Genomic DNA, 70,543 nt, shown 5'->3' with positions numbered 1-70,543 from the left:
GTCTCTCACAGTTGTGATTTGCATTTCCCTGGCAGCTGAGGATGCTGAGGATGCTGCAACTTCTTGGCATTTGCATATCTCCTCTGCAGAAAGGGCTACTCAATGGGGTTGTCTTGCTTTTGTTTTTATTCCCTTTTTTGAGCCTGGCCTCACTTTGTAGCACAGGCTGGCCTTGAACTCATGATCCTTCTGCCTCAGTCCCCCTCTTCCCCACCACCCCGAGTGCTGGGATTACAGGTAAATTGTCTTTTTTATGAGTTGTAAGAGTTCTTCATTTTTTCATGGATGGAGCTACTTGAATTTATTCTTTTTTTTTTTTAAGTGCTTTATGTAGTCTGTATACAGATTTTATATACCCTCCCATTCCACAGCTGTCTTTTTACTTTCTTTTTGCTTTCTTAATGGTGTCTTTTGAAACACAAACATTTTAATTTATTTTTTCTTTTGTTGCCTGTGCTTTTGGTGTTATATCTAATCAGGAACGTTTTTGCTTAACCCGAGGTCACAAAGATTTACACTTCTGCACTTAGGTTTCTTGTAAGAGTTTTGTTTTTTGTTTTTTGTGGCACTGGGGTTTGAACTCAGGGCCTTCACCTTACACCACTCCAACAGCCCTTTTTTGTGATGAGTTGTTTTGAGACAGGGTCTCGAGAACTATTCTCCTGGGCTGGCTTTGAACCTGTGATCCTGACCTCTGCTTTCTGAGTAGGCAGGATTGCAGGCATGAGCCACTGGTGCCTGTAAGAGTTTTTCTAGTTCTTAGTTCTTCTATGGTAAGATCATTTTAGTGTATGGTATGAGGAAAGAATCCAACGCCATTCTCTCACATGTTGGTGTTCAGTTGTTCTAGCACCATTTGTGGAAAAGAATACTCTTCCCATTGAGCGGTCTTGGCTCCCTTTCCCACACATGCCTGGCTTTATTTCTGGGTCCAGTGATCTCCATGTCTGTCTCTTCGCCAGCATCGCCTCGCATCGTCTGTCTAAATGACTTCAGTTTGTAGTAGGTTTACAATCAGGAAGCGTGAGTCCTCCAGCTTTGTTCCTTTTCAAGTTTGCTTCAGCTATTCTTGGTCCCTTAAATTTCCATAAGACTTGTAGGATCAGCTTGTCAGTTTCCGTCAAACAGCCTGCTGGGATTTTGATAGGAGTTGTACTGAATTTGTAAATCAGTTTGGAGTGTGTTGCCATCCTAACAGTGTTAACTTCTCCAATCCATGAACACGAGAGATTTTTCCATTTACTTAGGTCTCTCTTAATTTACTTCAACAGTATGTTATAGTTTTTAGAGTACAAGTTTTGTCCTTTTGTTAAATGTATTCCTAAGTATTTTGATACTATTGCAAATCCAATGGGATTGTTTTCCTTCCTCCCTTCCTTCCTTCCCTCCTTCTTTCCTTCCTTCCTTCCCTCCTTCCTTCTTTCCTTCCCTCCTTCCTTCCTTCCAGATACTGGGGCTTGAACTCAGGGCCTATATCTTGAGCCCTTTTTTATGAATTTTTTTTTTTTTTTTGAGATAGGTTCTTGGGAACGATTTGCCAGGGCTGGCCTTGAACCTCGATCCTCCTAATTTCTGCTTCCTAAGTAGCTAGGATTATAGGTGTGAGCCACTGGCACCTGGCTCGCTTTCTTTCCCTTCCTTCCTTCCTTCCTTCCTTCCTTCCTTCCTTCCTTCCTTCCTTCCTTCCTCCCTCCCTCCCTCCCTCCCTCCCTTCCTTCCTTCCTTCCTTCCTTCCTTCCTTCCTTCCTTCCTTCCTTTCTCTCTCTCTCTTTCTTTCTCTCTCTTTTGCTGCACTAGGTTTGAACTCAAGGCCTGGCTCTTGCTAGGCAGGCACTCTATCACCTGAGCCATACCCCTGTCCTTTTGCTTCAGGTCATTTTGCAATAGGGTCTCACACTTGGTGCCTGGGACTGGCCTCAGACAATGATTGTCTTGCCATGCCTCCCCTGGGAGGTGTTGCCAGGATTACAGACATATACTGCCATGCCTGACTTTGTTGACATAGACTCTTGAGAACTTTTTGCCTGAGCTGGCCTTGAACTGTGATCCTCCTGATCTCTGCTTCCCAAGTAGCTAGGATTCCAGTGTAATTCCCTGCCTGGAATTGCTTTTCTTGAGATTATTCAATGGTACTGTGTAGCAATAGCTTTACATCTGCACATTGGTCTTGAGTCCTGCATCCTTACTGGACCACTGATTAGCTCAAATAGCTTTTCAGTTGGCTCTTTAGGATTTTCGACATATGAGAATCTGTCATCAAGGGATGCTTCTACTGTGCGTGGCACATAGTCACGTTCTGGTTTCCTTCTGGGATGGTGACACAGGCTTTCCCTTCCCAACACCAAGTGAGCAGCTTCCTCATTCTGAGTTCTCAATCCCAGTGTCTGGAGATGGGTGATTAAAAGCCTCATTATAGCTCAAGGCTGATCCTGCATCCAACCTCCATCCAGAAGTGTGCTTGGGAGGCACAAAGCCCTTGACAGGAAGAAGAGCCTATGCTGGGAGTTGGGACCCAGCCTGCTGGCTGCACTGAGGAGGGGGCAGTCCTGCCACCAGGGTGCTGGGAATTTCACATGTGGCAACCTGGGACTCCTCCCATGCTGTGCCCCACATTCGGGGATGGCCCTACCATGAGGGGTGGCTGTAGTGGTCCCCAGCAGCCTGTGTTGAACTTGTACTTCAAAAGCACTAGAGAATAGTCCCCTTCCTCAGCTAAGCATGATGACAGAGGACTAGCCACTTACCTTAGCACGGGCTCTGAGGAATCAGGCAACCGGAAGGATGGAAGGTCCCATGAAATGGGCAGAGGCTGGACATCCATTACCTCACTCCAGTTTTGTACCCAGGCCCTGAGGCAGGTCCTCTTACTACCTTCCTTTTACCAAGGTGCTGAAAGTACCTGCGCAGGACTCCGGGCTGGCGAGTAGAGGACCCCCAGTGTGCATTTGAAACTGACGTCTGGAGCCAGCAGCTCTGGATGGGGAACATCAGACCAGGAGTCAGGCAGTCTATGTGTGCTGGGCTGGGCTAAGAGGACTTGCTGCTGAGTGTCCCAGGGAACAGACACCCCTCCCCCACCAGGGATGTGTCATCTTCACAGGGTCAGCCAAGGGTGAAGGGTAAGCAGGGGGTGGGAGGAGGATGGGACCAGAAAGGGTGACGTCACCATCTCTTAGTAATGCTTTGGCAGAGCCTGGAGCTCCCACCTTGGGGGTGGGGGAGGGGCAGTGCCTGAGCAGCAGCCAGGAGGTAGACAAGTCTGACAGGGCTGGGCTCCCTGCCAGGAGCACCTCAGGCCTCCTGGGCAGGTACCTCAGGAGAGAACCCCCAGGAAATTCTGAGAGGGAACACTGGAAAGGGGTGGTGCCCACATCAGACTGATTGCAGAGTGATCCTCAGACTGTCTGGCTGACTGGCAAGGCTGATGGCCAGCCACCCCCAGATCGATGCCTGACTGACTGTCTGACCATCTGACAGCTTATTCCCTGCACTGGCTCAAGGACTGTCAGACTGACATGTGTGATTGAGGCTGGAGAAGTCAGGAAAGATGGGCCAAATCCCTGTCCACATCTCCGAGATTTGAGCTGCCCTCTCTCCCTCTTCTGAACACCTGGTCAGGTAGAAGGAAAGGAGGAAATGAACACTCAGTGAGGCTTGTCAAACACCTGGCCCTGGACCGGGGGCCAGAGGGGCACAGCCCAACCTGGCCTGCCCTTAAGGAGCCCACCTTCTGGTTGGGGAAATGGACTCACACCTGTCAAGACTGAAACTAGCACTCTGGATGAGCCAGACTCAGGAGACAGTGTGGAAAGCCACTTTATTCTTGTGTTCCAAAGTCACTTTATGAAGGAAAGTGACAAGAGGAAGTTTCTATCACCCCAATAAAAGGTCGGCAGTCCAAAGGGCTTTCTGACCCGTATGAGGTGATAAAAATTCTTGGGTCACTAAGTTGCAAACAGGATAATAAGGGTCTGTCTGGTCCCAGGTAATAGTCTCAGCTTTGAACTTGGTTGAAGCTAGTTCTCCTTTCCGTCCTGTGCGCTCTGTGGGCAGCAAGCTGGAAAAGGGTTTCCACATTTCTTCCCTGCACAAGTCCTGGTGCTTGGCCCCTTTTTCCACAGGTGACTGCAGCTCTGGGAGCTTGGGCACAAGGAGGGAGGGGCAGAGGTCAGGAGAGGAGAGTTCCCCTCACTGGTCCTGCTTTGAGGGCGCAGGAGAGGGAGGGCTAACTCTGGGAGGGTACCTGTGCCCCCCATGGCATGCCTCCCCAGGTGGCTGTTCCTATCCTCTGGCTTTCCATGCCCACCCCATAGGCTCTGTTGTAGTCCCTGAAATGTACTTGACCACATAACCTGGAGGAGAAGGAGAAGGAGGAGCAGGAAGAGGAGGAGGAGCAGGAGGAGGAGGCAGCTAGAGGAGCTGTGTTCCACGGAACACCTTGGCAGACCAGGCTCATGTCTGTACCACAGGAAGCACCCCTGTGTCCTGCACTTTGCCACGCTCTGGAGTCCAGCCAATCACACACACTTCAGACTTGCTCCCTTCCACTCCTCCCTAGCAGGTGGCAGCCCTTTCTGGTCCTTTTAGATTTTCCTGATGGAAGCCAGTTCTGTTTAGGCCCCTACATCCCCGTCCTTCTGGGGATTCATGTTGTCACCTCTTCCAAGAAGACTTGACCAAGCCCAAGGAGGGGCAGGGACCCCATGACTCCCTTCACAGGGACTGGAAATTCAGGAACCCCAGCTCTTCCTTCAACGATACCCTTCTGAAAAAACCCATTTCCTCTTGTCTTGTCGCCTGGCCCTTTTATGCCCAGGCAGGTCCTTAACTTGCTCATGGTGTTGTTGTGGGGAAGATATGACAACATGTGCGAGGTGCTGGGGACTTTCTGGTGTCCGTGTGCCCTGTGGCTCTGAGAATTTTCTGTCCAGATCAAGATGAGATGATGCAGAGTGACTCATCTAAGGGTCAGCCACTTAGCTAAGGGTTCCCAGCCACTGAGGGCTCCCAGTGCAAGGATCCGTTCAGCACCCAAGCTGCCCTAGGGGAAGGTGGCCATGTGTGATGGGAGCTCCTGGGGGTTCCCTTATTGACTAGGAGACCCTTGGGCTCCCACCTCCCCTTCTGTTCTTGCTGCTCTTGCACCTTACCAGGGGTGCAGAGACTCCTTGCAGCTGGGTTATGATTGGCCAGGGACTGGGGAAGGGGCTGCTTCCCGTATGGGGGAGGCCCTCTGGGGAATGGAGCTCTCAGACCTTGAAGGCCTACATGACCTTGGAGGGTGGACGGCATCACCTGGGAGGAGGCAGCAGCTGGGACTCTCCCTCCTTTTCCCATTTGTAAAAGGTTGAGCCAATAGGGAGGGCCAGCCACTAAGCAGAGGAGGGTGGTAGAGCAGGTGGGGATGAAGGGTGGCAGTGACCGTCAGCTATGGACAGGACAAGAGTGGAGTAGGCTGTGGCTAATCTCCACCCTCCAGCGCATCCACCTCCTCCTTGGTGGCTGCTCTCAGAGCATCACCCAAGGTCTGAACAACGTGACAGAGGCCAGCCCCATCTCTCTTTCTCCTCCTTGCCTTCCAGCCCTGACCTGCCATACACAGAGCTTGGGGGACATTTCAAAATGCCTTTATTTAAAAGAAAAAGAAAAAGCCACAGTTCTGACTACAGAGTAAGAAGAGATCCTGCATGAATCCAGCCAAACCTGGATCAGATCCTGTCCTAGCCACTTACGTTAGGTGGCCTCGAATGGCCACTTCACCTCTCCAAGCCTCAGTCTCTTCTCCTGTAAGGCTGGGATGATCCTCACTTCCCCCGACTTCATGCGTGGAGTGAGGGCCTGGCCCACAGTGGAAAATGTGTCATGAAAGAAGAAGAAAAAAACCCGAAACTCTGGAGGTTGGCACATAACAGGCCCTCAGTAAATATTTGCTGATTACACGAATCTCCCCAACATCTGTATCTGCGAGACGGATGCTGTCGGTGCTGTCTCTGTCCAAAAGCACATGGGGATTAGAGGCCCTGGCAAGGGCGACTGGCGAGCAGGGTGAGATGAGGCATGACTCTTGGGGAACAGAAGGCTGAGAACATTCCGAATGATGTCAGCTCTCGTGTGCAGAATATGTTATGCTGTCGAGGTGCTGCTGGCCTCTGACGTTCACGCTTATCTGGATGGAGACTCAGAAAGCAACTCCAAGCAAGGCAGACTTAGGTCCCGTCTTGTCTCTGCCTCTGACTGTCCACTGGCTCACACCTGGCCACTCACTGTCTTCTCGAAGGCTGTTGTCTTGTCTACACACTGAAGATCCAGCACCTGGATCTGATTCTCGACTCCTGGGAAGATAGAATGAGTCACACCCATCAAGGGTCTCAGATAAGGGCCTGGCACACAGCTAGCCCTCAGCTTATGGCCGCTGTCTTTCTCATGACCTGAGGTCAACATGGTGTCTGTTAGCTACTGCTGTGTAACAATTGACCCCATGGTTAGAGCCCAGGAGAACCTCTGTTTATGTAGCTTGTGCCTGGGTACATTGGCATTTAGTTTGGGCTCTGTGGCTGTGACTAGTTGAAGGTGTGCAGGTGGTGCTGCAGCTGGGGTGGGGGCTGTCTGCTGTCCAGAAGGACCAGGTAACTGACCTATTGCCTCTCTTCTTCTATCAGGCCAATCTGGGTGCCTGGGGTGTGTTTGTGTGAGAGGAAGTGTGCAAAACCTCTTGGGACTTATACTGTCCCTCCCTCACACTCTACCAGCCAAAGCAAGTCCTAAGACCAGTCAGGACTCAGAGGGTCAAGCCGAAGAGACATGTGGCAGCAAGTGTCAACTGGGGAATTAATATGGTCATTTTTGCAAACCACTGAGCACAGTACCAGTCCTGAGACAGGAACCAGGCTTCTGCCTCCCAACGCAAAGTTCTACCTCAGCCACCCACCCTGCCCGTGATACCAGCTGGAAGATTGGGGTACTCTCCCAGGTGGCCTCATCACTGTTCCCCAACCCAGCAGAGCTGGGCTGCTCCCTTCAAATCCCTTTCCACACAGGATATAGAAATGAGGATCCACATGGAGCCAGGCGCACACATCCCCCCATGTGCAGTCATGGAGGCCCAGTGACTGCATTCCGGACAGATCCAGCTGGGCGGAGTTCCTGCCCCAGTCCCTAGAGGAAAGATGGCCACACAACACACCTGGATGACCCTCCACCCCAGCAGCCTGCAAAATAAACCCAGTCAACTTTCCCTGATGAGGTGTCTCTGCCCTTCTAAGCTGCAGACAGTTCCCCTGGCCTCCTGCTGACAAAATGTTTTTCCTGCTGGGTCAGAGGTCAGAGGTCAGAGGCCCTGCTCAGGTTCCTGAGAAAGTGTGGAGGGCTGGCTCTTGTTCACAGTCACATTTTGATTGGTTCCTATGCACACCCCTGAACTTTAAGCCACCAGCTTGTAACTAGCTCATTATCCCATGCCCAGTGTCCCAGGCCATGGGGACATCAGATGACATCAGTCAGTCATCATGTACACATACTAGCTGGAAGAGACAAAGCCTTGGTCAGCTCTGCTGCCCTCTCTCCCTAACCTGGTTTATGTTTGTGTGTGTCGCCAGTGTCTCCCCACATCAGGAATCCTGTTCATCAGGGTCCCTTCCATAGAACCTGGCATAGAGTGAGTCCCAATAAATCCTGACTGCACGGATCAATGGATGGAGAATTGGATTTAATTGAGTTGTGCCCCTCAGAAAGGACCCACTCTTTCTCCACTCCTTTCTGAACCAAGGCCTACATTCCTGCTTACCTTGAGGCCTCATAGAAAGGACACTGAGCCTGAGTCAGAGGCTCAGGGGCCTATCCCAGTTTCTCTATTAACTGTGTAGTAGTAGGCATGAAGCTTTTGTGTGCTGTTGTGCAGGTTGCTCACTGCCAACTCCTGGGGGAGTCATTTATTTCAACTACAATGTGAATGACTCCTCCTGAATTTGTGTAGTGAAGTCTTGCAGGAAGCAACTCAGCTGTTCCAAGTCTTGATTTCCACAATCATGAATGTGGGGAGCCTCTGTCCACCTTGCTGGGACATGAGCAAGGTTAACACTAAATGGTGGATGATGATGGCAACAGGAAGACGTACCCCCCAAGCCTGCTGGGGACCAGGGTGCCCTCCACAGGGGCTTCCCATTTTTTTCTCCTAATTTGTTGCCCAGTCAGACCTTGGCCTGCTGAAGGTCACATCCTGTCCTTCCCTGAGAAGCCCAGCTCTTTTTCCCAGTTGTCCCTACTGGGTCCTGGTCATAGACTTGCTCTTTTGGCTTTATGTCTCTGCCCCTCGTCTTTGCCAGTTCTCTGGCTGGGAGCTGGCAAGAGATGGGGAACTGCCTGTCTCCTTCTATCCTGTCACCAGGTAGGCTCCTGACAGCCTCCCCATGAAAGGAATCCAGACACCACTCAGGAGGACTTGAACTAGGGCCCCAAGGATTTGCTGCTGGGATCCCATTGTCCCTGTCCCCTTAACACACTCCACAGTGTATGATGTAGGGGCAGAAGGTCAACCCCTCACTGCTACCAGCTGCCTCCAGCATCCCTCCCTCCCACAGAGCCCCAGAAGGCTGCCTGGGCCTCTCCAGCTCCCACCTTCCAGCCATCACTCCCTGAGTATCCAGTGTCCTACAGGAAGCAACTTCCCGTGCCCGGACCTGCTCCCGAGGCAGCTGAGGTAACACGGACAGGTGCTGGGGAAATGATGTCAGACCCACAGCTGGGGATGGAAGGTCTCTCTGCTCAGATGCTTTGACCCTGGGCGGGGGCCAGAACACTGACTCCTGCCCCAGTCCAGGCCTCTAAGGCCCGGTCCTGATGGTCCGAGAGCCAGCGTTCTCCCACACGTCTCATTCCGATCCAGGGAGGACTGGAAGAAGCCTGCTGGTGCTGAGGCCCCTCCACAGGGAAAAGCTGCACCATCCTGCACCAAACCTCCTTTGGCTCCCACAACCCCAGGGGAGAGGATCAGCACCCCCATTTTCCAGATGGGACCAAAGGGAAATGTCACTCATCCTCCTTACCCTGGTGAGCAGGGGCTGTTTTGATCTGGTCTGGGACTGCGGGGGAATAGCTGGGTCTCCTGAGTGTGGCTGGGGGGAGGGACTGAGTGATGAGTGCTTTCGTCCCTTCCTGTTTGTTCCACTCCAGTCCATTCTTCTACTTCCTTCCCCAGGATGGGCCTGGGCTGGGGCCCCAGGGGTCCCAAAGCAACTCTTGGCTTAGACTGTGCTGTCAGCAATAGGTGGTCAGAGCCCGTGCATACTTGTGAGGGGGGGAGGTGTGCGGTGTCCATGCATGTGCCATGTGTGTATCCAGGTGTGCGTGCAAGAGTTCCTAAAAGCAGCAGAATCCAGGGCTCTGTGGGCGCGGCTGGTGCCCCTCACTACTGTGCTCCTAAGAAACTGGGACTGGTCTGTGTCCCCTCAGCACGCATGGGATGAAAGGTCAAAGGAACGAATGACTGGACCTGAGTCCTCAGATTCCAAAGACCTCGGAAAGCAGAATGTCCTGAGACCGTGTGGCAGCTCAGGTCTCTGGTCCTCTTCAGGGGAAGGAGGTGGTTACAGCCCTGTCAGGGAGATGTCCTAGTGACTGGATGCCCCAGGGCCATTGGTGTCCCCCATATACACTGCTGTCCTTGTCCTGGGGGGTTTCCTGGAAGATCCCAGGAAACCAGCTAGGATTAGACTGGGGTGTTCTTTTAGGGCAGGCCCCAAAAGGCCACGCTGGCAGACACTGGGCCCACCCTGCCTGCCATAGCCACACACAGCTCAATCTGAGGGCAGAAGGGTCTGGGTCCCTCATGGCTGGAAATGGGCTGAGCCCTCGGGGGTTACAGGACCTCTGGCATGTGTGTGAGGGACAAGAGAGCATTGATGCATGCACACTTACTGGGCTGGCGTTCCTCCATACCCCCACGCAGCCATGCCAGCAGGTAAAATTGTGATGTATCTATACTGGCTGATGAAACCCTCCAGGCCCACCCTTCAGAACCCTTGTACCTCCCTCCAATCCACTTACAGGGATCCTGTCCAGGCCAAGCATTCAGCTCCCATTAGTCAGTGTCCATGCCAATCAATCCACCCAATGGCACTGCCATCACCTCCCCAAGAAGCCCCAAGAGCCAGCTCCTGCCTGACCCAGGGAAAAGCATAGGACAGCCAAGGGCCACCCTTTACCCCTCCTGCCCACCACTACCCATGTGTTAGTCCTCTGCCCAGCATGGAGCTTGTTTTGGACTGTGGCAGGAGGGAAGGCAGCCAGAGGGTAGCACCACCCCACACAGAAGTCCTGGCTGTAGCTCAGAGGGTCCAGCCACCTGGGAAGGAGGCTGGAGGGGCTGCAAGCCCCAGGCTTGGGGTGCCACCCACCCTTCAGTGACTGATATATTCTCAAGCACTTTGCAAACAGTTTGGACCCATGCTGGCCCAGGGTCCTACAGGAAGACCCTGTCCCCTAGCTTCTGGTAGGAAACACCGAGGGTGGGGGAAGGCTTCCTGAGCAGCTCCTGGTGCCCTCTCTAGAGGACCAAGTTGGGAGGCCCCACCTGGCATGGCAGGGCCCAGGGCCACTGATACCTCCCCAGTGAAGAGCAAAGCAACTAGAGCCAGGAAAGGCCTGCAGCTAAGCTGGTCGCACCGCTGACACCCCATAGCCAGTTCCATCTGGGGTTGGGGGGGGGGTGTCAGCTTCGCTGCATCAAGTCCCTTTGCCCCTATCCTCTCAGGACTCCCAACCTCAGCTCCAGAGCCAGCCCTGAGCAACCAGCCCAACCTGCTCCCTTCTCTGCAAGCAGATGTCTCCTGCTGTCTTTTGGGGGTTCTCAGCTCCATGCCAGCACTCCTCGCATCCCACTTTTCCTGCAAGGCAAACGAGGAGGGCCTGAGGAGGGAAGATGTGCATGGGGAAGAAAAGAGCCCATCCTGGATGCTGTCCCCAACCCAGGGACTGAGGACACCCTGAGGGATATCCAGGCAGCAATCCCACAGGTGGCTCTGAAGGGCATGAATGCTCTGCCCACTTTCCTGTCACCCCTATAAGGCCCACGCTCCTGGGTCCCTTGTACCAGAGAGCCTCTTCTCTGCATCCTCCACAGCCTTGGGGGCCACAGTCTAGAACAGAGACTGATCAACTGGGAGCACTGTGGGGTGAGAAAAGCCAAAGAAAACACACACGCTCCAGGCACATTCCAGTTGGGGTAGTCAGGTGCCAGGTACCCTGCTAAGGGCTCTGCATAGCCCCAACAGAGCCTCACACAGCCCTGTTAACATCCCCAGGTGTTCAGAGGAGGAAAGGAGGCTCTAAGAAGCCAAGAGTTCTGTCAGGAGTCACGTGTCACACAGCGCTGAGCCATCACTGAACTCATTCATCACCCAAAGCCCTTCCTCAGAGCCAGAATCAGGGATGGCCACCAAGAACCAATCTGAGGCTTAGCACTGTGGAATCTGCCGTGTGGGTGCCAGAGATCTCCAAGCTGGACCAGACCTACTCCCTATCCCACACAACTCGGAGTCCAGCTTAGGCCCTGCTTCTGTGCTTCTGATGCGGGTCCTGGCCTGCAGCCAGGGACCGTGCTTTGTCTCTTGACTTAACTGGAGTGCTCCATCCTACCCACAAGCTCTTTCCCCATCCTCAGGGCAGGGCCAGCACACAGGTCCTTTTGGGTACAGAGTGGACAGTGAGCTCTCCTGTGATCACTGCTTTGTCTGCAGCCGGGAGGTGGTTAGGGGTCAGTGGTCGGCTGGCTTGGGGAGCACCCCCCCAACCTCCCCCTTAGCAAAAGCAGAATGCTGAGAAAATGACTTTGCCAATGTTCCCCGCTGACCTTACCTATAATCAGGGCCCAGTGATGAAGGGGATCCTCACGGCATATAGCGAGGACAGGAGTGAACTTGTCAGCCAGGCTCCTGAAGGGCATGTGCTGTGTAACCATCAACTGTTATGGGAAACTCTGTCTCCACGTGCTGTCACTGCCCTTCCCACGTCCTCCTTGGCAACCAGCACATGGCTGGGCACAGTGGGCATCTTGATGCTTTTAGCCCAATGACTTTTTTGGTTCCCAACATGAAGACTATCAAACTTTGTGTGGGTGTGTGAGTGGGGGAGGGTGTCTTGAATTCTAGAGTCCAGTCAGCTACGTTCCCAGTGCTAAGAATGAATTCACCTTGGGAAAACAGAGCTATGTAACTGACAAAGCTTCCCCTCCAGCCCCGCCCCCCTCCATTTTTATTTTTATTTTTATTTTTTGCTTTGGCCACCAGGAAGCTCAGAGGCACAATTATATATGGTTTCACTTAATGTGGAGAACTGAAGGATGGCATCGCTTTCATTTTGCATTCCAATAGATTGATTGATAGTGCTGAGTTGAGGAGTCTGAAGCCACAATGAGTGATGTTGGCTATTAAGTGTGGCCAGGGTGCATCTGGCCTAAGAAAATGAGAACTGTGATCAATGAGTAATGTCTGCCGGGAGCATGGCTATGGAGAGTGTTCTGTGCGTTTGAACAGCCTTAAGGGTGACTCAGCTGTGTTAATCTCATCAAGCCTACACTTCCTCATAGATCTGTGTTTTCCCTGACATGCTTTATGTTTTAGTATACATACTTCCTTTGTGGAACAAGGCAGGTTATTAAAAAAAAAAAAAGTACACTGGACAGGCTTTACTCAAGAGTCCCCAGCCCTGGAACACGAAGAGCAGCTGAGAATTCTGGAGGTGACAGGGAACTGTCGGCTTGGAGCCTAGGCCTCCTTTGGACCCAGCATAGGCCAGGGCAACTCAGCAGGCCTGAGCGGGTTTGCCAGACTTCAACCACAGAAAGTCTCCTGCAGAGCACCAGGCAGAGTGCCTTCCCCTTGCCCTTGACCAGGCTCTCTGGTCTGACCCCCCCACCCCAACCACCCATTTCTCTTTGGGGCCACAGTCTGTGGCTACGTTTCACCAGAGCCTGAGGACGTAAAATCACTTTAGAGGGCTGCAAAAAATACAAAGTCCTTGTCCCCCTCCTAGTTTTGCTGCACCAGGGTTCTGGAGGTCCAGTGTCTGCACGGTGCAGTAGCACCGGCGGCTGGAGTAACCTGGAACCTTGCTCCTCGGCTGAGGCAGCAGCGCCCCCTGCTGGCTTCAGTGGAAACACCTCCCTCTTCTCTGAGAGCTCCCGCAGTAGGCAAGAGCCCTAGCCCTGGCCCTAAGCACTACCTTGACCTCCTTCTAGGTGAAGAGGTGAGAGAAGTGGGCGAGTGTCCTTCCTTCCTAGCTGCCCTCTCCAGCCTTCTCTCCCTTGCTGCGCTGGGGTGCTTCCCTGTCCCTCCGAATTCCAAATTTCGTGCTGACTTGGGGACTTAGGGTGCTGGGACTCAGTGTAGGGCCCTGCACGGTAAGACCTTTCTTTAAAGTCTCCGAGCCTTAAAAGGCCTGAGCTCTGCACATCTGATCTGCCCTATTTCTTTGGTATGAAAATGTTTCCTTCCACAGAGCTTCATAAAACCCCTGCTCTAGGAGGAGTCCGTTTATCCTGTGACTTCCCGGTTCCCCATCACAGCCCAATTTTGTACACCTTCCAGGCACCTGTACCTTGGTCTCAAAGACAGGACTCATGGGGGACAATTTGTACCTGTCAACATACAACCCCTCTCCAGGCCAGGGCTGACCATTCACGCTTTGTGCATCAGGCTGCCTTGGAGAGCAGGGAAGCAATGCGCCGCCTCCCCCCCACCCCAGCAGATGCTCATCGCCTTCTCATTGGTCCTCCCCATCCCAGAGGCAGCACCCCACCACTACAGGCCCGGTTGTTACAAACCTCTTTAATAGTCAGCCTTCAAGTCTGAATGCGTTTACAGAGCAGAGCACAGATACCCTCCTGCCCCCGAAAGGCACAGCCTTACCCACCTACTGCTCATGGGACAAGGGACAGCTGCTGAGAAAGACCAGTCCAGCTTCTCCTCCTCTGGTCCCCAGACAGCTTAGGATCCTGGAGAATGCAGGGCCAGCTCTGTGCCACACCGAGGGGGACTGTGACTCTCTACCCACATGGAACTCATTAGGTACTGCCCACAGGGTGGTCTGGGCAGAGCTGAGCTGCCTGGAAGGGCTGTGTCAGGCCTGGGAAAGGGACATCACCCACCATCTCATATTACCATCCATAAAAATGTGAAAAACCAAAGCTGTAAGCATCATAGTAGGAAGAATTTGACCCAACCAGGGATCAGTCCCCTGACAGCCTTGGGATATGATCCATGCTTCCCCTGGGGGTTTCATACACCTTTCTCTATAGCATATGCACAACCTCCAGGGTAGGTGGAGATCCAGCCATCCTGCCTGTGAGGGATACCAAGGCAGGGAGCCATACTGAGCTGCCAAGAGACCCCTGGGGGGCAGAGAGGGGCAGGGCCACAGGACCTCCAGGGCTCTAGCCTGGCAGTGGGGAGAGGGGTCCAGCCAGTTCAGGACAGGCAAGGGGCCTGACAGTGAGGTGGGAGGCAGGCCTGGAGGAGGGAGCTAGGGAGCCCCCTGGGAGGTCCAGGTGGGAGATGGCAGGGAGGTGGGGGACAGCAGGAGCCTCAGTACTTGGGGACCTTGCTGTAGTCTTCAGAATGGATGTGCCGGCACAGACAGATGGACAGAAGCATCCCCAGGAGCTGGAGGGAGAGGTGGAGAGTCAGGGGGAGGCTGGCCTACCTGCTCCCAAACCCCTGCCCACCATCCAGGTGAACAGCCAGACTTCCATCTGGATTACTGGATCCTCCACGTGTGCCTCATGACCACCCTGACACAGTCAGCAGAGGGAAGCCCAGAGAGGGTCATGCCCTGTCCAGAGGTCACAGAGCCAGACCAGACTCTGGCCAGAGAGCCTCTAGAAGCTGATGGGCAACTCAGAATGTCAGCAGATGGGAAGAAATCCAGGCAGGCCACACGGGAGGAACGGAAGATGGGGGAATGTACCTCGGTGACAGCGATGCTCACACACACACCAAGGATGGTGCCCAGGTTCTCCTGCAGCCATGCCTGCACCTTCTCCATGCAGCCCTGCAGGGAGCACACAGCCATGTCACCCACATCCATGAGGGGTACCCCAGAGGTCCCTGTGTCCCATGAGGGAGTCAGCAGTGATTGGCACCCAGGACACGAACAAATGAATGGAAGGAGGGACTAACTGAAAGAAAGAGGCCTGAGCAGCTCCACCCGAGGGTCTCTGAGCCCATCATCTCTCCCACAGTCCCGCACACACCTCCCTGTACACAGGCCACTCCTCGGGGTCATTGCTGCCCTGGGTGCTGTTGCCAGGGGCTTGGCAGAAACCCTTCCTCAGAAGGAACGTGGTATCCTCATCCTCCGTGACCTCGCAGGAGCAGGGATAGGTGACATCGGTGTGGTTCATGAGCTCCGCGTTGTCTGTCCAGTTGGAGAAGCTCACCCAGCCACAGCACTTCACCTGGGCAGAGCAGGGACAGGGTGTTAAGCCCACTGCCAACCTGCCTGGCAGACCACCCTCCCCAAGCAAGAGGCTCAGATCTGCTGCTTCCAGGCCCCAAGAAGCAAGCCAAACCACCAGGATTAGAGTTTAGGTTTCATTTTGGCTTCTGTGTGCCAGAGAGATTTAAAGAAGCTTTCGAGAGATGTCATAAATAAACCACAAATATGGTAGAAAGTAAAAGTCAGGGCACACAAAGCAGAGGAAGTTGAAAGACAAGCGTAAGTATGTGGGAGGTGAGAAGGGCAGATGGCAAACTGCTGAGTGTGGGGTTTGTCATAAGGCTGCTGGGTTCAAATCCCAGCTCTGCTATCTCAGCCAAGGTCCTGGCCTCAGTTTCCTTTCCCTATCTGCAAAAACAACAGTGACAACAAAGCTTCCTAGACCACAGGGCTGTTAGGAGGACTAAGTAGGGCAAGGCAGGCAAAGTGCCTGCACAGGTCTGGGGAGCCCAGTAAGAGCTCAGTCAAGGCCAGGTCTACTTGCAGGTGCTGAGCACGTGTAGGAGTTGGGATTTTACTCTGAGCTTCCTGGTCGCCCAAGTGAAAAAGGAGACATGGTCAATCCTGATGTTTTACAGGAGAAAATGCTCTGTTCTGGATGAAAGAAAGTCTTTGTGGACTCTGCACTACCAACTTCTCAGCTAGGGTCCTTGGGACAACCTGGGTGAGCCCCATGCTCAGTAGTGGCCAGTCCCCAGCTGCTTCCTGGCCTTCTCAAGGGTATTGCATCCCAGACTAGCAGCCAGTGGCCAGCAGGGGGCGCGCCAGGCACGTGTAGGAGTGCAGGGCTCCAGGCAGCGTCCACACCAGGTTTTCTTTTTCATCCTCCTAGCTGCTTTCTGTCTGCCAGGGAAGTCTGGCTGGCACTTTGGGGAGGCACAGAGGTCTGCAGGGTTGGGGGCACCGCAGGTTCTGCTGCACCTGAGCCGATAAAGGCTTCCCTCCTTGGCCTTTCTGTAGCCCCAGGCGGGGACCTCCTTTCCCAGGGCCACAAATGGGGCATTTTGATTCCTGGAGCTGCCAATCAAGACTGGATTCCTGGGGAAGGAGGGTGGTGCTGGCTGGGGTGATGGGAGGTAGCTCACAAGAGTCACCCAGCCCCAGGTGGGATACACTTACACGGTTCCTCTCCATCAGGCACACAGACCCATTGTAGAGACGCTTAACCTAGTGCGTGGGTGCCTCCTCACCTGCATCTGCACGTAGTCCCAGGCCTCCTGCAGGCTGTCCTCACCGCTGGCACTGGTGTTGGAGTAGTTCCGGATAAGCTCCACCACCACATTGCCCATCTCCTCCTTCAGCTGCAGAGCAGAGGCCAGGGTCAGGGCCAGACTCCCTGGAAACCAGGCGCCACCTCTGCTCTGCCGCCCGAGCCCCCAACAACCCTGGTCCTCACTGCTCCATGGAGTTCATTGTTCATTCCAGCCTCCTTCCTGGCTTCCCCTGGGCAGCTGTCCATCAGGGCAACCTCTCTAACCCTAGGGTCTGTTCTGTACTCAGCAGGCATCTTTAATCCTTCATCTTTCTGTGTCACAACTGAAGAGCCTCTGGTGGCCTCCCCCCATTCCCAGGAAAAATGCCAATGTCCTCCCTCCATGGCCAACTGGGCCCTCTACCATTTGCCCCTGCTTTTCCCAAACTTCTTTTCCTGTTCTTGCTTCCTCTGCTCCAGTTACACAGGGCTCCTTGCTGTTTTCTTGCTATCTCAGGGCCTTTGCACTTGCTGTTCCCTCTGCCTGGAAGCTCTTCCCCTAGATATTAACATGACTCAGTCCTCCACTACCTTTAGGGCTCAACTAAATGTCACCTCCTCAGAAAGGCCTTCCTGAGCCACCTGACAAAACATTAACCCTCCTCTTCCCTCCCACCACTCCTCAGTTACCCTCCTCAGGCTCTCTTTATTCTGCAAAGGTAGACATGGTGGTTTTCTTCATAACACTAATATTACGTGCTCATTTGCTTTTTGGGCTTGCTGGTTCCTTCCCCTACTAGAACATGAGCTGTGTGGGGGGCACGGCGTGCTCTCTGCAGAGTCCCCGTGGCTACAATGAAGCCGGGTACAGAGTGTGTGTGCAGCATCACATACATGAAAAACGTCCATATACGTAACCACCACAGTTACAACCCCACCCCACAGAGGAGGGACGTGAGATCTTGTCCTAATTTACTTCTTTTGTGGGGAGGGCTACAGCCCAGCTCTCAGAAAAGGGCCCCAGCCAGCAGGCAGGAGCCTTGGCCACTGGATCAAGCAGCTGCTCCCGTCCCATGGACGGCAGCTGGCACAGGTGTGAGGGTGTGAAAGTAATTGTCAGAGGGTGGGGTGTGGACACCTGTCTGATGCACCCCCCCTCGCCCCAGGCTCTATCCAGTCCACCTCCTGTGAAGAGACACACCTGGCTGAAGGACTCCACAGAGAAAGCTTGATTTACAAGGGAGGCAGGGAGCACAGGATTCAGCCCCAAGGCCTTGTCCAGGGCCCCAAACCAAGCTCCTCACTCCAGCAGCTTCTCAGGAGCCTAGCCTCACCCATTGGCCCACTGGAACCAGTGTGGTCAGGCTGTAGCCATCCTCCTCTGTCACCCCGCCTAGAGGTCTTCCTGGACAGGTAGACTATGACCACCTGCTCAGCTGTGGGAACCCCAAGCGAAGGGACCCAGAGAAGCCACATATACCCCAGGGAAGCCCACATGCATGCTTCTCTCTGTTCCCTAGAAAGAGGACTTGGAGGACACAGGACAGGTCTTCCAACAAGGGGTTCTAAGGTCAGTCCTCATGCCCGTGATGCCCACCTCCTCCAGCTAGACCTGGAGCCTGCCTCCTCACCACTCCCCTGGGTCACCAGCCCCAGTCACCTTGGGAAACCAGCTCCAAGGACAGCTCCCAGCACTTCTCTCCCACTCAGAAAAACTTAGCACAATACCTTTCTTCAAACTAAAACTTCACAGAGTTCTGCAATTCACAAAGTTTTACTGCCAGCCATCCCAACAGACAGTGGCTATATCAAATGTGTGTTGTGTACCAGGTGCTGTGGCACACGCTTTTCAGTGTGCTATCACAGCAGAACTATCACCTAAGGTGTTGATCCCTTTCCTCATTATAAGACACAGAAGACAAAGCCAGAGAAGTTAATTGACTTAGCCAAGGTCACACAGCCAGCCAGCAGGTGGAAGAGCTGAGGTTTGGATGTAGGCTTGTCTGATTCCAGAGCCCAAGTTTTCAAGCTCTATCAGCATTTAAACCACATGGCCACACCCTGCAATGGATCGGTTAAAACTAGGGCCCAGAGATGCTAAGTGGTTTATGGGTCACCAACCCAGGCTGTCTGTGTGCAGAATGTAAGTCTGTCTGTCCTGATCATCTTCGCTCCACCTCTAGTCCCCAGTGAGCAGCCAATCCCCATAGCACGGGAAGGAGGGGGTCCTCAGATGCATCTGTGCAGAAAGGCGGCTGTCCACATCCTTCTCCACCCACCGAGCTCGCTCACACAGCCCTAAGGCTCTATTTATACCCCATGTGGTTGCCACGGCAGCCGGACTTCCCTGTCTCCCTCCCAGGGGGCCTCAGACAGGAGAAGGTGAGGAGGCCGGGTGGTTTCCACAGGGGTGGGTGGTTTCCATGGAAACAGCACGGCATTCCACAGTCCAGAGATACAGCTGGGCCACAGGGACCAGGGACCAGGGCCACAGGGCTGGCTCAGCTCTGAGTTGATGCCTGGGGATCCCAACGCCCAGGGCACCTGTGTTGGGAGGACAGACAGGTCACCCTGGCAACCAGGGAGTTTCTTTAAGACTAGAAAGCCTGAGGAGGGAGAGTGAGGGACTTCAGCACATCCTTCCCCTCCGGGGTTGCTATGTTTTTCCCACCGTTCCTTTCCTTGGCTTTCCTTGGGGTGACTGACCCTCAGTCACAGCCCCTGGCAGGGCAGGCACAAGACTTGGGCTGCCACCTATGGCACATACACCCTGGGCACAGCCAGTTGTTCGGGGAGGTCTGTGACCCACAGTCTCTTCCTGCCAAGGTGGTACCTAAGGGCCTCAGCTCACCTGGGACCCCACTGAAGACAGGCTGCCCTAGAAGGGGGCCAACAGAGGAGAGCAAGGCCAAGCAGTGGAGATGGACTGAGTCCTAGTGGCTTCAGGGAGATCCGGATCCAGCGGAGCCTCCAGGTAGCTCGGGACCCTTTCACTGGAGTTGCTGCCCCAAGTTATCAAGGTGGCTGCATAAGGTTCAGCCCAGGCAATGTGAAGATATGGGGTCCTTGTTTAAAATAATTCAGGATCTCAAGAGCTTCCTTGACCTGCTCCTTGGGATAGTATCCCATCCTCCATGTGTCAGATTCTAGAAAGACCCCCAAATGCACATCTTCCCAGGACATCAAAGCAAGCAGTGTAGGACCATGTGTGACTCCACAGATCCCATGCCTGGGAATCCAGCTGCTCCCACCACCATCTCTACTTCCCAGAGGAAAAACGGAGGTTCAGAGTTGCCAAGATCACAGTGAGCAGCAGCAGAGGTATGGGGCGATGGCTTGAACATGAAGCGGTACCCACAGGCCTATCCCTTTGACCCCAGCTCACAGCACAATCTTGGGAGGTGGGAAAATTTTAGGAAGTAGGTCACTGGGGCGGGTCTTTGAGGGTATTTGTGATCCCTAGACCATTCCTCCTCCTCTACTTCCTGTCCACCATGAAGTCAGTAGCCTCTGCCATGCTCCTACCGCCATGATGCTTTGCCAAGTGACCAGGGACTGAACTCTCTGAAACCACAAGCCAAAACCAATCCTTCCTCTTTTAAAATTGTTCCCCTAGGGCTGGCTAAGTGGCTTAAGCACCACAGCGCCTGCGTGACAAGTGCAAGGCCCTGAGTTCAAACCCCAGTATTGCCAAAAAGAAAAAGTAAATTGCTCCCCTAGCTGATTTGGTCATAGCAGTGATGGTCTGTGCAGCTCCTGGGCCCTGAGGTCCCCACCATGGCAAGCCACCAGTTGTCTCTACCTGACTGGAGAGCTCCCCACTCCAAGGCTATACTGGTATTTCATGGTGTGACTCTTAAGGGCCAGACCCGGAGAGACCTTCAGAGACCTTCGAGTTCAGCATGGGGAGCTCTGTGCTTCACACAACAGCTCATCACGGGGCTTGGGGGAGGGGCTCTTGGCATGACTTCTACTCACTGGGATTATTTTGCATTCCCCCTTTTGTCCCCTGCATCCCAGCTGGGACCACACAGGGCAAATCAAGTCCCTCTTTCCCACGACAAATGTCTCTCAGATTTGTCCCAGACCCCGAGGCCCTTTACCCTCCTCTCTGGGGAAATGTTCCAGCCTCCTTGGGATGGTGCTCCGACCTCTCTCTGCACTCTCTAATGTATCAGGTCACCCTTTCTAAGGGGGTGTCCCAAATGCAAGGTCATGGGCCCATGCCTCCCTGCCCCTCCCAGGGTTCTCATGGGGACATAGCCAGTCACTCTGCTGGGGCAGTTGCCAGCTCGGAGGCCTCCCCCTGGAGTCCTGCTATGGAACAGGCCTTTGTCATGCCATAGCTGTGAGGGCAGCCATGTCTACTCTAGTGGACCCCCTGAGGCTTTCCAGAAAGCCCAGCTGCTATGGACATAATCAATTCCCCAGAATGCAGTAGGACCCACGCCATGTCCCGGCGCCTGTCAGCTCCCCACGCAGAGCTGGTCCCAGACCCACTTGAGAAAACTCCCTTGGTGTCCCTCCTGACCACCGTACAGAAGGACAGCCCAGACACCTCCTTCTCCCTTCCCACCAGGGAAAAGAAAGGTCACCTGTCCCAGTCCCAGTTCAGCCAGTGAGTCAGGGTGTTCCCATCACAGGAGGTGGCAGCTCATAGAGAATGGCTTTGTCCCCTGGGAACCCGTCTTACCACCTGTGCCACACAGCATGTGTACACTGGTGACTTTGGGTGTCCTGGGTGGGGAGATTTCCCAGTTTTCCTAACCATTCTCCCTGGGAAGCAGCCTGGCCAGCCCACAGCACTGCTCCACCCAGCCCCACCCTGACTGCAAGAGCCCCTTCCCCTCCAGGCTGTCTGCCCCCAGCCCCTCAGCTGGTGTCCCTCACCTGGGCTCTCAGAGGCCCCAGGCTGCACCTGCTCAGGGTGTTGGAAAGCTTAATTTACAGCCCAGTGCCCAGAAAGGAAACAGCACATGCTCCCTGCCTTCCTTCTGACCCTCCTTCTCTCCACTGTCCAGGGAGGGTAAGTCAGAACCCCAGACTCAGCTGGCAAGGGTCCAAAAGGCCACACACAGCTCAGAGAGGCTGAGTAACTTCTTCAAGGCCACACAGCTTCATTATCAGAGCTACCCCAGAAGCCAGGGTCTTGAATCCCGGACCTGGGCTCTGTCCATGCAAAGGAGGTGGAATGAACACACAGAGCGGGGCCAGCCAGAGGGGTGGGGCTTCACACGGGATCCCACAGCTCTTGCAGGTACTAAAACTGACAACAGCTGCCACTCATGGGGCCTTTGCAGGTTCTGGCAATGTCACCAATGGTGGCAGGAGCAATGACCACTTGCAACAATGCCACAAACACCTGCTCTGGGCAGGCACCGTGCAATGCCCTTCCCATCCCTGCACGTCTCATCTGTGGCACTGGGATTTGGCCCTCAGCCCAACACTGAGAAATGATCAGATCTTAAAAAGGGATGGAGGACATGTTGAACCCCACCATCGCTCCCATATGTGCTTCAAGAGGGACATCCGCTTGAGCAAATTCAGAGCCTTCCTTCCTCCCTTCCTTCCTCCCTCCCCTCCCTCAGGTTGATGTTGCCACTGCCTGAGTTACAACTGCTGTTTTTCAAAGGATTTTTGATTCTAGAATTGCAGATAAGAAACATGGGCCTTTCTTATTACTGTCATTCAACAAGAGGAAACTGAGGCACAGAGAGGCAGAGTGACCACCCAGGTCACAGACGCAGGCCATCTGATTCCTGAGTATTATATTTGATGAAAGTGTCATGGTTTGTGTCCACTTCAACCCAGGGGACACTGGGGCTCACGCTGCCCAACTGCCCAGGAGGCCTAGGGGAAAAGGACTGAGCCATCTCCTTCCAAAAGGCCTCATCCTCAGGCTCAGACAAGTCCCCGCCCCCGCAGGCCTGGTCTGCAGGAATGAACCCCAGAAAAGATTGTTTAGGCTCCACCAGGATTTACAAGTCCTGGGAGCTGAATAAGCTGCTCCTCCCAGCTCAGAGTTATGGGCAGCAGGCCTTCCCCAGCACAGCCAGGAAAGTGCCTCCCCCAGAAAGGGTGTTCAGTGACTGCTGGGCACCTGGGGTAGGGAGGAGGCCATAGAGGGCACTGTGGGGTCCATGGACAGAGCTGCGTTCGGAGTGGGGACCTGATTCTTCGATCGAGCCTCCATTGGGGCTGAGGACCCTTGAAACTGCAGCCATGGGGAGGCCCCATGGGCCACAGACACCCATGGCCTAGGGTCAGAGGGTCTGGGGTAGAAATGTCCACTCTGCTGCATCCAAGTTACGTGTGACTGTGGCCAAGTCACTTTGTTTTTCCAGGCCTCAGTTTCTTAAAATGAAAAGCATTTGTAAAGCTGAAATGTGCCAAGTACAATCCATCTCCTGGTGCTCGCTCACTGGGTGCTATCTTTCTTACCGTGGGATGGTGGCTCACATGGATGAGAGTGACTGTCTGAGACCCTCGCAGAGGTCACCAACTTCTGAGTCACAGGAACCAGCTCACTGGGGCCTAGTTCCTACCCACCCTAATTATAATATACCACTGACTGGGTTCTAGAGAGGCCCCAGGTACCATAGGGCAGAAATGAGTACCTGAAGCTAGCCCCCTTCGCTGGGAAAAAAATTTCCCTCCCCTAACCACTGGCTTCCTGTCTGACAGACAAATGAGCTTCCTTTCATCTAGTGAATCCACTATTTCCCTTTTTTGCCTTAGTTGCTAGGAAGCTCAGTACTCAAGTCAGCCCTCAGCTGCTATAAATACCTCAGCCCCTGGTTTCAGAAGTAATAGTTTTCTTCTCAGTATAGGTTCTGTTCTGTCTTATTTCGATTTTAGCTACCCTGGGTACCAGCTTCAATTTACCTAAGAAACAGGTTCTATGTGGATCATAAATAAAGCAGGAATTCCCACAATGAAAATGCATCAGCTTGAACTCAGAAGCTGGGATGCCTGAGTTCCAATCCTGGCTCTGTTACTTACTAGCTGTGTAAACTTGAGCACGTAGCTTAACCTCTCTGAACCTCAGCTCCCACATCTAAAAACAGGGATACTAGCAGGCACCAGTGGCTCACGCCTGTAATCCTAGCTACTCAGGAGGCAGAGATCAGGAGGATGGTGGTTTGAAGCCAGCTCAGGCAAGTAGTTCTCAAGACTCTATCTCAAAAGTATCCAACACAAAAAAGGACTGGTGGAGTGGCTCAAGTGGTAGAGCACCTGCCTAGCAACTGTGAGGCCCTGAGTTCAAACCCCAATACCACACACATACACACACACACAAAAACAAAAAACAAAACTGGGGTGCTCATAGCCCCAATCTCACGGCACTGCTGTGAGGCGTGATCAAACATGGTGTACACGGAATACCTAGGATAACTTGTTCCAGCTTCTCCTAAACGTCAATGTTTCTCAGCTTCCTTCCAGGAGGGACCTGAGGCAACTTGACCTTCAAGAGGTAAAAACACAGGAGTGCCTGCTGCTGGGGGGTGAGAACGGCGGCACAGGTGGGAGGCAAGCCACACGGGGCCATATGCCCCTGGGCAAGGGGACTCTGGATGGAGTTGAAACCCTGGCCTGACCCCGCTGGAAACCTTGACCTCCTATGCCCTCTCGGGAGTTAGGGACTAGTAAGGGAACAATGTAAAGTGACCAGCACTGAACTTGGAACATGGCACATGTGGAACACAAGCACGGTGGGGGTCCTAGTTACTATTACCAAAGTCTGTTGGAGGGCATTTTTTTCCTAAGAAGAAAGATTTCCCTGTCAGGCACTACCCTTTTCCCCGTCTTCTGGCCTCAATCGAGCAGATGCTGTGCCTGGTGCTGTGGCAGCCATCTTGAGACCATGAGATAAAATTCATCATAGTTAGGATGTTGAGCAGTCAGCCAGAATCAGGGTCTCTGAGCTTCCAAACCAGACTTTTGGATGAGTCAACAACAAATCATCTTACAGTTTAAGCGATAGCAAATCTGATTTTCTATTCCTGAAAGCTCAACACTTTCCTGACATAGGACATCTTATCTGTCTCCTCCCTGGGCCTCAACTGTGGCCAAGTGGCTGGCATGGATTTAATTCCTGCTAAGATGCCTTAATAACGACAAAAACGGCAAGCATTCGTTAACCACCTGGCATGCCATGTGCCGTGCTAAGGTTTTACTAAGATCCTCACTGAATCCAACCCCGAGTTAAGTTTTCTTCCTATCTTCAGTTCATGGGTGGTGAAACAGGTGCAGAGAGAAAGTGACTTGTTCAAGGCCACACAGAGAGAAACTCTATGTGCTGCCTCCCCTCTAACATCCCACACAGAGCAGAAGGCCCAGGGACTGACCCTGGCACCTAATGTGTCTGCGACCACTGAGCCCTTCCTATCTATCCACACCCAGAGGCAGTGCCCAGTGGTGGGTCCAGCCAGTGAGGGCGACGGGGGAGTGTGTTTACCTGGCCTGCATTGAAGTAGAAGACGACTCCAGCGGTCACCTGGGCGATGAGGAGCAGCAGGAGGAAGGCAAAATACTGGGAGCAGATGGAGAAGAGTCAGCTGCAGCCCGCTAGGTGCCCATCCTCCCCGCCTGGGGAGGGGAGCCGCTCCCCAGCCCGCCTCTGGACCACCATGGTCCTGAGGCCTGCCTGGCAGAGTGAGGGGTCCGGACTCACCAGGCCCAGCAGGCAGCGGACCTCATTGACGGCACCAATGCAGCCAAGGAAACCCATGAGCATGGTGACAGCACCCACGGTGATAAAGACATAGGCTGCCACCTGCAGTGAGCTGGAGGAGGTTTCTAGGAGACAGGAGAAGGTGATCCTTGTTAACAGGACATCAGGACTGACAACATCCCAACAGAGGCAAAGAAAACCCAGCTGGCAATCCAAGCCCACTCCCCAACCCACTAAGGAACCAGCAAGAGGCTTGAGCATGCTTCCCAGAAGGCCTCCCGCACCCTCCCTCCTCAGAGCCGCGTCTCCTGATGAGGCCGGGCCCCCTGTAAAATTGCACCCCACCCCGACCCAGCCAGACCAGGCCCTGCTTTGTCTTCTGCCGTGGCAGTCACGAGCAGCAAGCACTCTACGTAGGACTGATCTGCTCTGAGCCCCATAAAGGTGAGCTACAAGAAGCAGGGGCCTCGGCTTGTGCCCGCTGAGCCTGTGACAGGCAGAACATGCCTGCCACAGTGAGCGCCATGTAAGCATCTGCTGAGTTAGTGAAGGATGGGCCAGGGGGTCCACCAGCTCTGTGCAGGCCATATACTGAAGATTCCAGGCTGGCTTTCACCCCACCTTCCCTCTGGTCCTTAGACTCTCTCACTGTGTCTCGGGGATGATGCACATCCAGCCTCCCTCTCTGGCACAACCCCGCCTGGCAGGCACCAGCAGGGAAACGCCACAGAAAGGAAACCAAAGCCCAGAGGACACAGGCAAGGGCCAGAATGGAGATTGGGAAACACAGTCCTCTGATGGCACATTTTCTGCAGTACTGCATGGGGCAGAACTGATGCTTCTTCATTCAATCACAGCAAATATATCCGGGTACCCACCTCGTGCCCGGCCCTGTGCCCAGGGCTGGGGATAAAGAAGCAGGAGGACAATAAGTGAACAACACAGCCTTTTGAATGAAAGGCCACAAGGAGATAAAGCAGCCAGTGCTGCAGAGGACTGTGAAGCAGGGAGGGGCAGGCAGGGCAGAGGTCATGTGAGCATTCCTGGCAGAGGGCACAGCAGGTGCAAAGGCCAGAAGGAGGAGAGAGCTTCGTGTTTGGAGAAACAAGAAGGAGAGAAAAGATGAGCAGTGGGAGAGAGAGGAGTCCCTCAGACAGTGATGCTTGCGGTGCTGGGTGTGTAGCCCAGACTGGCCTGGAACTGGCAATCCCCAGTTCCCCTGCCTCTGCCTCCTGAATGCTGGGATTATAAACCGAGTCACACGTGCCTGGTCAGTTTAGAGATGCAATTTCCTCAGCCATCACAACTGGACAAACTCCCAGGAGAAGGTATCTTTCATGTGACAGCCCCCCCACACACAATGACAGAGGCACACCCAGGCTGACCCCTGACCCCTAGCAGGACGAGCATAGGCCTGTCTGGCTGAGTCTCTGGGGATCTTTGGAGAGACCAAGCTCCTTGCTTTGGTCACCAAGGGACAACAGTGCCCTTAGGAAGAATGACAGGCAGGGTGGGTGGTTAGAGGCCGAATGATCTGACATCACATCCTGGTCACATGTGGAAAGTTCTGGAGCTGAGGAAGAGCCTTGGATGACCCACCCCACACTCGGGCTGCTGAGGCAGGGCTGCTCCTGCTCAGCTCCTAATGGAAACCCCCAGGAAGCTCTGCAGAACCCAAATAGGGATCCTGGGGGCTCCTGGCACCCAGCTACCTCTTTCTGGGCCTTACTGCACTGGCGGTCAGCAGGCAACACGCACAGGGAGAGGCCAGTTGTGCCACCTCTAACCTTCCTGGGCTTGGGCTCCAACGGTTCATTCCAAAAGAAAGGGTAACAAGGGTACAGGGTGCCAGCCTCCTAAGACCCTGTGCACCCCAGCCACAGCCTGTGGAGGTGAATTCACACTCCGGTTTGTCCAGGAGCACTGAGGCTTGGGGAAGCTAAGGCACAGGAGCCTGGCCCCCAAGGGTGGGGAAAATGGGCACTGCTATCAACCAGAGGTTCTGAGAAATGGAGACCCCACAGCTCGGCCGGCCGGCCTCTCCAGCGCAGTTTCTCTGCATCTCTGGTGGACACCAGTCCCTGACCTCCTTAGGGTCATAGGGCTGCCTCAGATCTGGGCAGCCTGACTCAGGAAGGAGGCAGGGAGTCCTTCCTGGGGTAGCCCATCCCCTGTGCACAGCAAGGAAACCTGAGTGTTACGGGCAGGGCGGGGCTGGCAGGAACTGGGGAGGTAGACAGGAGGAGGCCCTCACTGGGGACCAGGCACCAGGAGAATGGATTCCAAGTCCTGCCCCTCCTGCTCTGACTCTGCAAAGATCATTTTTCATTTCCTCCTCTAAAAGGAGGCTAAGTCCTGCTCCTTATGGAGAGTGTAAGGATCGCAGTGAATTATAAAATGCTCTTAACAATCGCTCAGGTAGTTTATGATTCATCAGAAGCGGCCCTAAATTCTTTTCCTATAGAAATGAGACTCTAATGTCTCACAGCAGCCTTCTGAGGGGCACTCTATTATCTTCCCTATTTTATAGGTGAGGCGGCACACAGAGGTGAAGTAACTTGCAAAGGGTCATGGCACTGGCTCCAAACCCGGCACTTGACCATGGCTGCACACAGCCTCTCTCGATCCGGGGACAGAGCAGAGTTTTGCCACCTGACTTATATTCTGGTTCCCCTGCCTTCTAGCTGGATGCCCTTGGACAGGCCACTCTGCCTATCTGTACTTGGATTTCCTTATCTATAACACACCATAGACTCAGTGAGATTTCAACAAGGTAATGAGAGCGCTGAGTTATCCAGGCCCAGTGTAGAGCAGATCAGAAGCTCTGGCTCCCAGTTCTGACCCTCACTTGCTATGTGACTCTTAGCAAGTTGGGACTCCACCAGCCTCAGTTTCTCCAGATGCACAGTCTCTAGGTTCTGGGATTCATGTGTCTAAACCAGGGTTGCCTGGGAACCACCAGGAGGAGTGTTTTAAATAGCACAGTGCTCAGGCCCCACCCATGAAAACGGACTCAGGTTCCTTGAGCAGGGTGGGGCCCCAGGCCCTGGTATTTATAAAATCACGCTGGGGCATCTAGCAGCCTTTTCAACCCCCAGGGCAGGGCACAGCTGGTGCAGAACTGTAGGAGGCCCTTCAGACTTTGCCCTGTGCCTGTTGGGTGTGGGAAGCCTGAGCCTGATCAGGGTGGAGGGTGTGTCCCGTGTCAGGAGGGCACAGGGAGTATGTTGGGTTCTGAGGCAGGAAACCAGACCTTAACCACAGAAGGCAAGACTGAGGGGTCGTGGATCAGACTCCCTTCCATCTAGGCTAGGGCAACATGTGTGGCCCCTCCAACTCTGCATCTTAGCTGGGTTTCATTTTATCCAAATCAAGCAGCTGTCATGGGCTAGAGTCCAAACAGGCTGCCTTGGGCAGCTGCTGAGCAGGAAGTGAGCCATGGCTTAAAGGAGGGGTTCGCATCTGTTTGCTCCCTGACCAGGGCAGGCCTGTACAGAACCCCAAAGGGCTCCTGGGGGAGATGTGAGGCCTGAGGGCTCTGGAGGGCTTTTGTCATCATGCAGGGTCAACTTGGGCTCTGTCCTCTGCTTCTGAGGAGGGGGATGAGGGATCAGGAGCTGTGTGAACCTCAGCCAGGGACTTAACTTCTCTGAGCCTGTGTTTCTTTGTTTGTAAGGCAGGGACAGTACAGTATCTGCCCCACGGGACTGTTGTGGTGTTAAGGCCGTGCACAGACATGACACGCATGGTGCGCGATGACCCTTAGCTGCACCTGGGACCTTCCTCATCTATACACATGCCCAGAACACCCAGCAAGTGCCTGGCTCAGGTGTGTGCCTCACCAGTACAGACAGTCTGTCTGTCGCAGCTCCTTCATCTCTCTGAAATGTGGAGGGAGCTACCATCAACCACATTTTGCTCCCAGGCAAATTCAGGGACAGAGTATGTAAGAGGCTCTTCTGAGGCCAGAAGGGGCTAGCAAGGAGAATCAGCTCTTCCACTGCCCAGTGATCTCTGGACAACAGTGGTTTTGTTTGGGAGGAGGAGAAAATTCTTCCTGGAAATCCCACAAGACCTGTGCACAGCAGTTGGCACCAGGAGCTGGATGCATCCCTAGGATGGCTGGAGCATCCTACTTGTGGGAGCAGCTGTGCCCACCGGTGCTCCACCCCTGAGCAGCTCAGACAGGGGAAACAGAAGCTTCTTACGCAGGACTGAGATGAAGCTGCTCCTGTCAGCTAGGATCCACACCCCGAAGCCCAGGATTACGGCACCCAGGATCTAGAAGGAGAGGGACAGTTAGTGGGGGGTCAGGTGGGACTCAGAGGAAGGCACCTCAGTCTTCATCCAGCCCAGGGAGTCCAAAATGGCCTCAGGTCTAAACCCAAGCAACCCAGATGCAGGAACAGGTACAGGGAGTCCCAGCTGCCTCCTACCCATGAGGTCACCCTAGGGACTCCTACCCAGGGGGCCCTTCCCATGCCTTGTCTCCTGGTCCTTTCCTGTGTATGTCCCCTCTTCCCAGTCCAGCTCTGGGCCTTGCAGCCTCCCTAACAAGACTGGCTTTGGGGAAGACCCTTCATGTACTTGAGTATCGAGGTCCAGCTTATCCTTCAGGTCTCAGGAAAGAGGTCACCCTCTCCAAGAGCCTTCCCTGCCTCCACAGTCCCCTGTGCTGTCACAACCATTACTGTCTGGCCCTGTTTAATCACTGTCACCATGGGCCCCAAGTCCTGCTGTGTTTGCTTCTCCACTGGACTGTGGGCTCCCAGAGGGTGGGGCTCAGTGGCTGCAGGGCTTGGGGGCTGCAGCACTGTCACCTGGCCACCCTGCAGCACCAGATGTGGAACAGGGAAAGTAATGACAGCGCTCTAAACCTACCTGCATCAATGCAGGGCTGGAATGAGGGATGACTGAGGTGTGAGGGTGACAGAATACGGCTCCAGGCCCAAAGATTCGCAACTCTCTGACCTTCATCAGGGTGAGGTCCCAATCCCGAGCTTACCTTCCCAGGTGGAGTCCCAGCTAGATCTGCCACCCCACAAAGCCAGCTAAGGCCAGGGAAGCTCCTGCAATCTCACAAAGGCACAGGTTCCCTTTGAGGGCAGGGTGACCCTGTGGCTGTACCTGGGGCCCCAACCGGGTCTACCTGGAGCCCCTCGTCTGTCACCACACCTGGGTTTCCACCTGAGCCATCACCACATAATCTCATGTCAAGTCCAAAGCCAGCAGCTGCCCCAAAGTCTCAGCCTGGGGTCAGCAGTGGGCCCACGGTCTCCACCAACCTCATTCCATGGTTATTAAAGACCAGAGATGGAGTGAGGAAGGCATGAGGCCTGGGCCTTGTGTGCAAAAAGCAAGGAGCCACCAAAACCTCAGTCACAAATAACAACTGCTTTGCAGTAATACTTTCTTTCTTATAGTGAAAATGATAGTAAGGTTTATTAGGGAAGAAATGTAATATAACAGGATAAAAATAGGGAGAAATGGGGGGAGGAGGAAGAAACAATACTCTTTTAAAATAAAACTAATGCAAAAAATCTGGGATGAACTATCAAACCTGGAAATATGATTCTCACTGGATCCATACTTCATGTTTCCTTTCTGCCTCAGGCCCCAGGGCAGCTGGGTGCAGAGCCACCTCACTTGCTTGTCCTAGTCCCTGTTCCTTCAAAGACCACCAAAGCTGGCAGAAGGGTGTGCGGCTACCCACGCTGGTCCCTTGGTGCCTCCACCAAAGGAGGAACCATTGTCCTCTCCTCCCAGGACAGGGTCAAATTATCCCTGCTGTTATCATTTTACACACAAGGAAACTGAGGCCAGGATTTACCAAGGATTGGAAGCCAAAGGATTGTTGGAAAGCTGTGAGGATATTTAGGATGTATCCTGGCCTTAGTCCACAAAGCCAGTCTCCGTAGACAGAAAAACAATCAAGAGTCTGGGGAAAGGAAGGTGCCACTGGGGGCAGCCTTCAAGGAGGAAGGGGACTTTCAGGACCTGAGAGTCTGGTTCCCAAAGACTCCTGGTCACCCCATCCCCACCCTGCCCTGCAGCACAGCAAGACAAGCTAGTCCTCAAATGTACCAAGGAAAAGTCCCCTGCCTCTCCCTCCTCCCCCTGCACTCACGGGGTACAGCAGGAGGGAAAGCAACCTCTCCAAAAAGGGGGTGGGGGGCAAGGCAGAAAATTCCCTCTGGTAAAATAATTCTAAGTAGATCAAACCCCAGACTGCCCAGCCAGCTCAACAAGACAAACCCAGATAGGGAAGTCCCCAATGCTGCCCTGTAGGACAATGACCACAGCCTGACCAGGAGGTGTGGCCAGCTCAGCTGCCAGACCATGGGACAGACAGGAAGGAGGCCTGCTGCTTTGTGAGGCATCATGGCACCCCTTTCTCTATGAATCAAGATTGGGGCTGTGGAGCACACCCCACAATAACCAATCCCCAGCCCGGCCCAAGTTCCCGATGGGCCCAGCTAGGAGCCAGACACTTATGTCTGCTCCTTTTCTCAGAGGGCCATAGCAATAGCACCTCTGGATTCCTTTGAAAAGTGAGCAAGCATCCAGAGTAACGTGTTGGGGCATGTGGGGTCAGGAGGAAGTGCCAGCAAGGATGTGCACGTGTACATGCATGCGTGAGCACACACGGCAGCCTGAGAGATTTTTTCAAAGCCATCAATCTAATCTTGTAACCCTTCCCAGTGTGCCTCAAACCAAGGCCAGCACTTCCAAGTGCTGCACAGCTGATGCCCTGCACAGGCTCACTGGACCCGACTCCATGCTGGGCTTGGCTCCTGCTACTGGGACCTCTCTCCCCGGCCCCATGTCACAACAGGAAGTCCTGGCTAACCTGCAACCAGCCTTCTAGGAGCCTCATCCTTCATTCCAGGCACCCACGATCCCTGCAATCTTATGCTGTTTGGAGAAATGAGTTGCCTGAAGTCAGAGTGAGCCAAACATGCATGGAGCGCAGAAATCAGCGCTCCTTCTCTGCCTGCAGATATCTGGATACACAGGCCTTCAATACCGTCAGCCCTCCATATCCGCCAGGAGACGGGTGTCAGGATCACAAGGCTACAGTTGCTGAAGTTCCTTATAAAAAATGGCGTGTAATACTTATAATATTTGCCTGTAACCTACGCACATCCTCCACTAGCCTTGAAACCATCCCTAGGTTACTAAAGAGTACTTGACACAATGTAAATACTGTGTAAATGTGGTTGTACTGCATCCTTTAGGGAATAAGAAGACAAGTATATTTTCCATCTATAGCAAGTGGAACTGGAGTGGGTGGAACCACAGATGTAAAACCCGTGGATGCTGAGGGCTGACGGTGAACTATGCACGTTTGTTAAAGGGGTGGCGGGTGAAGGAAGGCACACCCACTCCTCCATCCTGTTCTTTCCCTCCCCCTTCCTGAAGGGTCATCAGGGCCCCAGCACACAGACAGTTGACACCTGACCCCTGACAGCCCCTTGAGGAGCTGGGAAGAGGCCAAGCCCCAAAGTTCTGGCCAGAGAGAGGGATTTCTAGTCTCTGGTTCCATGGAGGAGCAGCCTGGGGTAGGACGGGAAGAGACACCCAGGCTAAACTCACCCATCCCACTGCCATTCTCTACTGAGCAGGAAGATTCTAGGACTGGCTACCATGAGCATGGTGGGGCCAGAATAGTACATGAGGATGGAGCTGGGGTGGAGCCAGGTGAGCAAGTGGCAGGGAAGATGCACCAGGGTTGCCCACGGCGGGGTGTGTCTGTGTGTGTGTCTGTGTGTGTACATGTGCCAGAAACACCCTTGTATCTCTACATCAGCTTAAAGTCATGAAGGGGGAATTCAGAATGACTCTTTGTTATATAAATTTCCTATAATTTGATATAACTTGTAATGTAAAACTTCTCCCCACAAGTAGCTTATATCTACTCCCAGGGAAGCATAAAGAATAAAATCTCAATTGCCAGGAACCCCAAAGCTAACCACCAGAGGTGCTTTCCTCTGTTCTTAAAAACACAGTTTTATGAATCTGTACATTGTAAAAAAAAAAAAAAATTGGCTGGAGCCATGGCTCAAGTGGCAGAGCACCCACCTAACAAGCAAGAAGCCCTGAGTTCAAACCCCAGTGCCCCCCAAAACGAAACAAAAAAATGAAATTAGATCGTAATAAACACCTTATTGTGGAACCTGATTGTTTTTTAAGTTCAAGGTAAACATAGAACATGGGGAAGCCATAGCCCCAACTCTACTCTGGGGCTGTGAAGGCCTCTCTAGCTGCTTACACCCTCACTATGCACGCATACACCCAGACGCACACACACACTGTGCACACATGCATAACACGAGCACACATGCATGCCTGCACAAACATGAACACACACGTGTCCGCACATGAGCACACACATGCACACACACCACTATCCTGGCAGCTCCAAGGCAGGAGTCAGCACTGCCAGGCTAGAGGGGAAACCCAAGGCCTCAGGAAAACCAGTTCCAGATGTACCATGGAGCCCACATCTGGGCAGACCTGTGGTCAGAGGAACTTGGGGGGAGGGAAAGTATCCCTATTGTGCCTGACCTCCTCCTGCTCAGCCTCTGGGAGCTCAGGGGTGGGGTGTCTGGGCTGTTAAGAGCTGGAGCTGTAACAGACAAGCTCTTCACACACGTGGAGGAATATGGAGGGAGGGCAGACTTAAGGGGGGTGGGGACCTGGGCAGCCCTGGAAGAGGGCTCTAGGAGAGGACAGGCTGGAAAGAGACCAGTGTCTTGTCAGAGAGCCAGCTGAGAATGCCAGGAATCTCAGTTCCGCCCCCACCCTGTCCCCTGGGACAGTCTGTCCTGGGCTCCCAGCAACCACACCCCACCACCAGGCCCCAGTCTCTGGAGGGTTTCAGGCATGGAGACCCTCGGAGGGAGCAGTTTCTGTTGGAGGTGAGTGGGGTGGGGCTGTGCTGGCCATACTTACAAAGAAGAGCAAGTTGAAGAGGAAGAGAAAGTATTTGGTGACCTTGATACAGGCCGCCCCCATCCTGCAGATTCTGGTGCTCCCTGGGGAGAGGAGAAAAAGCAGGTAGGTCAGGAGGGTAGCATGGGGCCAGGAGGAGGGAGGGCAGGGTGGGCTGCCTGCCGGTGCTGTGATTCCCTAGCACCAAATCATCTCAGTCTCTCTGTGATGTGGCATCCACCACTGGCCCTGCTTTCGGGAGTGCTGAGGCTCAGAGAGGCTGGATAGCCTTCCAAAGCCACACAGCTGGGAAGCAAGTTCCTCTAAGCAGTCTCTGATCTAGGTCAGCCACTGGTGGGGCTGTGACTGGAGGGAAGTGCCTGTGTGGGGACACCCTTATCTCCACAAGCCCAAGCACTGGGACTTGTCCACAGAGGAGCTGGTCTAAGTTACAAGGTCAAGAAGTTAACAAGTGACTGACAGAGACCCACAGGTGAGAGGTACAGTGTGCTCCCTAACTCTTCACAACACACCCTTGGACCAGGGCTGGGGCTCTGGGGATGTGGAGGGGTTCTGATTTCTCAGAAAAGGGACTGAGTTCCCCTCCCCCCATTAAGGGAAATAAGCCTTGTAAAACATCCGACCAACGCAGAAAGACACAAATCAAACAAAACTGTTATGTCGCCAAGAGATAACAGTTTTGTCATCATTTTAATTAGCTATATATACTTCCTGTGAGTGATGGTTTTGAACAAACTCACACTCATCTTGTATCGATAGTTTGGTAGCCTGCTGTTTTCATTCTACAATCCCAGCATACCCAGAAAACATTCTTCAACAATGTAATTTTATACGCTGCATAGGGTCATTAGTACTTACTAACGTTTTGGGGGTCACAGATTCTCCTAGAAAATTCATGTGTAGGTAGCATCTTGCTAATAATTTCTAGGGGTTCATGGACCCCATAAAACCCATTCAGGAAATCCATTGATCCCAAGTTAAGATCCCAGATAGAGACAGGCCACAAGGCACTTAACCAGTACTTCTAAGATGGGGCCCACAATCACCCTGAATGACACCAGCTGTGCTTCTGAGCTCACACACATACACACACACACCATGCTTGAGTACATTGTGGCCTCCCCAGCCGAGGTCCAAGGAGTGGGGTGACATGGGGAGAGGGAAGCTAGCTGCTGTTGCATCCTCCCAAGTCCTGACAGGCCCTGTGGGAACAGGGAGCCAGTGCTGGGCAGCTGGGTTGGGACAGCTGGCCTGGGACAACTGCATGGGCAGAGCTGGGCTGGGGTGGGGGACAGGCACCAGGCCAGTTGCATTCCTGCTGTCCTGTGGAGGGGAGGATCGGGCTGCAGGGCAGAGGGAAAGATAGGTGAGTCTAGGTTGCTCACACCCCTTCCTCCTCCAAATGTCCCTGCCTACACATGCCCTTCCCCCACACCCTCACCCATCTCCAGCCTCCCAGCCAAGTGGGAGCTCAGCTTCCATTCCACACATCTCCAGTGATTCCGATAGGGAGAAGGCTCACGACCACCCCAGAGGTCAGGTTCAGTGCTGTGAGTTTTCTTTAGCTGCCTCTTTGAAGGACAGTTTTGGGCACAGCATGATGAAAAACTGTCCAAAGAAAGGCCGCTTGGGTGGTTGTGAGACCCCTGTCACAGGTGGCACGGAAGCCAAGCTGGTACAAAAGTTTAGGGAGGGCAGATGAGACATGAGATGTTTCTTCCAGCTCACAGGGTCCAAGGCCAGTGTCTGAGAACTGCAGACCAGCAGGGACTGGGGCCAGGGAACCTGGGCACAACAGCATCCCTGTGGTCACCCAAGAGGAGAAGACGGCTCTCCCATGTCACAGAACCATGGATCTGAGATGCCCTACTCAGCCTGGCCAGGGGAAGGCCTGCTGGGACACTACAAGGACAGCTATTGTTTCCTCTCCTCCGGCCCCAGCACAGTGCCCAATACACCACAGCCCCTTCATAAATTCCAGGACAAATCAGTTATTGGTGAGAGATCTTACCCGAGCCAGGCCAGGTGACCTCTTCTCACCTACCAGTGACCTGCTTCATTCAGCCCCACTGGATATTCTCCCAGACCCCCGCAGTCCAGATAGGTCCTTGCTTCACAGGGAGAACCTCATCTAACTGCAATTGAGAGCTGAGCATCTCAAACTCGTGCTGTCAACTGCTTGTGCCCCTGGAAAAGGGGGAGAACCCTTCCAGTTGGGAATTCTGTCACACAGTTCCAAAGAGTCCGTGAAGGGTTTCTCCACTGGCTGGCTCTCATGTCCCCTGGGCAGGTGGGGTCTCCAGGATGGCTTCACAGAAGGAAAGGTGGGATGCAGAAAATGACAGCTCTTAGGAAAGGGTAGGTTCAGGGGCTACAGAGGTCCAAGGAGGGACTGCAGAGAGTAGCACCTGCCTCAGGTGGCCATTCTCATCCCTCAAACCCTTTAATCTTCCCAACAGCCTGGGAGATGAGTTATTTCCATCCCTGGGGGAGACCTGAGGCTTAGACAGGCTGTGACTTGCCCATGTCACACAGCGCATAAGCCATCCTGGATCCAGAGCCCGTGCTCCTTTCCCTGTGAAGTGCTCACTTGGGGAAAAATCCAGGCCATAAAGGCATCTGCAGGGATGGCCAGATTCCTCTTTCTGGCTGACATAGGGGACCTGCAGGTGTGGCTATGGCAGGAACATGCCAGCAAGTAAATAGCAACAGGAAGCTGCAGGCTACAGATGACAGGATTAGACCAGGCGCCACCAAGATGTTGACAAATCTGACTGAAAAGTGATCCTGAGCCTCATTTTACCTACACTGTAATATGTTGGCATAGTAAGATCTCTGCCCTGCAATATAATCACCAATATTAGCATATTTAGAACCATATGCAAAGTGGGGCATGCACACTCAAAGTTTCCTCCCTTTCCTGAAGAAAGGCCTGAATCTTCAAATCCTTTCCCATAAAATTATTGTGGACAACTTCAGCTAGGGCTGCTCTGCCCATGGTGCCTGTGGTGTCTCTTCTGTGACAAGGTTTCACTTCAGAACTAGCCTGAACCTGCTTTCTATCTTACAGTTGGTGACAGTTAGGTGATGAGGACCAAAGTGACTGCTCATGGAACTCTGGTCTGGCAGGCAAGGAGGAAGCTGGGAAAGTTCATGGGCAAAGCCCCAGCCTTAGTGGCCTCAGGTCCATGTGGAAGAGAAACTGGCATTCCCCCAACTTTCCAGAACCTGGGCAACCTGGGCTGGCCTCAGCTTTCTCACCCAGACTGGATCAGGGATTGGGGCCAGGGCCTCTGTGCCCTATGAGTAGGCTGAAACATAGAGGGGTAAAGGAGCTTGCCCAAGGCCTCTAGGACCCATCCACTCCATCCCACACAAAGGCAGAGGATGCCCAGACTGAAACAAGAGACAGATAGCTGTTGACTGGCAGGCAGCTCAGCCAATCAGGATAGGCCTAGGATAGGAATCACTTGGAAGAGCAGGAGCTGGGAACCAGAGACAGGTTGGGCAGCTCCAGGGTAATGTGCCGAGGTCCAGGACACACAGCATCTCTGCCGTGCAGGTGCAGGCATTTCTGTCTCAGGTGACAGGAAGGAAGAGATGGAGAACATTCTCCACCCTGGGCAGAAGACGGAAGGTTCTGCCAAAGGCAAGGTTCAGGTCAGTTGGAGCTGGGGACGCACTCATGAGGGGGTGTGGCACTAACATCAGGGAACCCACAACTATGGAGGAGGCCCTGAAGTTGCATTCTGAGGGCCCAGGGATACTTCGCAACACCACCTTCCCCTGCTGATGGGAGAGCCTCAGCCTCTCCACCCCCAGATGGAAACAAGTGTTGTTTGGAAGCAGGGATTGGCAAACCACAGCCGGGAGACCTAATCCAGTCCCCTGCCCATTCCCCACACAGCTTGTGAGCTAAGAATAGATTTTACATTTTTTGAATAGATGAAGTAAAAAGAAGATTTTGTAATGAAAATGACATGACATTCAAATTTTTGTGTTCATAAATGAAGTTGTTTGACACCTGGCTCCACCCACTGGTCTAAAACATTTACTCTGGTCCTTTACAGGAACAGTTGGCTGGGTCCAGGTGTGGAGGACCAAATGGTGACCTACACAAGTGTCCAGACCAGGCAGCGAGGGTCAGGATGGCCCTCAGTGTGGGATCTTGGGAAAGAGGAAGTATAGGCCGGGTTGCAGGAACTGATGGCTACTTAGAGGGGAAAGACTCAGGATCCGTGGACAAGGGTTCACATCTGCCTATGTGGGGCCGCAGGGAAGGCCTCTCCAGGCCACATCTCCTCACTGCCCTGCCTGCTGGAAGGGATGAGGTCAGTGCCTGGCACCCGCAGGGCTCCATGAGTGGGAGTTGGGCCTCATGTTTGCACCATGAACATCAGATGGCTCAGTGCTGCAGAAGGAAGGAGGAAGGGGCAAGCATCCTCTAAGATGAAAGTTAGCAAGCAGTATACACGCTCTCTTGTGTACAACTAATGGAGGTGCTCATGCCTTCCTGCCAGGGTACATTATAAAAACTGACTGATGACACAGGGGAAGGAGATACAAGCACGTCTGATGGAAAGTCTAGAATGGTCATGGAAGCTCTGTCAGCTATTCTCTGTGGCAGGTAAATTGACCATTTCTAAGCAATGACAACTTCAATTGACCAAATATATAATTTTATGCCAATCAATTTGTATAATGAAATTAAAATACTAATATTTTATTCACTTCTTCTCATCTTTTAATACTCACCCCAGACTTCACCTCCTCCAGCAAACTCCTACAACAGCCAGCCTGAACCACTGCCACGGCCACCCCCCCCCCAGCCCAAGACGCATGTTGGTTATGGATTTCCTTCTGATAACCCTGGGTATCCTCATCTATAAAATGAGGAAGATGAAACCTATTTTGCAGATTTTTCCAGACACTAAATTAGGCCATGTGGGTAAAATGCCTGATCTGTGGCAGGCTGTCAACAAATGGCAGTTACCATAACAAGATACTGTACAATAATTTTCTACTTACTCATCCATCTTCCCTATCACGGGAAGACTGTTCTTTATGAGAACAGAGCAGGTGCCCAAGAAATGTGTCTGAATGAAAGACAGGATGGGTGGATGGATGGATAGATAGATAGGAGTGTGTATAGGTAGATGGATAGGTAGATGGATGGATGGATGGATGGATGGATGGATGGATGGATGGGTGAATGGTGGGATGAATGGGTGGATGGGTAGATGGATGAGCAGATGGATGGATGGGTAGATGAATATCAGGACAGGTGAATGGGTGGACAGATAGGTGAATGATGGGATGGATGGGATGGGATGGGATGGGATGGACTGATGGATTGATGGATAGATGGATGATAGATTGATGGACTGATGGGTGAATGGGTGGATGAATGGACAGGTGGATGGGCAGATAGGTGGGTGAATGGGTGGGATGGATGGATGGGTGGACAGATGAGTGGGTCGCAGGATAGAGAAAGGGATGGGTGGACAGAGGAAGGGAGGAAGAGGTACTACCACAAAGAGCACAAGGACTGTAAATGTTCATCCAACTGAAGGAATTCTGAGACCAAGTGCTCCTAAGGCAACTGAGAGTGTTTTCAGCATTTTTCTATCCTCACTCAAGGGCTGTGCAGGGGGTGTGGAGGGTGAACACCCTGAGCCAGGATGGAGGACCTGTTGCCAAGCCTTCTCACCTTCCCCAGAGCCCCTGGGCATAGGAGGTGGGATTGGGAAGAGCTGGTGTCTCCAAAGAGCCCCTCTCTATGTTGCCCCCACCGCTGTGAGTTTGCACCATGGAGTAGGAGGTATGGCGTCACCCTCACCTGGAGATGGGTACTTGCCCAGAGCCTGACCTGAGAGCCTGGGTCCTGAAATAGCCCCAGAAAACCAAGGTGTGTGTAGGTTAAACACCTTCAAAACCAGGATCAGGAGATGCAGCTTTGACAGGACAGGCTGTCTGTGACTTCACACAGGTGACTGCCCTCCCCGGATCCCCTTCCTTACCTGTGCAGTGATGGGCTTGGACCACAGCAGTATTTTCTGGAGTGGCTTCTCAGAAGACAAGTACTGGAAGACAAAGGCACTGTTAAGAACAAACAGCTCAGCTGTAATGTGGCCTGGGAGCAGCAGGTCTCTTCCCGAGAGTGGCCTGCATTAGGCCATTCCTGTCCTAAGACACCCAGCAGTACACACTGTAACTGAGTCATCCCCAACTCCTGAGAAACCCTTTTCACTTAACAGCTCCTAATGCCATGTGCAAATCAAAGGCTTTCGAAGGTCTCTCTGGGACTGGGCTTGCACTCCAGGCTCTAAGTGCTGTAAGATTCAGAGAAGGGGAGGAAATGGTCCCTCCACCCACTGAGCGCTCAGACCATGTGTGTCTCCTCCTTGTAGCCCCACGGTCCAGGACACCTCCTCCAACCCACCACTCCTCCGGGCCCCCACCAGCCTCCCACCTAGGCCAGTACAGTGTCTGCCCTCACCAATCCCTTATCTACACGACAAGAAGGACTACAGAAGGCAACCTGCATCTTGTCCCTTCCTGCCTGCACCCCTTCAACAGAGATGTGGCTGTGAACTTATAGGCTATAAAATCCAGGCTCCTAAGTGGTTAGAAAGATCCTGGTTTGCCCTGTTCCTCCTCAGTCCTCCCTACTTGTGCCACTCATTTGCTCTTGTTTCTTTTTTCATTTGCGGTACTGGGGTTTGAACTCAGGCCTACACCTTGAGCCACTCCACCAGCCCTTTTTTGTGATGGTTTTTTCCCAAGGTAGGGTCTCTCAAACTATTTGCTCAGGGCTGGCTTTGAACCTCCGTCTTCCTGATCTCTACCTCCTCAGTAGCTAGGATTAGAGGTGCAAGTCACCAGCATCCAGCTGGTCTCTTTTCTATTGTTCCAATACACTTGTTCCTTGCCCACCCCAGGCCTTTGCACTTCTAGTTTCTCTCTCAGAATACCTCTTCCTGGAGCATGGGTTGAATCCCAGGGTTTGACCCCCGCCCCACCCCAGGATTGGATCTGAATCTCCTCTGGGTGAGAAGAGATGATGGAAGTCATAGATTTTCTCCTAGGAAGACACACACAAATGGGCAGGAAGCTGCTTCCACCCAGGGGTCACAGATGCTGGAGAGCCTGCCTGGGGGCCCAGGGTCTGTCTCCCCATGCCAGTGCCCTGGAGCAGAGTCCCCAGTCTCCAGCTGCACACTGGGACTGCCCTGGAGCTCTATGGTGCTGGTGCCTGACCTGGGGGCCAGGGATTGTAGTTGCCCGGGAGTGCAGCCAGGGCACCAGGGTCTTGAAGTGCTCCAGCAGACACATCTGTTGTGACACACTGCTGTGGCTCCGCCCCCAGAATACCCAGTCATTTTGCTTCTGCATGGTGCAGGCAGGCCCAGGCTTCCTGGTGCAGTAGTGCCTGGCCAGGAGCAGCTGTCTGGAAAGCCGTGTCACATGAGGCTCTGGCACCTATGTTCCACCCTTGCCTTCCAAAGGCTCATTTCTTCCAGGCCATTTACCCCAGAGCAATGTCACTGTGCCTGAGATCTTTGAGATCCCTGCAGTTTTCACTGGGGCCAGAGAGAGCAAAAGACCACAGGTTGCACGGCCAGTTTGGGCTGAGTGTGCAGCGGCACACTGGGAGACTTCTGTCCACAGCGGTTCTCACTATGCGCGGCCCTGTCCTGTTTACGGGGACTTCTGCGTGGAGGGGCATAAGGAGTGCTGGACTCAGAGTTGCACGGCTGGCCCTGGGTTCCTACCTCTGGCTGGGTTATGCACCTACCACAGGACCTTGGCAGGGGTGGGGACACCACAGAACTTCTTCCTCATAGGTGATTGGGGACACAGGCCCCAGCTGCCCCCACAGTGGAACAGTGAGCTGCCATCAGGTCAGCACACGGTACAGCTCAATCTATGTGTGCTGTGGCCTCTTCTCCCAGTCTCCCTGTCTGAAGAGGACATATTTGCTACATCTTGCCAACCATGTGGCCTGGGACAATTGTCACACCTCTAAGGCCTCAGCTTTCCCACCTGTAAAATGAACTGAACAGTGGATATGATGAAGCCCACAGGAGCTGGTGTACATGAGGTACAAATGCCACATAAATGCAGCTGATGGTGGTGGTGGTGACTGTCCTGGTATTCCTGATGTCATGACTGACAGTCAGGGGCCTTTGCGTGCTTGGTGCAGCCTGTCATGTGTGTCCCACCTGTAGGCCTCTGTTTGGGGTGACCCCTACTGTTCTAGGATGAGGAGATAGGAAGTGGTTGAGCTGTCTGAGGAAGGGGGCCTCTGCCCTGAGCTTGGTCTGAGCCACAGGTGCCGGCCTGAGTTCCCACCAGCTCTGTAAGTGGGGCAACCCTTCCACCCAGGCAGAAAGTGGAAGGAGAGATCCAGCCAGGCTGCTGTGCTCTGGAAAATAACAATCTAGATAACAATAACAATCTAGAGCTGGGCACTGCGTCCCCAGCTCTTTGGACTTTGTCCTGATCACCCAAAGAAAGAAGCCACTGTGGCTGTGTTTGTTTTCACATTTGACAGGTAATGCATTTCCTGAAAGCGCAGCTGACTCTAGAGGCTGCGTTTTGATCCCCCACTATCTGATTTTCCAATCTCTGGTTGGATTTGTTTGTTGTGGTCTGTGACAGGCTGGGATTATCAGTGAGGCCAATGTGAAAGGTCAATGGCCGGGCCCCAAGCCCATGGACTCCTACCCTAGCAGCTGAGACAGAAGGCCACAGGCCAGGCTGAAACACCAGACCTGACCCCAGCTTAGCACTGAGAGGCGACCTCAAGAGGGCAGCTCTCCCTGGGGATGGAAGGTTGGGGTGGGAGTGGGGAGCCAAGGGCCTTGGGTGGCTCTTTCAGGACCCCCTACCCTCCCACACAACGTCCTGCCCTAAGTGTCCATCTTACACCACTGCCCACTGCAGTCGCCATCATGGGCTGGCCCCAAGCTGGACACAGAAAATGGATGGATGGATCCCAGCCCTGCCCTCAGGGAATGCCCGAGCTGGAGTTCACATGAAAACGAGCTGTATGAAACACAGCATACAGTCACAAAGCAGCCCTCCTTCTGAGGGATGAGTTGGGTCCCTAGAGACACAGTCTCACCACTCAGTAACAAATGCTGACACTCTGCACAGTTATCTTTGCCAGCAATTGTGCTGAGCATTTTTCAGGCTCCCTCTATCCTCACAGTGTCCCTGTCCTCTATCCTCACAGTGTCCCTGTGTGGTAAGCACTGCTTTTAATCCCAGTTTACAGCTAAAGAAACTGAGATCCATGGTGGCAAAGAAACTTGCCCAAGGTCATAGAGATGGTAGAGCCAGTCAAAGCCCAACTGTCTGACCCAGTCCCTGTGTTAACCGCCACACTCGGCCTCCTGTAAAACAGTTGCATATGATAAGGAATCAGAATAACAGCCTCATCAGTACAGTTTTGTAACCCAGACTCCAAACTCTCCCAACGGAAGACACCCTGGGCCCATGACAGGCACTAAGGGGTGGCTCACATGCCCAACCCAGGGTCTAGCCAGATGGGGCAGGTGGCAGGCAAGAGGCTAACTCTGGACCAGGGCCAGGGATCCAAAGACCCAGACTAGGTTTGGGCCTTTTGTAGACAATAGGGGGAGGGAGGGGACTCTAACCAAGGAGCCCACAGGGCAGCAGGCCACGTTGTACCCTCCCTAGACACTGAGCTCAGGAGGAAGAAAGGGATAACTGCAATGCCACTTTCACCAGTGACCCCTTCCAGAACACTCCCACAGAGACCCAAGGGAGTGCTACCTGGCTGCCCTAACTTCCTTGGCACAGGGGTTAGGTGGGCATCAGATAGATGTGGGCTGAAATCCTCTTCTGTCTGTCCCTTTCCAACGGCCACATATTTTTTCTGAGCCTCAGCTCCCAACCTGTCAAGCGGGCTCCAAATTCCTGCCTCCCGGGCTGTGGGTCTTGGTACTTCCCTAGGTGAGAGAGCTGTTTTGGCTTTCAAAGTATTTGGTGGGAGACAGAGGCAGAGTGGGTGACACTCAGTGCTGCCTACACACACCGGTACAGGGCTCTGCCCATGGATCCTTGGGTGAACAAAGAGGTGGAACAGGGATGACAGCACACACAAGTCTCTGCCACTAACAGCTTGGCGAGAGGTCTTGCTGGATGACACAGCTGGCAGGAGAGGGCAGGATGGGCCTCCCCTAACCTGGCTCTCCACTTCTGTAGGTTCTGTACCTCTGCCTGTGCCTTCCCTCTGCCCCATTTCTGGGACTGACTCTCCAGCTCATACTGAGCCTGTGAACATCTAGTTTCCATCTGATCCCAACTTGTCTACAGGGCAGGCACCTGGCTCCAGAAAAGGGGGTGGGGGTGGGGGCGAGAAACCTACTTCCACAGTCAGCAGCGGCCATCTGGGCCCTCTGAAGGCTGGATAAAGGGCTGGGCCTCCACCCAGTGGGACCCTGGTTCTCATTCAGGGCAGTGCCATTGACACAGCCCAGACACTTGGCAGCTGGGACAGGAAAGCCGTTAACAAAGGAAACCAGAGCTGCCCGTTGGGGCTCCCTCCCATTGCTCCTTGAGCTCTTGGGACTCTGAGACTGCCTGAGAGGCTGGGAGCCACAGCAGGGCAGCCAGTCCCCAGGGTGAGCTCAGCCAGAGTAGCCAGGGACTCCATGCCTGCTGGGGTCTCGAGAGATGCTTTTCCTTAGAGGACCAAGAGGGAATAAAGGAGTCCTGATGAGTGTGGGGGAGGTGAGGGGATAAAAGGAGCCAAAGGATTGAGAGAGGAAAGTAGGAAAGGCAGAGAAACACAGAAAATGAGAGCAAGAGAGAGAGAGAGACAGAATCTCGATGATAAGAGCCCTTCTGTACTAGGGATTCCAACCTACAGGCCTCAGGTCCTCTCTGGTCTCTACAGGAAAGCCAGGGAGGGGGCCCAGAACTTCAGCCCTGCTGGCCTTAGATAGGGTCCCACCAGGAGCCAGTCCAACTCTAACCCATCTTGCGACACCCCAGAGGCTGCCTTGAGTGTCTACGCCTACCCTGTTCTATAGCCAGAAGTCCCCTTGAGGCTCTTGGGGGCTCTGCTGTCCTCTGGCTCTCACCCACCTTTGCCCTCCCCCAGCCCATTCTCCTCAGCCCAGGCTTCTGCCAGATTCCTTCCAAACAGGGCCTGGAAGGGCCCTTCACCCACCACCAAGATTCCTGAACAGGTCTCAGGGCTGCGTCTTTATCACCAACAGGGTGGCTGGGGGGGCTCTGAAGAAGCAGAAATGGGGAGAAGGAACTTTACCTCAGCCATCAGTGGCTAAGTCACAGCCGCACAGGGCCCCAAACAGCCCCACGGAATCCCCTCCACGGAGGAAGGAAGGAAGGAAGGAAGAGAACCGACACAGCCAGCTCTCCCCTGACATCCCCCAAACCTCAGTATACCTATCCATGCAGTGGGGACAGTCCATACACCACTTCCTGAAGCAGGGGGGAATCTAGGACCCTCCACCCTGATCCTGGACACTTAGCACCCACCTTCCTCTCTGACCTCGGACTACCCTACTCCCTGCTCCTTGGTGGAGGGACACGCCTCTGGGAGGCAAACCAGGAATTGGGCCAGGAATCAGAAGTGGGGCAGAGGGTAGAGGGTCCTGGCCGCAGGCCTTGGGCGGGCTCCTTCCCTGTCTAGTCTGCCTTAGGAGGTGTGAAGTCTGAGGAGAGAGACGCTATGCACAATCAAGGGAAGTGTACTGATGAATATCACCGTGAGAAGGTTCTAGGTCAAACAGGGTTGGGAGAGGAGGTGTGCAGACAGACATCTAAGAAGAAAGGAGGAGAGGTGTTAGGGGCTCCCAGAAGGGGTCTCTGCCCCAGTGGACAGCAGGTGCCAGGCCTAGGATTTGTGGTAACAATCTTGGTCTTAAAGTCAGGCAGAGACTCATGCCTGGACAGGCTTTGGGGTCTCTTAAGAAGAAAGGTACTCAGAGGCAAAGGGACCCCTTCTTCCAAAAGAAAAAGAGATGTGTCAGTGAACCACATGGCAGTCTGGTTAAGGGTCAAGAGGGAATCAGGGCTGTGGACCACTGAACTCACATCCTTGTTCATCCATCTAGCAAGAGGCCTTCTGTTGACTGACTAAGTGAGAGTCTGAGAGTAGGTGGTGTGAGAATCCCCTACACAGATCTGAAAACTGAGCATCAGGGAGGTTGGTACTGAGCCCAGGCAGGGTCACAGCTTGAAACTGGCAGCATTTAATTATAGACCTCCATGTAGGCATTGGTCCCATCCTTCTGCCTAGTCCTGGCCTGGGCACCAGCCCAGAACACCTCCACCTAGAGGAGATACAGTCATGCCTGAGACCAAGACCTAACCAGTCACTACCTTAGGGATCATTGGGGGAGGAGGCAGGTTATAGCCCCTGCCCACTTCAAGGAAGAGGAGCTGATGGGCACTTCCAGAGGGCCTGGGGATCCCTCCCACCCCCACACCCCACCTCCTCCCCTGCAGGACGGTTGGCTCCTTTCCTCTGCATGCCTCACAAGTCATTGTCATCAGTGAAGAAAGGGTCATTCTTATTTTTCAGAACATAAATGACTTGCCCAAGATCACAAGCCAGCATGAGAGTCATAGGGCTGAAACTGACCTGTCCTCAGGGCACACAAATGTGGCCACTTGCCCTGCCAGTTCCTGCAGGGCAGGTGGCCCACACGGCCCACCCCTGTCCTCAGACCTAACCAAGGAGTTCACCAACCTAGTTGGCCAGTTCACCCTCTGTGTAGAACCTGCCCTAATGGAATTGCTTGGCCAGAGGACCAAGGCTTCTCAAGGGAAGGTGTGGCTGGAGGCGGTCTGGAAGAATAAGGTCAGGAGATAATGAGGAGGAAACAGTACTTGCTGGAGCTGCAGGACCGCAGTACCAATGGGAGAGAGTCTGGAAAACTCTGCATGGTGCAGTTTGGAGGACAGATACAGATACAGGTCCCAGAAGAAGAGGGGCTGAAGTGAGAGGGACTGGATTCCCCCATTCCTCAAACACTAAGGCCTTAGTAAGAGCCAGTGACAGTCACAGCCTGGACTACCACATCTTCCCTCTACATGGGCTCCCAGTTCAGAGCAAAACTCCCAGCCCAGCCTTCCCTAGGGACATGGGCCCCTTGTACTCAGGACCCATCAGCCCAGTGAAGAGCTCTGGGGTCCCTAGAGTTGAAGACGGAGAAAGGCCAAGCGTCCTTTCCTCCTCTAGGAGGCAGTGGGAGGAGATGGGCAGGTTCAGGACAGGGAGCAGACGGCACAGAGTCCTCAGGAGGTGCTGAGCTGGTGGAACCCAGGCAGCTCCCTTGCTGCTCTTTCATTGTCTATTTAATGACACCCTCTGTGCTCATTTCGTAGGGTGCTGGGAAGCCTGGGAGACTGAACATGTGAGGAAACGTTTACTGGCAACAGCTATAAAGCACAAAGTTATCATTAGGAAAAATGAGGACTCATGTCCCACTCAGGGAGCGCCTTGCCCAGGTCCCACACCAGGCAGCAGCAGAGCGGGATATGAATGGGTTTCTGAAGAAGAGGCCAGCGATCCACTGCAAAACCCTGAATCCCAAAAGGGCCCTGCCTCTGGGGCTGCCCTTGCCAGGAGCTCGAGCAAAGGTTGCTCCCCACATCACAGCTCCCTCCAGACCTGGTCAGCCTGGCTGTGTGGGATTCAAACCCAGCTCTGTCCCTTTCAGCAGGGGGCTTTGGGCAAGTTGTTCCAGCTCCCAAACCCTCAGTTTCCTCATCTGTAAAATGACCTCCACCAGGGGAGGCTGATGTGAGGCTGACCTGACTCCATGTCTGCCTTTGATAGTGGCTCGTCCTCCCTCTGCTGTGTCTGCCAGGCTGAGCCCAGGCTTGGCAGGAGAAAATTTCCGGCTTCCTGGAAAACCTGCCCAGAACAATAACTGGGAACATAAACCAGCTGGAGAACAGGAGACTTGGAAGATCGTGTTACTGAACGTGAGGGGAGACGGAGAGCAAGACCCTGGCTCAGAGATGATGTGGGGGACCTGCCTCCCCAAGCCCTCGCCAAGGGTCTCGTGGGGCAGGCACAGTGGTTGGGGAGGCATACCTACTTCTACACCAGACCTGCAGGGAGAAGTTGGGGTGAGGTACAATAGGGTAAAGGTTCCAGTGTGAGCACTCCTGTAGCCATTAGGGCATCCCTGATCATATCTGGACACATCTTCCAGAGCCTCAGTTTTCCTATCTATAAGATGTGGGTGGCGACAAGTCATCTTGTCTTCCATCACATTAACTCCTCCACACTTTCAAAGTTCATCTGGGAGAAGGGATGGGAGGTGGGGGAAGAGGGAGCTGAGTTCAGGCTCACAGGGTGAGCTGTCATTAAACAGAGCCAGGGTCCTAATGTCAGCAGCACAGGCCCCACCTCACACCCTGCCACCACTCCATTGATTGCCCAAAGTGTGGTTCTGTAGCATCTCCTGGGAGCATGTGATAGAAATGCACATTCTCGGGCCACAGTCCCTATGGGCAGAACCAGAAACTCCTTCAGAAACCCTCCAAGTAACTGCCTGGCATGTCAGAGTTTGAGAACTACCGCACCAGTCCATGGCCACTTCCTCCCCCAGAAAGACTTCCTCCCACGGCCTCATCTTCCTGTGTCCTGGTTTACAGAAGCTACTGGGAAGAAGGAGTCACTGTGGGGACAGGTCATTAAGTAGTAAAGACATCCCATGATTAGTTAATGACACCACAGGCTCCCAGAAAGGAGAGGGGAGGAGGGTCAAAAGTCAGGTTATTACTGCTAAGAAAAAACTCCCCATCTGTCTTTCTGTCTGTCTATCCATACAGAGCAAAAATCACAGCCCAACCTTCCCTGGGGACCTGGGCCCCTTGTATTCAGGACCCATCAGCCCAGTAAAAACCTCTGGGGTCCCTAGAACTGATGACAGAGAAAGGCCAAGAGTTCTTTCCTCCTCTAGGAGGCAGTGGGAGGAGATGGGCAGGTTCAGGACACCTGTCTGTCTGTGTGTCTCTGTCACAGACAGACACACACACACACACACACACACACACTCAAAAAACCTGTGCCTTCCTCCTATGAGTCTGCCAACTAGCACAAGGGACAGATGCCGCCCCTCCCTGCAATGGACCCGGAGTTAAATTTGGGGGCATGTTCTGATAGGTACCCAGAAAAGGATGTTTCTCTAGGGATAAGGTCTCTTTAGTCTAAAGACCCCTGACTGGAAAGCCACTTGTAGACATTCACTTTGGAGCTTAGGAAAGTTGAGCACAGATATACATATGGCCAAGGTGACGGTCACTACAGCATACCAACAAAAAATTCAAATGGCCTCAGGTCATGGTGGAGTCACGTGATGTGATGTCAGGCAGCTGTGAAACAGGGAAGAACACTGAGCCACATGGAAAACCTCTCCCTACCAAATGGCAAGCCAGCTGAGGGGCACCGGAAGTGGTGCCTAGGGTACAACCCCAATCTGGGATAAAGGTGCACTTTATTTACTTTTTGCAGTACTGGGATTTGAACTCAGGGCCTTGTGCTTGCTAGGCAGGAGCCATCTGTACACTTGAGCCATGCCTCCAGCCCTCTTTTTTGATTTGTTTTTAAAGGCTAAAACACCAAACTGTTTATTCTTAGTCATTATTTCCTTTGAATGTCTGTTCTCTCTAAAATTTTGCTCAGAGAATTTTCCTTCAATAATTAGAAAATTTTGGTTTGGGTTTTTGTTTTTGTTATTTGGTTCAGATAGAGATGAATTTTTTTTTTAAGTTGACAGTTTCTCTTTTCCATGTCAGAATCACAGGCCTGAGTCTCCTGTTCCAAGACATGAGTGTCTGCCAGTGAGTGTCCACAGTCCACCCGGTAGCAAATAAGCACGGTCTGCATGAATGAATGGAAGCTAAGTTGGGGGAGGGATGCCTCAAATTCTACGCCATATTTTCTAAGAGTTGGATCTGTCCCTAGATGAAAAGTGGAGAGCTCTGTAAGCCTTGAGATATACAAGTGGAGGCTGAATGTTGCTCATGGGATCAGACCCAGTAGGTAGGCTGATTCAGTAACCATGGAGCTATTCATACCACCAAGATCTTGAGGTTCTAGACACAAGCCCCCAGCTTTGCCCTTAATTCTATGCCAGCAACACCCAGGTCCAGGCTGGGTTCAGATAGTCTGATCTGGGACGAAGACTGCAGAGGCCGAAGGCTCTGTGCAGAGCTCTCAGAAGCCCTGGCAAGCTCCTTCACTCCTGGTCAGGGACCTCAGCCTTTGGGGAGGAGGACACCTGGCCATTTCTCCCAAAGTACTGTCATCACCATCCTCTGGTTTTTACTGATGGAGTACTCTTCCTGCCACCAGACAAATCATCAGCATTATCTCATTGAACCCTCCTGGAAACTAAGGCTCTGGGAGGCTGAGAAATATGCCACAGGTGAGCAAACGTGCCACAGTCAGCTCATAACTAGGTCTTGGGAGACATGGATGATCAAGAGGCTGGAAGAACACCAAGCTGTAGGGACAATCCCAGTGGTTCCCAACTTGCAAAGCTGGAGAACCATAGCACCATGCTATGCTGTCTCCTGGAAAAAGGGGAGCCTGCTGTTGCACCCTGCCATGTGACAGTGGGGCAGAGAAAAAGGGGATCAGAGGGGCTTTGGGACAGACCAGAGTAGGCTACACCTGCTCTCTGCCTCACTTACTCTTGTGTGTTCAGAGACCAAGGGGGTTGGGAGTAGACTGTCTATGTGACAGAGGGTGACCCAAGCCTAGACCTCACTCATTTGCTGCATGACTTCAGACAAATCAATCCTCCCCCACCGAGTTCCTGTGTCTTCTATAAATTGTGACACTTCATAGATTCCCATGGCAAGAGCACACTGTCCTGAGACAGCAAGTGGGGGACAATTTGCCAACTACAGTAGCATAGGCCACAAGTTAACATTTATTGAGAGCTTACTGCACACCAGACGTCATTAGCAGTGTCTTGCATTTGTCTGCGTGGGAACTCCTCTCCCTGTTTGCTTCCCTGCCCAGGGATCTCTACCAGGATGAAACCTCTAGCCTTGCCCCGCCCATTCTCCCCGCCCCCTTCTCCCCGCCCCAGGCTGAGGGGCTTATCTGACTGGCTCCTCTGGGAGACACACTGGGCAAGCTTAGCCAAGAGCCAGGTTTCCTGTAGCAAGCTGCCACCAGGGCCACTGGCTGTTCCTGCTACCTGGACCTGCAGGGAGGCAGGCTCCTGTCCAGCGCTGCCTGTGTCAGGTGACTGCTGGTTCCAGAGCAGACAGTTTGTAAGCCCTCTGGGTTCCACATCTACAGCCACGCCATCCCGGGGTGAGGGAACGTGGGGAGGGTAGTAATGCTCAGTTATGACTCTTAGAGGTTTGGAGCTCCATCTTCTACCTATGTTAAAATCATTTAACCAACACAACAACCCTCTGATGTAGTACTATCATCATCCCAGTTTCACAGATGGACACAGCGAGGCTCAGAGAGATGATTAAGCCGTCCATTTCAGATACTGTGGAAAAGCTTTCTGAACACCGCCCAGCACTCAGGGTGGATCCACACCTGCGAAGCTGGATTACACTTTCATCCATATCTCAGACACTCCCTTGGAGTCTCCTGTGGCTTGACAAGTTGATATGCAACTTCAAACCAACACTCTACCCCACCTTTAAAAATGCAGGATTTATTAACAACAAAAACCTCCGTATGAGCCTAAGTTCATTTTTGTCTAACGATGTAAAGTAAGGTATTTTTATATAGCTTTATCGTATGAGTGTGCTCTTTTTTCCTCGAGTATAAGAGTAAAATGAGTTCACTGCAGAAGGTTCAGAAAATAGGGAAAAATAAAAAGACAATGAAGTTCTCTAGTCTAACCTGTATGTATAGGTGCGTGTACCAGGGTTTGAACTTAGGGCCTCACGCTTGCTAGGCAGGCACTCTACCACTTGAGCCGCTCTGCCAGCCCTGTTTTGCATTGGTTATTTTGGGGATAGGGTCTTTGCTTTACGCCCAGGCCAGCCTGAATCACGATTCTCCTGTTTCTGCTTCTCTGCATATTTGGGATGATAGGCACATGCTACCCTCCCCAGCCATTGATTAAGATGGGGTCTTTTGAACTTTTTGCTTAGGCTGGCCTTGAACTGAGATCCTCCTGATCTCCCCCTACTGAGTAGCTAGGATTACAGGCACGAGCCACCACACCTGGCTATTGTTGCGTATTGTAATATGTATATTTAGGTGCGTTTATGTACATTTGTGCCTTGTTGAATAGAGGCACCTGCAGTGCCTCCCAGGTTGCCGCTTGGACCTGCCAACCCCCGCCCCCCGTCTTCCTCCCAGGATGCCTCAGTGGGTGAGTGCCAGAGAGAAACCAGTACCCAGAAGTCTTTCCCCTGGGCAGAACCCAGTAGCTTCCCACTTGGTATCACGTGTGGCTCACTAGCAAAAAAGCAACACGGAGTCAGCACAGGATAATAGTTATATTCTTGCAGCCTAAAAAGGGCTGTGGCTTGCCAAAGTCACATGGCAAGTGAAGGATGAACTATGGCCTGAATTCAGGTACTCAGTCTGCAGACTCAAGCTCTCACCAGCCTCCCCTGTCTCCCAAAGGCCTAAGTCCTGCTTCCTGCTGATAACAATGCCCAAAGTGTTAGGCACACTTACTATGTGTCAGGCACTGGCCTAGGTGGCTTACAAATAGCAGCTGCTATATCGCTGTCAAGCAAACGTACGAGAAAGTACAGTGGTCCCTTGGTACCCATAGGGGATACACAACCCACAGATGCTCAAGTGTTTATATAAAATGGGATGGTATTGGCATGTAACAGCCACAATTCTCTTACATACTTTAAATCAACCCCTAGATTACTTATAATACCTGATACAATGTAAATGCTGTTATGTCAACTCTTATAATACTGTTTTGTTTAGGGACTAATGACAACTTTTAAAGTCTGTCCCTGTTCAGACACGTACAGACATGATTTTTTTCCAAATATGTTTGATCTATGGTTGGTTGAATCTGCAGATGTGAAACTGGTGGATAACGAAAGCCAACTGTACTATGGTCTCCCCTTTACAACTGCTGAAAACACACAGGGAGGGATGAAGATGTTTGCCCAAGGTTACACCCAGCTGGTAAGTGGCAGCAGTGGGAATGGTCCTCAAGCAATTTGATTCCAGGGTCCATGATCTTGCCTAGGGTCCCTTCCCCATTCCCTAGGGCCCGGTGCACAGCTGAGACCCCAGGCAGGCCTCTGAAGCACCTGCTGCCCAAAGAGTGAGAAAGCCAGCCCCAAGGTCACCTCCCTGGCAAAGGTCTCTCAGCAGCTTTGCAGCACAGCTACGATCCGAACCCAGGCCCCCAATACCCAGCCTCCAGAACTCTGTCCATTTGTCTGTTGATGGGGAGGTACGTTTTTGGGCTGACTCAGAGTTCACAAAAACCACTCTCTGGGCTTAAGCTGGAGGAAGTCATGCTGTCCCCCTCTGTGCAGGGTAAAGGCTAACTGTCACAGGGGAATCGGAAGCTCCAATTGCAACAGTGGAAGATAAACAGCCCCTGCCACCTCCCTGGATCCAAGTTTGGAAATGGGGTAGCTGAGCCTTCAGGGCAAGGCTGGGCATCCAGACTTTGCTTCCTGGCTCCCCCCTTTGCTAAGGAGTGACCAAGTACTGGCACTGAGCTGAGCTGGGTCCTGCTGGGGTTCCCCAAAGGACAATCCCTTATTCATTCAACCATCATCTCCTGAGTTTCTGCTGTGGGCCAGGCCTTGCTCCAGGAATCCAGGATTCAGAAATGGACAGGATTCAGAAATGTCCACCCAGGAGGGCTCATGGAAGCACTCGGTACACCACAGAACAGCATAACCAAAGAGGAAGGTGCTCAGTGCAGACAGACCGAGAGGAGGTGGGAGGGAAAGGAGGACTTGGGAAAGCGTATCAGGATGTTCAGACCTACTTCCCCGCACGGAGCTTGGAGTCATGCCAGGGAAGATGGTGTAACCGCAAATGACTGGTGTCCGGGGCACACACATGTGTATGCTGGGGAGGCACAGGGGCTTTGAAAGCGTGGGACACTGAGGATTAGTGGTACAGGTCAGACAGATACAGAAAGTAACACCAGTTCTCACTTCTTCAGCATTTACTATGCGCCAGGTATAAAAGCACCAAGTGTCCCATGGGCACATTTGCTATATCCTCTCTCTGCCCATGAAGCTATTACCGTCACATAGCTAGAAACTGGCAGAGGCAAGACTCTAGCTCCAGAGCGCAGTGCTGCACTGCAGAAGGAGGTCGGGTGCGTCTGGAGGAGGCAAAAGAGAAGAGAAAGGAGGCAGGATGGGTACTCTTTGAGGGCACTGTCCAGCCCACTCTGTAATGAGACTGCAGTATGTGTGTGTACACACGTATGTATGGGCGTGGATTGTGCACGTGCCTTACTTTACCAAGGTAGATCCCAGGTCCCAGAACCCCCGAAAAGCCAAGTAAAGAATTGGCCAGTAGCAGAGCAAGGAAGGGAAGCCCAAAGAGGAGAAAGTGTCTTATGTTACACAGCATACAAATAGCAGAGCTGGGACTAAAGGCAAGACCAGAGCCCAGGCCTCTTTGCTCCCCTCAGCTGCTTTTCCATGTCAGCACAGAGTGTGCCAGCTCCTGACAGGAAACCCACCGGTTCAGGATGAATCCCAGGGGTGAGTCAGGAACAAGTCAGTCCCGAGAGACACCAGCTGGGCCGGCAGGGCTGTGTGTTTGGCTTTTCTTCTTGAGAAACCACATGCCCCACACCACTCAGCCCCTGTTTACCTCTGGGTTTCCCCTCCAGGCTGTGGAGACCCAGGCTGGGAGGGGGAGAAGCCAGGACAGGGTAGGTCCTGCTGAGATTAAATGGGCCTCCCATCCACCAGCTGGCCTGTCCCACAGAGGGGCCCAGGCCAAGCAGCAGGACTGGTCTTTCCCTTCCTACCCCTCCCAGAGCAGAGCCAACTCTTGGCGGTTTGATGCTCCTGATCAAATCAGAACTTCCCCCCAAGCTTCCCCTGGGGAAGAGGAAGTGGGTATAACAGTTTGGAGCTGAGGCCAAGGCCAAGCCCAAACTAGGGTGCCAGCAGGACCCCATAGCTCTTAATCCGAAGCAGGTTAGGTCTGTTCTACTGCATGCCAGGAGGGGCTGTGTGGTCCTCAGGGGACCAGACTAGGTTACCAGGATGGAGGGCGATGGCTGGCTAACAAGAGAGCTTCCTCCTCTAAAGTCTAGGCCTCAAGACAGGGGCTGCCCCACACAGCAGAAACTTCGGAGGGGCCCAGGGAACCCAAATCTACCCTACAAGTATGTGGGGAACTTGTATCTAGACTGGCCATTCGTCACCAGAGAAGGCGTGTGGCTAACCTCTCACCCCTGCCTTTCCTGGGCTGGGTAGGGCAACCCGTAGATACTTCTTCCCACCACCCTGCTGGGAAACTCCCAGCCACTGGCTGGCTCAGGCTCCCACATTCAGCCACAGAGCCTCCTCTTCATAGGTGAACATCGCCTTCCCTGGGACCCCCACCTACCCAAGCCAGCCACCTTCCTGAGCCCTGCTGGGCACAGGGCTGAGAGGAAGATTGGTTGAGGAGTCAAAGAGAAAGTAAGACATGGCTGGAAGTCTCCTCCCCCACATCACTGCCCCTCCCCCACAAGGCCTTTTCTATCCCTACTTCTAGAGCGTCTTCCTTCACTCCCAAAGCTACTCGGATCCCTCCTTCCCATCACCACAGCCACTGATTCTTCATCCCTTGACTGCTGGGTCCTCCACCCCAGACACCTGGCACAAAATGCCTTTCCTATGGTGTCTCTCTGTTATGTCACTCCCTTGCTCAAAAACCTTCACTGGCTCCCATTTCTACAACTCAAGTCCACACATCTCATGTTGGCATTCAAAGCCCTCCATGAGCGGCATCCCCACTCCCATTCCTGCTTTGCAGCCACGGCAGTCCCGAACTTCAACCAGACTAGCCAACCTAGCAGTTTCCTGAGAGTTCTCCAAGCAGGTCGGGTTCCTTGCCTCTGCCCAGGCATTCTCCTTTGCCCAAGACACCATCTTTGCTCTTACTGCCAACACCTTCCAATCCTTAAGGCCCTGAGTTTCCCTCTAATCCTTCCTTTCATCTAGCCTGTATCAGAATCCCTGCTATCATTGTCTGAGCCCCTTCCTGAAAGCTAAGCAACCTGAGAGTGAGGGATCTGGGTTGTTGCTTGTCATTCACTGTAAGGGGCGGACACGGGCAAGCCTGTCTGCCAAGCCCTCTCTTTTCCCACTATACCAAGCTCTAATCTATGCCACTGAAATGCTTGGATGGGGGAGTCCGTGACCCCACATTGACGAGGCACAACCGGCACTGGGGTCCCAGGCAAAAAATGCTACTCAAGTCTCACCCTTCACCTTACACCTGGTTTCTCAAGTGTCTCCCCTCTTCTGAACACCCTCTCTCACCCTACACACACACATGCACACACCATATACACAGGCACATTTCTCCTCCACATGCATCCTTTAATCAGACTCTCTTGAATAGTACTTTTCGGCTGGCCCCACAGAGAGTGGCTTCTCTCCCCAGAAGATGCAACTGAGGTGTCCTTTGTGCCCACCCCTGCTCAGCAGACAATAGTTACACACACAGCCCTCACCTGCAACGCCAGGCTCAGCATGCAACAGAACAGCTGGATTCCAGCCACCAGGGCGGTACAGACCCTCGAAATCTCCTCTGCCCAGAATCCTGGGTGTGAGTGATCCTCTCCAGCAGGTACAAGATAGGGATGGGGGCTTCACTGTCAGCACCCAGGATGAGAGCAGAGCCCAGCCAGCTAGCATACCTCCATATCCACCTCCCAGCTTTGTCTTGTGTGTCTGTTTTGTCTATCTTATAATAAACCAGTTTTTGGGTTATTTAATTGAACACCCTCCAAGCAATATTAAAGAAAACTCAGCTACTTTTTAAACCAGGTGGCACACTCCCCAAACCTCAAACAAACTGAGGGATGTTGGTGGCAGGTGACAATTTTTGCCTCTCACAAGGTCAGGAGAGACTGCAGTCAGCTTCCACCCCTCTAAAGATAAACCAGGCTCATTCCCCTTCAGGAGCCAGCCAGTCCCTCATCTTCCCCTCCATGTCCCAGCAGCTGGCACCTCCCAGCAGTGAGGCCCCTGAGTACTGGCGCCTGGCTAGACACTGTATACACATTATTCTATTTAGTTTTCTATGCTACTGTTGGCTTCTGTCATTCCCATTTTACCGATGAGGAAACTGAAGTTTGAAGGGAGAGTGCAATCCAAATCATTTTGGTCCCAAGGTCTAAGCCCTTGACCATAGATGTAGGATCCCAGCTACAGTGGCCCAGCAACAGGTACCCACCATCGGGATCGGGAACCTTCTATTCATGAAAAGAATTCTGGGCATGTCTCAAAGGCCTCAGGACCTGACCTGCCTCTGGCCCAAGCTTTGGTGGGGTTTTCCCTTCTCTTCCCCACTCACCCCAATAAGAGAACTGTTCTTCCAGGGCCTCTATCCAGCTCACCTAGAAAAGCCCCGCTGAGTTTCCACCTTCAAGTCTCAGGGGGCCCCGCTCCATAGTTGAGCTCAAAGGCTCATAGGATCAGGCCTCATCCCAGGAAGCAATGGGACATTTTTTGTTGTTTGTTCGTTTGTTTGAGACAAGGGCCTCCTACGTAGCCCAGGCTGGCTTCCAACTTGAGATCCTCCTGCCTCAGCCTCCCGAGTGCTGGGATTCTGCGCCACTACACCTGGCTCCCAGGGTGACCTTTAAAACAAGTAACCTCGCTCATCCCATTTTGCAAGAAGAGAAACCACACGAAGCACCTCTGCCCTGCCAGCCCTCACCTTCCGGGGTTTTGGTGAGAACGTGCAACAGGACCTTGGAGTTCACTTGGATCAACTTCCTCCTACTGGAACCCGAGCGGTCCGGAGCAGGGTGCGGGGACAAGCCCAGCGTCACGCAGCTGGTGCATGGCAGAGCCAGAGAGATAGAGGGTTCAAGCTCTTTCTGACCCAGCAGCTGCCCTGCTCTGTCACTTGTTGCGAGAAAGCAGCCCCAGCTGGCTGCAGGGGTGGGGGCGAAACTAACTTTGCTCTGGCTGTCCCGCCGGCCTTCCCCAGTCCCTTTCTCACCTGGTGGCTCTACTTTTTGCTCCGCGCTGCAAGCAAGTTGGCGTCGCCCGCTTGCGCCCGTCAGCGTCTGACTGCGCAGCACTTGGCTCAGTCTCTCTGCTCTCCCCCTCCCAGCGGCCGTGGGAGAATGCGACGGCCTCGGCCAGGCCACGCCCCTCGGGGGACACGCCCCCGGACACGCCCCCTCTGCGGAAGGTGTACCGGCGGCCCGCAGGACCAGGCCCCGCCCACCACGGCTTCCCTCCCCCCAACCCCGCTGGGTCAGCCTGGAGAGGAGGCCACGCCCCTTGCTCCGCCCTGCTATGGCCTCGCACAAGTATCCCAGCCCGCCCCGCGTCCAGATCGCTTAGAGGATGAGGTCCGCTTCCTTAGCACAGTACTTCGTGCCTTTCCAGTGCCTCCCCGAGGCACACCCACTCACAACCCTACCTAACGGCCCCGCCCCACCCCTTGGGCCACCCTCAGCCAAGTCCTCTCCCCGCCTCCTTTGGATGGCCATCCCATTGTCCCCGCCTCCTTTGCTTTCTCCTCCCCGCCCACCCCTGACCATCCTAGAATGAGGCCACGCCCCCCAGACGCGCCCCTCCCTGCGGGTTCTCTGAGCCAAACTAATCCTGTTCGCCCTGGCAACACCAATTTAGGGCTTCAGGCCTGGAGCCCCCACGCTGGCATTCCAGGGCGGGTGTATTCGGGTGCAACCCGGGAACTGCTACAGCGTGGGAGCGGTTCGCGTTCCAAGCTCGGGCCTCTGTCAGAAGGCGGCCTAGGCAAGGCGCTTTCCGAAAATTCAGCTAACCATTGACTGAACTCTTGTCCAGCGCCAGGCTGTAAGCCAAGAGCTGTGAAAGTATTGACCCTTGAATTCCCACCACTCATGGGGTACTCACTTTGCGCCCATTTTACTGATGTGCAACCTAAGGCTTAGAGAAGTCATGGGCTCGGGAGTCTCGCGCTGGAGGCGGTGATGAATGGGATCCAGTCCCAGGCCCTGAATCACAGGCTTGATGCTGTTCCAGCTTGCCTGGACTGGCCCCTGAAGAAGTGGCCCAGACCAGCCAGGCTGCCTGAGGTGAGGGAGGAGGCTGACGAAGGCTTAACCGGAGGGACTACAGGTCTGAGCCCTCCCAGGGGCCTCCTCCCTTCAGAAGAAGCGGTCCAGAAATAAGATGGGCTGCTAGAGCTCTCCAGGTGGCTGTCGTGCCCCACCCTGCTTGCCAGCCCTCTGCACCCCAGACTATGAGGCCAGCCTGGGGCAGGTTACCAATGACCAGGGTCCTTAACCTGGGCAGCTGACATAGCTCTTTCACTCCCATTATCTCACTGGCATCTCACAACAGCTCCATTGTGGAGAGGGTATGACTACGCCTGCTTCGCATGGGTGGAAGAGGGCAGGAATCTGGATCCCAGCCCAGCACAGTGACTCTCAAAGCTGATTGGTCCTGGACCAGCAGCAGCATCATTACCAGAGAATTTGTTAGGAGTGTGCATTTGGGGGCCCCATCCCAGACCTACTGAATGAGACACTCTGGAGCAATTTGTGTTGACAGGCTTCCAGAGAATTTTGAATCATACTCAAGTTTGAGAACCACTGCTGAACACACGTTGAAGGCATTGGAATGGTGCCTTCCTGGTAGCTTTGTAACCCAGGACAAAGCAGGGCACCTAACCTCTCCAGAAGGAGCCCTTAAGAGGGGAGTAATACTGATGTTAATACCAAGGCAGAGGCGGCTGTTGGAAATTAAATGTGCTAGTGTTCTTGAAGTGTTTGGACCACTGCTTGGACTTCGTTCATGCACGATTAATGTTCTCTTTCCAATAAAAAGTCTCTTTTATAGAATTTCCACACCAAGTTGGCAGTGTCTCACTGGGTTGTCCTCACAGGGGGACACCATCTATCCTGCAAGATGCCAAGGTCCTAGCAAGATCTTAGGTGATGCCGATGCTGTTGGTTCAGGACACACCTTGAGAACCACTGTGCTAGTTCATCTTGGCCGGGTTCCAGCTCCCTGTCCTACCCAATCTTTGCACACTGGGTGTAAGGTACACTCCTCTCCCACCTGCCCCAGCCCCCTCTCCCCAAGCTGGGGTTTTTGTGATGGTGACTTGTAGTTGCCAAAACAGCTGGATCCCATCAACTCTCCCTCCCCTAGGCAGACGTCCCCTCCCATTAGGCCCATCTGCTACCCCTTCCTGTCTCTGCCACCCCAGATTAGAGATGCAGACAGCTGGGGTAACAGGGAGGTCAGTCTACAGGCAGCTTCGGGAATCTCAACACACACGAACTCCTTCTTCCACAGCCCCCCAGAAGAGGTTCTCCCTGAAGGAGCTCACACCTGGAGCACTGGTCTGGTTATGTGGACCTACTCTAACACAGGGAGCCCAAGGTAAGAGGGGAAATCGAGGCCCACATGTCCTATATCTGACACTCAACAGACTGTACAACAAAATGTCTATCCTCCTACCTTCACCCATATTTCTTTTTTTTTTTTAAAGTGGGACACGGGGAGGGTGTGGTTTTGAAATCAGGGCTTCACATTTGCAAAGCAAATTCGCTATGTTTTGAGCCACACCTCCAGTCCATTTTGCTCTGGTTATTTTGGAGATGGGGTCTCATGAACTATTTTCTTGGGCTGGCCTGGAACCCTGATCCTCCCAATCTCAGCCTCCCAAGTAGCTAGGATTACAGGAATAAACCACTGGTGCCTGACTGACAGATAATCTTTATAATCATCAAAGACCATGCTTCCTGGGCACCAATGGCTCATACCTGTAATCCTAGCTACTCGGGAGGCAGAGATCAAGAAGATTGTGGTTTAAAGCCAGTCTGGGCAAATAGTTGTGAGATCCTGTTTTGAAAATACCCAATACAAAAAATGGGCTGGCGGAGTGTTAGAGCATCTGCCTAGCAAATGTGAGGCTCTGAGTTCAAACTCTAGTGCCAAAAAAAAAAAAAAAAAAAGAGAGAACAGACCATGCTCACATTTAGAATTCCTGGGCTCTGCAATTCTGTGCAATTCTGTAGGAGAGGTCAGCCTGACCCCAGCCTGCAGCCCACCCACCCCACTTTTCTTCCTATCTCTACCCTGTGTTCCAAGTGACCACCCCAGCACTCAGGCCCACACTCTGTCCATACACTCTGCCTATAGCCAGTGCTCGGCTCACTGGCCTGGTCCCTCCAGGAGGCACACACCAGGGATAGAGTTGCTCCTCTGGAAGATGGGCCTGGACAGGGAACTTGTGTCGGCCTTGAAACTGGGTTTGGACCACGTAGGCAAGGATTTCTAGGTGTTTCAATACCCGAAGCATGATAAAGATGGAGTGGATACAGGTGCCCCTCGCATGTAGGGCTATAAGTGACACTGCCACTTGGCCTCATCTTCCCAGAACCTGCCACAGTGACTGGAACCTTAAGGGACAGTGGCTGAGTAGATGTACATCTGAGCCTCCATCTCTTCTTTTCCAGAAGCCAGCTTTTGTCCTGACTTACCTGGGGCATTTTTCCAGGTGGAGTGCAGAGACAACTCCAGTGTGAAATTTTTCAGTCCACGCCAGACACAAAACCAGGAGCTCTAGAGAAGAGGAAGGAGGTGGAAAAGACCACTCTAGAAAGCCTGACAGAACATATCACATGGCTGACTGGGGGATGGGCAAAGTGGTGGGATGACAAGACTTCAAAGGGTCATGGCCGTGGGGCTCCCAGACTCTCAGAAGAGCCCCCCACCACAAAGGTGGCAGAGGAACAGTGTAGCAAGAGACCTGAAGGTCCTGAGTGACAGCTTCTTACCGGTACCTGGACCTAGCAAATGCCCCAAGACTTTTGCACAACTCAGTAAGAGAAGAAGGGTGGAATATTTGTTGCTAATGTATTAGTCCATTTTGTATTACTACAACAAAATACCCAAAGCTGAGTAAGTTTATAAAAAAAAGAGGATTCACTTTAGTTCATGGTTCTGGAGGTCCAAGATCAAGGGTTTTCTGCCTGGCAGATCCTAAGACAGTGCAGGGCATCCCAGGGCAAGACAGACAACATGCGTGGGTGTCTCCTTCTGCTCTTCCCCTCATCTTTTTTTGTTTTTGTGGCAACACTGGGGTTTGAACTTGCTAGGCAGTGCCACTTGAGCCACTCCACCAGCCCTTCCTCATCTTTTACAGCCCCCGTACTGAATCACGGGGTCTCCATCTTGATGATCTTTTCATTCTCATCACCTCCCAGAGGCCCCAGCTCTAAACACTGCACCCTCTCAAAATGTCACAATGGGGGTTAAATTTCAACACACAAAAACTTAGAGGACACTTGAACCTATCCACACTGTAGCAACTGAATTACAACCCACCCAATCGTTTGGTCCGTTTAGGGTGGTCTCTGAGGTGAGAGCTTATCTGCTTTTGCACATGTCAGCTGGCACCCGTGGGCTCAGAGGGTAAGCGTCAGCCAAGGGCTCAGCTCGTGCTGCCAGTGCAGGTGGCACTTCCCCCACGAGGCCTCCTCAGGGTAGCTTGGGCTTCCTCGCAGCCAGGCTGCTGGGTTTTAGAAAAACCAAAGCTTGTGGCATCTTGTGGCTTAGCATTAAAAGCCAGGTAGTGTCCTTGCCTTCACATTCTATTCTGGAAGTCGCGAAGGCTCAAGTGCTTCAGGACACGTCTGGTCTCCTTCTTGATGGGGGCATGGCAGAGTTCTAGAATGGGATGGAAATACTGTGGGAAAATACAGCCCCCCTCCGTGAGTCCTCAGGATAGGCAGAGTAGAATTTCCATGGATGAGAGCTGGGAGTCCAAATTAAGATGATTTAAAGTAAAAAAAAAATTATATATATATATATATATATATATATTTCTTCAAGAATTCTCAGACTAGTTAGCACCTCCCTCCCAGCTGGCACTGCTTCCTTGCACTAATAGATTGACTGGTACTCACTCAGGCTTCCTGGCAATGGTCCATTGAGGTACACACTGCTGTGACACCCAGGTCAATGGAGGCCCTGACAAGCAACTTGCACGAGGTCACAGGTGATCAAGGAAGACAAGAAGCTAGCGTATGGGCCACCCAGCTTTCACCTCTTGCGAAGTGGGCCACGTCCAGGGGCCTGGATTCTGAGCAGCACCCCAAGACTGCACCTATGGCCACCCCTGAGGCTCACTGGGTGGGAGAACATCCCCAGCACCCCAAAAGGACCTCAGAAAGCTGAGCCCCCGTGTGCTAGGCACACCTCTGTCCCATCCTCTGTCCCCTCACTGAGTCTCGGGCTTGGCAGAGTCGCTGGCCTTTATTTTCTTGATCAAAGGAGTTCATAGATCTCTGAATGCTAAAGCCATCACAGCTAGGTTGTGGCTGGCACAAAGCCCATGGGTAGGCTCCAGCATCAGGCACACGAGAGTCAGGCCCACTGCGTCTTGCTCCCTCTGAAGATCCAAGGGCTGAGCCCACCCAGCCCTGGCTTCAGGGGACTTTAGACACCGTGGGGGAACCCACACTGAAATGCTGCATTAGCAGTAAAAACAAAAATGATGGCAGCCATCATTTTAAAAATAAGGTGTAACCAGGTGTGCTGGTGCACATCTGTAATCCCCATTCTCCAGAGGCTGAGGCAGGAGGATTGAGAATTCAAGGCCAGCCTGGGCTACTTAGTGAGATGGAGACTCTGTCTCAAAAAAAAAAACCCCTAAACAAAAAATAAGTAAATAAATAAAAATTATGTATCACCACACACAGGCATTTGCTTATTAATTTTTTTCTTGCTGGGCTGAGGACGGCCTTGCACAGGTTAAGCAATGCCCTCTGTTGGGCTACACCCCCAGCCCATGCCACGTAATTTCTAAAAGACTGACTTAAATGTGTAATTGATTTGATAACTCTCAGTTGTGCAGTGCTTTACGTATTATAAGCTTATTTACCTAACTTATTTTATAACTTCAGTACTTGGGTAACTGTTTGAAACTATTAAATGATGCCCCTCCATCCACAGTTTCTTGTCACACCCACTCTTTTCCCTTTTCAGACATCAGCTCACCCCATGGTGGGAGATGTGCGTCCCAAACAGTCATGAGTCCCCATCCCAAGATCTGTGAATCGATTTATTTCTAATTGATAGGTATGCACTGTTTTCCTGATCGCTTTGCAAATTATCAGACATTGTATGCAAAAGCAGATTTTTAAAAGCTAAAATAACTATTTTAAATATTCAACATAGGTAATGTGACATATATAATATATGTAATATCTATGCATAAATAGCACATATTTGTATAATAAGTACACAGCAGTCCTGTCATTTTCCATGGTAGGAGACATCTACCTTGGCCTTCGCACTCAATGTGGAAGTCTCTGGGCCGCTAGACAGCCCTTTTGCAGAGTCTCCAGGTCCTTGTGAGCACAGGGACGGAGGAGGAGCTGCAGAGGGGGACATACGGGGAGCCCGTGCACCTGCCATTGGCGGAGCTGCACCGAGTGAGCGACAGGGAGAGCTTTCCCGATGAAGGCCCACCGTTAAAAAGAACCCTTGACCTAAGAAGCCCCGGGCGCTGACCTTCTTCCCCTGCATGTTGGCAATACCAAGGCTGAGACTTGAGCTGAAAGTTTTGAGCTCATTGTCGGCGTTTAAAAATGGGAAATGTCACACTGACCTTTAGTTGTGTAGCTTTCATGGAAAAATAGGAACAAAAAATAGTGCAAAGTGGGCAGTCTACTGTTTGAGCCACATCTCCAGTCCATTTCGCTCTGGGTATTGTTGAAACGGGGTCTCTCAATCTATCTCACTGGGCTGGCCTCAAACCACGACCTTTCAGATCTCAGCCTCCCAAGTAGCTAGGATTTGTTAAATGGCGTGAGCCATCAGCCACTGGCGCCGGACTCTTCTGAACGTTTTGATGTGTGATCTGACAGGACAACAATAGCTGGACCTGGGTTGTGGCTGCCCCTTCTTGGTAACATATGACCTCCAGCTGACCACAATCCCCACCAATCCCAGCCTGCTTCCTTCATTTCTGTGACCTGTCTGTTTCCATGAGCACCTGAGGGTGCAATTCTAGAATCAGTGGACACTGGCTGACCTTCAAACTAAGAGCATGGTGAGCAGACACAGTACTGCACAAACCCTGTTAGGAGACAGGGACACCACACCCTGTCTTCCCTGGGAAATGCCAAGTTCAAAGCCCCCTCTGCAATACAGGCTCAGGTTTCTGGTGCTTTTCTTTCCTGTCATGTGACCTGGGGCATAGACCTTCACCTCTCTTGGTAAGCTGTCACATTTCACAATGAAAGAGAGAGAGAGAGAGAGAGAGAGAGAGAGAGAGAGAGGACACAAACCTTCCCGTTCTTGCCTCTAAAAATAAGATCATTTATCGCCGTCTGGTGGCCACAGTGCTCAGTGCAGCCAATCCACAGTGGTCTGGAAAGACAAGGAGCCTTGGGTGGGGGGAATCCCCACATGTCCCAGTCTCAGGTCCCCTTGGCCAGGGGACCAGGAGAGGGTCCGTGTAAAGTAAGGTCTCCACATCAGGATCCAACTCTAGCACAGACAGGACGCTAAGGTGTGGACTGCCAAGCCAAGGTCCCTGGTCTGGAGCCTCCTGGTGATTGGATCCTCTTCATTTCGTGCAGGCAAGATACCAAAGCCACTGTAAGCATTAGTTACAAGCACAGCAAGTAGCAACTGGCTGCTTATGCAGGATGATTACTAAATGGCTCTTGCAAATGCATCTGAGTTTTGTGTGAGTGTAGGGAGAGTCAAGTTCAAGTTCAGTGTCCAGGAAGAAAGCCTGAAACCACACTGTAGCACTGGCCTAACCAGGGTCCCCATCTCCAATGACTGCCCTGATGCCTGTCTCACAAGGTGGGAGGCTCTTAGCATAAAACTTAGCATCTGGTAGCTATGTGATAAACAGCAGAGCTCATTAACATAGCAATTAGTAATAATCGAATCCAAATTCTTGACCATGGACAGAGATGCCTCTGTCTGGCTGATGGGTGTGAGCAGAAGTGAAGTCTGCAATCCCCCCGTCGTGTTCTAAAGGAGAGGGAGAGAGCCTTTCGACTTCCCCACTCCTTCTCCTCTGCCTGGAACGTGGGACCCGATCTGGGGCGCCTCCTTGGACTATGAACGGAAACTGCATGTGAAGAAAGGGAGAGAGAGAGGAGAGAGAGAGAGAGAAAGAGAGAGAGCTGCTATAGTTTGGATGTTCAGTGATCTGTGTGCCCAGGGTGGAGCTGTTGGGAGATGCTATGGACTATGAACTTTGGATGGGAAGGGTCTCGTGGGAGGTCCTCAGGTCATTGGGGGAGTCCCAAAGGGGATTGTGGTACCTCAACCTCTTCCTCTCTTTTGCTTCTTTCCCATAAGGTGAACAATTAGCTCTGCCTCATCACCTTGTCATTGTCATACAGACAGCCACAAGAGGCCCAAAGCAATGGATCTGCCCAATCTTGGGCTGAAACCTCCAAAACTGTGAGCCAAAATAAACCTTTTCTCTTTGCAAGTGACACAACTCAGGTATGTTGTTATAGTGATGGAAAGCTACCACAGGAACCCTGACTCTAGTCCTCATTGCTCAAATCCAAACTTCTTTTTTTTTGCTCCATGTTTATTTCTGCTCAATGTGCTCCTGCTTTGGAGCATCCCCCCATCTGTAAGGCAAGAAGAGTGAGCTCAACATCACTGGAAAATAGGTGAGGGAGGCCAAGGTCAAGGGCATCAGGCTTTATAAGAAGGATAAAGTTCAAGATCAGAGGGTATGAGGTAATGGTGATGATGGAGACAGATTCTGCTCTTTCTGTCAGTGATGGAGGTGGCAGTGATAATCACAGTGGTTGGGTAGAGGTGGTGAGGATGGCTATGATGATAACATGCCAGAAGATGAGGGTGGTGGTTGCTATGGCAATGGTGGTGACAGTGCAGTAGTGAGGAGGAGGAGGAGGTGACGGTATGATGGTGAGGTGCTGATGGGCCGTGATGGTGATGGTGGCAGTGATGGGGATGATATGAGGATTCTGTTGACCTTGGTGGTGTTCACAGTACCATGGATGGATACCCTCGAAGTTCACAGCTCACCTTTTCTTAACTGACACCCAATTTCCTAATTCAGATCTGCTCTGGTGAACAGTTCTGAGACACACATCCATGTGTTCATGTCTCTTCTCTCCTCTCAGAACCACACATGGAACACTCCCGGGCCCCATCCTCATCTCACTCATCTCAGCCAATCCTGGCACCTTTCATCCCCATCTCCTCCCCTCCCAAGCCCCTCCCCACCCCAGCCCATCAGTGAGCCCAGCCAAGTCCTGCTCCTCCCTTGGAACCCTCAATTTTTTTCCCTCTCTACTCCTTACACCTTATTCCAAGCCACCATCAGCTCCCTCCTGGATGCATCTTCTCCTGCCTGGACTCCCTGCTTCACTTCTACTCTTGCTTCCTATGCTCCTCCATCACTCAGCAGCCAGACAGACCACCCCATGCTTTCCTGTGGTCCTGCTGCTATGGACAAATACCCACTCTGCAGTGCAAGTGATTTCACCCCTGCCTGTTCCTCTCACTCTTCTCCTCCCCTGCTTTAGCCATACTTTCAGTTTCTCTACCATGCCAAGCCCCTTCCCACCCCAGGGCCTTTGCATATGCTGTTCCTTCTACCAGACACACCATATCCTGGTCTGCAAAGTCAATGGCCATTTAAGGATTCAAACCAGCAAGTCTGGCTCTAAAGTCTCTGCTTCTCATTGCAGAGCCCCCACTCAGTGCCAGGTGTGGCGGGAATCAAGGATACCAGGTCCTGCACTCACAGGGCAGAACAAGAATTCCATAAGCAAGCAGAATGAACAAGATGGTGATCCATATGTATTTGGGACAGACAGAAAGGCCAAATGCTCAGAGAGCTGGCAGCAATGAAAAACAGAGACATGTAAAGCCTGATGCCCTTGACCTTGACCTCCCTCACCTATTTTCCAGTGATGTTGAGCTCACTCTTCTTGCCTTACAGATCAATTGGCTTCTGGGATAAACAGGGAAAGTATCTCACCCTCACCCCATGTAAACGGAGAGCTAAGCTAAGGCCACCTGATCTTCACCTTTCTCTCTCTGTCCTCCTGCCCCAGTTCAGCCCCTCAGATCCATCTAGTCACAGCCTCCAGTTCTCAGTCCCTGCTCCGGCCACCCTGGGGTAACCATCCCCTTCTCTGATCGTTGCTATCTTCAGTGAACCAGGGCTAACAATAATGCCTGAGGGCTGCTGGGGCAAATAGTCCCTCAGTGTAGATCACTTAGGACCATACCTGCCACACAGCAAATGCTCAGTTAGTGTTGACTAATGTAAATTTCATTGTCACATAGGAATTCATTTCCAATGATTGAAAGGAAACGTGAGAAATTGTCTTTCCTACTCTACATTGTAACCATGGTTATGTACTTCTATCCTCGACCAGAGGCTTTTTGAGGGAAAACATCTTTTTGATGCCTGGCACATAATAATAGACCTTCAATTATTACCTCCCTGGGTAGGGAGGAAGGAAATGAGGGTGAAAACGCATGGCCAGCAGCATGTCATGCTCACCAGTGTCCACCAGGTGTCGCCATTGTCTCTGCAACAGGGCTGAGCACAAGTGGTCCAGGCTGCAGAGGGAAGACAGGATGTTTGAGGATGGCGGGTCTAAGTCAGGGAGCAGGTACTGGGGGAGGTGTGTGGTCCACCTGAGCCACTGGCTCCCTTGAGGGTAAGAGCACGCCACAGTGTGCCATGTGAGGCTTGCAGTCTCCAGGTGTGGGTTCTAATCCCAGCTGGTCACACCAGAAGAATCCACTCACCTCTCTGAGCCTGTTTCCTCACCTGCAGGGTGGGCTACACTGCTGTGATGAGATGGAGATAGTGGATTTTTCTTCTTGCTTTCTTGTCTGTTTTAAGTCCTTGCCTTTATTTGCCAGGGTAAGGCCTGGGACATTTGCAGACCTCCCACCTCACAGACCTCTCTCGGCGTGGAAAGAAAATGGGACATTCACCACCTTGCTTTCTGAGAAAGAAAAGACCAGGGGTGAAGAGAAAACAGAATTGGGTAGGTTTCCAAGAAAGATGCCAGAGGAGCTGGGAGCTGGCATCTTTCTGGTCCAAGTGGACCACTCCCCAGTGAGTCTTCTGGATCTGCTTGAGCAGACCCCAGGAGACTGACGATCCTTCTTCCCTGAAAGGTGGATGCACTAGAGTCAAGAGAGTAAAGGAACGGGGCTCACACTCCTCTCCCCCGTCTCTTTCCTTACTATCCTTGGCTATGTGCTCCTGGCAAGTCCCTGGCCCTCTCTGGGCCGTCCTCTGTGGATGGGGTAGCCTAGGCCAAGCATCTCCATGCTGATCTCTAGCAGTAGAAGTGACGTCAAGCCACGCATGTGGGAGTTGGAAGGGAAGCAGTTGAAGTAAAGCTGCCAGGGCCGAGGTGCGGACAAGGATCCTGGCTTCCTGACTGCCTTCCCTGTTGTGACCCTGAGAGGTCCAAATGACTCACACTCCAGGCCCCGTCCAAGTGCAAGTCTTGCTGACTCTGAAGCCCTTTCCCCCCATCCTCCCACGGCCCAGCTCCCCTCTCCCAGAAACTCCCTGTCTCCCTGACTTTTCCCTACAGTTACAGGCCCAGGGAACCGAGGCTCAGGAAGCTTGTGGAGAGGCCACCAGCTTCATCCACCACCTTCTAGATGGGGAAGCTGGTCAACAGACCCCCTAGGAATGGGCCAGGTCCCCTGACTATACCTGGGCAGAGTGGCTCCTCTCTGCCCATCTGCACCCCACCTCCACCCTCACCCGCATCCTCTCTCCAGGCCCTTTCGAGTGGGTGGATGTCCATGGAGGCTGGACTGGTGTCAAGGCCAGCAGGACACCAGCCCAACACCCAAGGTCACCACCCTCTCGCCCCCTCCCAGTGGTAATTAACTCCAGGCCAGGCTGCTGGAGCTCCCAGGACATCCGGGACTGGGATCTTGCCTAGCCAGTCTCTCACTCCAGAAGACGGGTGAACCTGGCCTGCTGAGGTCATGGCCAGCCTGCCCTGCCCACATCTCCTCCAGGTCTGTCACAC

The 70,543-nt window shown here is 52.9% G+C and overlaps 1 protein-coding gene across 3 annotated transcripts; it reads right to left on the bottom strand.

Moving 5' to 3' along the window:
- Window positions 1-13,801: 13,801 nt before the first annotated feature.
- Cd82 (CD82 molecule) lies at window positions 13,802-58,657 on the bottom strand. Of its 3 annotated transcripts, XM_074044658.1 has the most exons (11): window positions 58,501-58,639; window positions 58,213-58,331; window positions 40,331-40,393; window positions 34,311-34,393; window positions 29,564-29,636; window positions 25,356-25,480; window positions 25,140-25,214; window positions 16,680-16,790; window positions 15,245-15,448; window positions 14,959-15,042; window positions 13,802-14,654 (listed from the first exon to the last, which is right to left on the bottom strand). In XM_074044658.1, the coding sequence occupies exons 4-11, from the start codon at window positions 34,371-34,373 to the stop codon at window positions 14,577-14,579; spliced, it is 813 nt and encodes a 270-aa protein (XP_073900759.1). In that variant the 5' UTR covers window positions 34,374-34,393; window positions 40,331-40,393; window positions 58,213-58,331; window positions 58,501-58,639; the 3' UTR covers window positions 13,802-14,576. The 3 variants fall into 3 exon arrangements, with proteins under 3 accessions (XP_073900759.1, XP_020019299.1, XP_073900758.1); XM_020163710.2 differs by lacking the exon at window positions 58,213-58,331 and having other exon boundaries at window positions 58,501-58,657; XM_074044657.1 differs by lacking the exon at window positions 58,213-58,331 and having other exon boundaries at window positions 40,331-40,409; window positions 58,501-58,643.
- Window positions 58,658-70,543: the final 11,886 nt, after the last annotated feature.

The sequence above is a fragment of the Castor canadensis genome, chromosome 1 (assembly GCF_047511655.1).
Source record: "Castor canadensis chromosome 1, mCasCan1.hap1v2, whole genome shotgun sequence".
Lineage (NCBI taxonomy): Eukaryota > Metazoa > Chordata > Mammalia > Rodentia > Castoridae > Castor > Castor canadensis.
Note: the sequence above shows the minus strand (reverse complement) of the source record. Positions and strands in the feature narration are given on the sequence as shown.

Bases quoted from the DNA above. Each gene is read 5' to 3' on its own strand.
- Cd82 (XM_020163710.2), bottom strand. From the start codon at position 34,373: ATGGGGGCGGCCTGTATCAAGGTCACCAAATACTTTCTCTTCCTCTTC. The intron at 16,791-25,139 runs GTAAACACACTC...TCTGCTCTGCAG, and splicing joins TCTACTTCAATGCAGGCCAG to CTGAAGGAGGAGATGGGCAA. The intron at 15,449-16,679 runs GTGAGGAGGCAC...TGCTCTGCCCAG, and splicing joins GGGACTACGTGCAGATGCAG to GTGAAGTGCTGTGGCTGGGT.